This window comes from Zingiber officinale, chromosome 6A, assembly GCF_018446385.1.
Source record: "Zingiber officinale cultivar Zhangliang chromosome 6A, Zo_v1.1, whole genome shotgun sequence".
NCBI lineage: Eukaryota > Viridiplantae > Streptophyta > Magnoliopsida > Zingiberales > Zingiberaceae > Zingiber > Zingiber officinale.
This window is the reverse complement of record NC_055997.1, coordinates 6,290,798-6,362,886: the sequence shown is the minus strand read 5'-3', so window position 1 is coordinate 6,362,886 and position 72,089 is coordinate 6,290,798. Positions and strand designations below refer to the sequence as shown.

At 36.5% G+C, this 72,089-nt stretch overlaps 1 protein-coding gene, 4 long non-coding RNA genes and 1 pseudogene across 6 annotated transcripts; all 6 read left to right on the top strand.

Moving 5' to 3' along the window:
• Positions 1 to 4,750: 4,750 nt before the first annotated feature.
• On the top strand, positions 4,751 to 7,360 carry LOC121995666. Its single transcript, XR_006115889.1, has 2 exons — positions 4,751 to 5,010; positions 7,054 to 7,360. It is a non-coding gene; the product is annotated as an uncharacterized LOC121995666 (long non-coding RNA).
• Positions 7,361 to 9,343: 1,983 nt separating this feature from the next.
• Positions 9,344 to 10,191, top strand: LOC121995664. The gene is made up of 2 exons (XR_006115887.1): positions 9,344 to 9,423; positions 9,527 to 10,191. It is a non-coding gene; the product is annotated as an uncharacterized LOC121995664 (long non-coding RNA).
• A 28,073-nt stretch (positions 10,192 to 38,264) lies between these two features.
• On the top strand, positions 38,265 to 39,076 carry LOC121993678. The gene is made up of 2 exons (XR_006115363.1): positions 38,265 to 38,320; positions 38,424 to 39,076. It is a non-coding gene; the product is annotated as an uncharacterized LOC121993678 (long non-coding RNA).
• Positions 39,077 to 42,741: 3,665 nt separating this feature from the next.
• LOC121993676 (CDPK-related protein kinase-like) lies at positions 42,742 to 47,124 on the top strand. 2 transcript variants are annotated; one of them, XM_042548030.1, is made up of 5 exons: positions 42,744 to 42,997; positions 43,296 to 43,337; positions 43,438 to 43,546; positions 43,705 to 43,783; positions 47,073 to 47,124. In XM_042548030.1, exons 1-5 carry the CDS (start codon positions 42,867 to 42,869, stop codon positions 47,093 to 47,095), a joined length of 384 nt encoding a protein of 127 aa, XP_042403964.1. In that variant the 5' UTR covers positions 42,744 to 42,866; the 3' UTR covers positions 47,096 to 47,124. The 2 variants fall into 2 exon arrangements, with proteins under 2 accessions (XP_042403963.1, XP_042403964.1); XM_042548029.1 differs by lacking the exon at positions 47,073 to 47,124 and having other exon boundaries at positions 42,742 to 42,997; positions 43,705 to 43,860.
• Positions 47,125 to 52,801: 5,677 nt separating this feature from the next.
• Positions 52,802 to 54,618, top strand: LOC121993677. The gene is made up of 3 exons (XR_006115362.1): positions 52,802 to 52,826; positions 54,352 to 54,459; positions 54,556 to 54,618. It is a non-coding gene; the product is annotated as an uncharacterized LOC121993677 (long non-coding RNA).
• Positions 54,619 to 54,918: 300 nt separating this feature from the next.
• LOC121993983 lies at positions 54,919 to 64,781 on the top strand (annotated as a pseudogene).
• The last annotated feature ends 7,308 nt before the right edge of the window (positions 64,782 to 72,089 follow it).

Sequence of the window (72,089 nt, the reverse complement as noted above, 5' to 3'; positions counted from 1 at the left end):
GCTCAAAAAATCAAGAAGACTTGTTTCTCAAGTCGTTGATTAAGACTTGTTGCTCAAGAAATTACGAAAAATTGTTGCTTAAGAAATCGCTAAAACTTGTTACTCAAATCTTGACTAGTTGCTCAAGAAGGTTTCCTTCTTCCTTGTTTGTTGTTCAAGCCACATGTGTTTTTTGTTGTTAAAAAAAGCTTGCATCAAGCCACATGTGTTTCTTGTTATTCAAGAAAGTTTACTTGTTACTCGAGAAAAAGCTCCCCATATAAGAAAGGTTGAGCTTGAGCAAGAGTGTATTCTCAAGCAAGTGGTTGAGATATTGAGCATTCTTGAGAAAAAGATTTCAAGAAGAGTTGTTCTTATGTAAGGAGAGATTTCAAAGAGAAGAGATTCTTCTACCTTGATTCCTTCAATTTGTCTTCTTTCTCTCTACCATATAATTCTTTGTTCGTTAGATATCCGTGATAGTGTTGCCATAATATGCATGAATCACAAGATTAAAACATGTAATAACTCACAGTGATCTCCCGATACGAACTTGGTCACTACTCTACGTTGGAAGAGCGATCACGAATGAAACTGGAAAGCCTTTCGAGTTTCATGAGCCAAATCCCTTTCGTCCGGATGTTCTCCTTTGCCGCCGTCACCTCCACTGTGCACACACTGATCACCCTCTTCCCCTTTCGATTGTTCGTGGACGCATCATTATATAAGCTAAGTGAGGAAAACAAAGGGGAAGAGATGCCCCTTCATCTCTTTGACGTTTGCAGCAATGAGGGAGACGAAAGGGAAGTGACACCCCTTCATCTCCTCAACGTCCAATATCTTCCACTCGTCCAAGTCAATCCATAAAGGTTATATGGTCACAAAGACCATGTAAGCCACTTAGACTATAAGATGATCATGTCACAAGGCAAAAGCAAAATATTAATTGGTCACAAAGACCAAATAAGTCATATAGACTTTATGATGATCAGGTCACAAAGACCAGAGCATCAATTAATTAGTCACAAAGACCAAATAAGAACATCTATTCCATATATTAGGAAAAATGGTTCGTGCGATAGCAAGCACACTAAGCATTCGTTTGCTCTATAGAACTAATCAGAGACATCAAAACTTGTCTTTACCCCAGATTAAATTATTTACATCAATATGAACATCTCTAATTCTTCATAATGACTATTATGTCAAGAGTATGTTCAACATCTCTAATCAATACAATTATTCACAATCACATTTTATGTACTGAACTAAAAATGTAACTGATACTAGTGAATAAATGCCACATATGTAAATTAATCTTAATCTTCCTTTTTAGCTAGAATCTATTCAGTCTAATCAGTCACTTTCATAGTTATGCTCCATATACCGAATCACCCATAGCCAATAGGAAACATACTAAAGTAGCAGAAGAACAGAACTTCAAGTAGACAGCTAAATAGTCACTTAGGATAAGATTAAGATTAACTTAATCTCAAGGGTCTCACATAGTAGAGAAGCAGAGATCCATTCTCTTACTACCCTTCTTGTCGCTATAGCATATGTGGTATGAATCACATGTTACAATATTATTCTCTTTACTAAAAAGAGCGCATGTTTTTTTTTAAAATTTAACATCGTACAGATTTCGATCTAGACATACCTAATGTCTAATCCTGAATTCAACATATAAATTCCGTTCTAGCCTTAAGCAAATGGTGAGTTCATTTACTTTGATCATTACATAAATGATCTCATCTTGACAAAATTATGAAGTCGACCTTAGCAATCTTTCACTCTGGCTTCTCACCCCATGGAAACACTACACGCTTCCTTCTCGTCTGCCGGTGTACTTTTCTGCAGCACCTCGTCGCTCAAACGCACCTAGCCCGTCGGCTCTCTCCCATGTCGTCCTTCTCGCTAGCTGGGTCTTTTGATCGATTTCCTGTACTTATAAGTTCCTACACACTTAGATATATGGTTAAACACAACAGGACCTAACCTAACTTATTTAATCACATCAAAATTACCTCGGGGTACTAACATATATTATTTCTTACAACACTACTCAATACATCCCCAACTTCTTTATTAAGACGTCCAAAAGCATCCAACATTTCAAGAAAATTCCCTCGATTCAATTACTTAGATGATTCGTTATGCCCCCGGAAAGAACAACCTTTAAGTGCAACCAACCGAACACTTGTAATTATGGTTTTAAGACACAGATGATTTTTTTGAACTTCCTCACTTGATACAACAAGCATTACTTTGTCAATATGCTGCAATGGTTTCATTAAACCTTTGGCCTTTATCTAAGATGTATTATGATGTGACGAAGATGAGGTACCAATATGAGTAAGAAATGCACATTTATCTTCATTACATACCCTCTTCCAACTGTTAAATCCATCGATGGCCAATGATGAAAGATTTGGTTGAGTAGGATCGGTAAGAAAAAGAAAGCAATAAAAACATTATGCCTTATCAGTTGAAGAAGAGCATTCCAATCATCAAAACTTATTATACCAATGTTCTTGGAATATACGTGTCAAAAGTTTCAGTTGATAAGGTCCAACATTTAGGTAAGCACGTCGAACTTGATCTCGTTCATTTATTGGATATTCACATATTTGTTTCCTCTTTCCCATATCACGTTCAATAGAAATAGATAGTTCTGTGACAGAATTAGAAGGTGAAGACTCTATGAATTCAGAAGATGTGCTACCGAAGGGGGGACATCATTAGGAATTGAGGGACTTTCAGATTGGTCTTTTTTTTTTTTTGAAAAAAAAAGATATAAAGTTTTCCCCTTTTTCATAACAGGTTATGATTTTCCATTTTCAATCTGCAAAAATAACCCCTATTAAGAAAACCAATTATATTGTTAATAATTACATAATCTCAAACAAAACTAGAAATAACTAATACAATTTTAAGAAGATGGAAACTTCAACCAAACATTTTAATAATTTTGTAAATAGTAAATAGTCATACATCATTAATTCTAAATTCTAGAAATATTCATCTAATTAGGAATAAACAATTAAATATAATCTATAGATTTATATTACCCACATACAGAATCAATCTCTAACCATGCTTATTAATTTAGAAGTGATGTCCTAATTCCTAAATCAGATGAGAATAATGAAAAAATTTCGAAACTCACAGTGTCAATTTGATAATTTCATTTGAATTTCTGAGTGAAACAAGCTTAGTTTTAGAGTATCCAGTACCTGCATTAGATATAACAACTATAAGGAATTATCCTTGATCATTATTCATTATATAATATGGATAATTTGATATTTATAGGACTGGGTAGAATTCCTGAAAGTTCGCCTAATAGCCCTCTAATGTTTACATAATTTTTCTATATAATACTACTAAAATACTAAAATACATACCATATTACCATTCTTAATACTAGACAAAAAAAAAACAAAATAGAAATAAGATATGGAAAACCTACAATTCTATCATATAACTCTTATCATAATTGTTGGACAAAGAGGGAGAAACGTTAGAGGATTAGGTCATACACAAACCCAAAAGATGAATGGTGGCTTCGTCTCGTTGCTAGAAAACACAGCAGATCTTGTGCGAGCGGCGGCTTGCGACGTGAGAAAGAAATGTGCCGTCTTGCGAAGAACAGAGGAGCTGTCGCATATGGGAAAAGAGAAGATCGAAGGGGGAAAAGAGGATGATTGAAGGGGGAAAAGAGAAGATCTTGTGTATAGCCGGTGTACCTCGTCGCGCCAACATAGGCAGATCACGGATGTAAAGGGTAGCAGGTAGGTTAACGAATTAGGCCTGCATAATAATTTTTTTTTACTATACTACTTAGTAGAGAATGGGCCAAATCAGGCCTGGGCTACAACCTAAGCTTGCCACCCGTTGCATTCGCCCCTGGCGGCATTGAATAGATCGGAGAGGAAGATAGAGCAGGCTTTGACAGCACACTTAGAGTACACAGAGATGAGTCAATGCTGAAGCAGGGAAATGCATGCATGAACAAGAAAAAAAATCAAATGTATTATGAATTTGATGTTAAATTATATTTTACGTTTTATTATACTTTACAATAAGTGGAATCATTTTACAACTTAATATTAAAAAATATATAAAAATTCATTAAACTCAAATTTTTTGATAAAAATAATATAAATTTATATATTTTTAATTCATATATAATTTTCCCTCTATATATTTTACAATAGTGCTTTTTAAAAATTTATATATTCTATTAATATTAAAATAAAATAATAAATTTGTATCAATTAGGTCTCTAATTTTATTAATTTATTGACCGATTTTTTGTCTAAAAAATTTTATTATATTTTAAATGATATTTTTAACAAGGAAAATGGTACAATTTTATTATATTTCATAGTAATTTTATCTCTAATTTATATAAATTTGAAATATTTTTTTACCTTAAAATTTCATTATATTTTAAACAGATTTTTTCAAGGAAAGTCATACTATTTCAAATTATAACCTTGGTTATCTATCCAAGTTTATCAATAAAACCTTTGTTTGGTTTAGATAATCAACGATTCCCAAGTCATGATGCATGTCTGACACGTCAGCAATTTGGGCATCCAAACCGGAATCGAAAAATCTCAGAAAAACAAGATTTTTCTTGATTTTGGAATTAATGATTTTTTTTTAGACCAAATTAGCCTCTAATTTTTATCCATTGTGACAAAAATAACCCTACAAGTTTACCAAATATCAATCTGCCACCGACGCTAGAAAACTCAAGCGAAAATCTCCCACCTCGTGTTCACGTGTTCCCGACTCACAGAAACCCTAGCGAGGAGATCCTCCTTGTAGCGATCCTCCGTGCGGCGAACCTCCTTGCGGCGATCCTCCCTTCGGCGATCTTGCGGTGATCTAGCAGCGTTCTTCCTTGTCGCGAAGGCTACCCCACTCGCGAACTCTTTCCCCCCTTCGCGAAGAGCTAGCGGCTTCCCCCTCGGAAGGCATCCCAGTCGCGAACATTCCCCACTCCTCTTCTTGAAAAAGGTATGATCTTCAACCTGCGTTTGCATGGAGAGACATCTTAAAGTAGGTTTGCTAGCTTCATGTTACTTCATCCAAGGAAAAATGGAAAACTCAGATCATTGTGCTTCCTTAGTTGATCAACAATAGGTGAACAAAGATCATTCACAATTAAAATATAATTGTAAAATTAGCTACATGAAATTAACATGATTTCACTAAACCAATTTTTCTAGATTGACATATGAAGCATATTTTAATTTGACATATTGTCTTCGTTAATGCAAGTTTTCTTTTGTACATATTTGATGGGTTGGGTAACGTATAATGTTAAATGATAAATTGTTATGAGTTGTCAAAAGTTGTCATTATTATTGAGATTAAATGGTCAAAACATTTGTATTTGTCGTAGTAGGATTGTTCGATCAACAAAGTCAAAATGGTATGAAAATAAATAAAAAGAGAAAATATTGATGATTTTAGATTAAGTTTCAAATGACGCTCATTCATGATATGTTTGCATTATGTTTTATTATATTTAAAACTATTATTCATCATCTTATCTGTCCGTTTCAACAATTTTGTATGATATTAGTTTTGAAAGCCAAAAACTATAATAGAGGTTTATGTTTTGTATTATTAATTTTGTTGGAACTTTAACTCTTTTGTTCTACCTCATATTTTTGATTTTTCTATCGTGCTAGTTTAATGTTTGATTTAACTTGCAAAAATGATTAATGTCCTATTGTAAGTCCAACTTGCAAATAGAATTCTTGTTCGAAACAAAATTTTTAGGTTTCCATTCAGTATTATTAGTTTTCCAGTTTTATTAGAAGTTGGGATTTTCCACCTTGCTAATTTACTATTTGGTACATTGTCCTATTTACATGATAGGCTGATATGGCTTGATTAGAAAAAATTATGTGATAAAGCAGCTTAATGAGATTCATCCAAAATAAATTAAATATTTGAATTAGGTTCTTGATACTTATATTTTGATATACTTAGGATTGAACTTGGATATATCTTTTTGTTTGGATTCAACTTGGATGAATCTTTTTTTTTTTTTATTGAGCTTGGATGTTATTGGATTGAACTTGGATGTTATTAGATTGAACTTTAATAGTGCTTAACAATTCTTCAGTTTTGGCAGCCATTCTGGTCCCTTGCCATTCTTATTGGAGCTTGGATGAATTTCCAAGCTAGATCTTTAATATCTTTAAGAAATTGATAGTGCTTGAGAGATACTTCTACTATGATTTTGTTTGGGATGAATATTTATAGGGTACAGTTTTAATATTTGATCTTTAATATCTTGGTGTTGAGAAATAATTAGGATTATTTTTTCTTTTTGAAGTTATTCATAAGCAAACATTGAAGGAATTAAATTTCTAATCTCTTTTCAACTATATTTGTCCAATTCATATTGTTTTGTTATTATAAGCTAATTGATACTTTAATGATTCATGATTATTATATTAATATTTTGGTAAAACTTTCTGGTGGTTGAATCATGAAATTGGATGAGTTAAATGATTTGTCAAATTAGTGGCATACTTGAAACCAATGTAAGACGTGTTACTGATTATTGTTTATGTTTTTACTCACCACCATGCCTAACCATACTGCCCCATTTTGTCATTTTTTTTTCCTATCTGTCATTCCATCTGTTTTCTTCCGTAATGTGGAAGCACTTAGTTCTGAAAAAGTTAAGAATTGAACATGCGCTTCAATCTTATGATTAAGTATCTTACTGTTAGTCTATGATTTCCTAATTTTTGTGTTATCATTGTCCACTAATTCGAACATTTAGATTCTATAGTGGTCTGTGGTGCTTTCTCTAGAGTTGCTTCTGGTGCTCACTTGCAGTCACTGTATACCACTTTGAAGTTCTGGGTCCACTTTAGTTTTTATGATGATTGTCTTTGCTATCATGTGCCTGAATTCATCTGTTGGTCGTCATCATAACTAATATTTTTTCATTGTTTTTGGTTCCATTTACAGCTTGTGTTATTGGTATCAATTTACATAAGTTGACCTAAGGTTTGCCTGACATTTTTGGAACAGGTGTGTTCTTCTTGGTGTGAGTTTTGGTGCAAACATTGTTGATTTTGTTGCTCGAAAAGCAGTCGAGGCAGGAAAGCTGATTGAATCGGTTAAGGTTGTCGTTCAGGTGTTGATGTATCCCTTCTTCGCAGGAACTATTCCCATCCATTATGAACTAAAGCTAGCTGGTTAAATTCTTTCTTGCTCTTTCCTTTTGTTTACCTGTGAATTAAAATTCAGAAACCATGGAATTACCAAAATAGAGCTCGCTTTGTCATAAAATTGCGTTTGTTTACATTGTCTATTTTTCATAAGGTTTTATTTGTTACTTATTAGCTTTTATTCCTGATCTAATCGATCAGATCAAATGCACATAACCTTGGTGCCCAATCCAACACCTTAGCATTCACTGATAAATAAACATGATTTTAGTGAAACGTGTGTTAAAATTGTTGAATTTTTTTCTTTTCCACTCATTTCTTTAATTTTATTTTTATGTCTTTCTCGTGCGACTTTTTTTTCTCCTCCTAATTTATCATCCCTTTACGGTCAACAAATTATTTTTAATCGATATTTTTTTTTATGTTTCTCATTCTTTTAATCTCTACCTCTTTTTTTATCACTATCTAATATTATTAAATAACTGAAAAAATAAAATAAAATAACTGAATCCAATGCTATTCAATATCATGAATTATCCGAGCATTAATACCTTTTACATAAAAACTTATATATTTAATTAAAACTATCTAAAAATAAAAACACATAAAATAAAAAAAAATAGTTATATATATATATATATATATATATATATATATATATATATATATATATAACTTTTAATAATATAATATTATCATTATTAAATCAAGGGTAATATGGTAAAATATCACATTAGGTTATGTACTAAAACCTACAAACAAACAAGATTTTACTGGATTACCTAAATTGAACAAAACAACCAATGATTATGTTTCATTCCCTATAACTTTAGTTTTGATTAATTGGTAATCACATATCTAAGATTATATGTTATAACTTGAACTAAATAATGCACCTTAAATAGATGAGTCAATGCTGAAGCAAGGGAATGCATATATGAAAAAGAAAAAAAAAAAAATCAAATGTAGGGTGAATTTGATGTTAAATTATATTTTACGTTTTATTATACTTTACAATAAGTGGAATCATTTTACATCTTAATATTAAAAAATATATAAAAATTCATTAAACTCAATTTTTTTTTTGATAAAAATAATATAAATTTATATATTTTTAATTCATATATAATTTTCCCTCTATATATTTTACAATAGTACTTTTTTAAAAATTTATATATTTTATTAATATTAAAATAAAATTATAAATTTGTATCAATTAGGTCTCTAATTTTCTTAATTTATTGACCATTTTTTTCGTCTAAAATTTTTTATTAAATTTTAAATGATATTTTTTTAAAAAAAATAGTACAATTTTATTATATTTCATAGTAATTTTATCTCTAATTTATATAAATATAAAATAATTTTTTTACCTTAAAATTTCATTATATTTTAAACTGATTTTTTCAAAGAAAGTCATACTAATTCAAATTATATTTCAAATTCTGTCTTAAGTTTTTTAAAATATTATATTTTATTAAAATAATATAAATATAAAATCAATTTTATTTCGGTCTTAGAAATTAATTTTGAAATTATGTTTTCTTTATGAGTGTAAAAATGAATTTGATCCGACGATCCAATTCGAATCGATTCGAAAAAAATCAGATTCGGATTAGACATTTTTGGATTTGGTCGGATTTGGGTTAGAAGATTTTTGGGTTGAAAATTTTTGAGTTGGGTCAAATCGGGTTCGGGTTTACCCAGATTGATTCAAATATAGGGTTTATTCGATTTTTACAGTTAAATCGAATTTTATTTTAAAAATTAAGATGTTTTAATGTATATTAATATCGATGTTAGTATGGTAACGATGGAGTATTGAGATAAAAATGAAAAATTATAAGAAAAATAGTAAAAAAAAATAAAGTCATTTTGAATTGAATTTTCGGATTATCCGGGTCAGGTTTAGATTGGTCGGATTCGGATTTGAATTTAAAAGTTTCGGTTTAAATTTAAGTTCCGATCCGATTCGGATTTGGTTAAAAAAATTCTATCCAATCCGATCTGATCCGATACATACGAATTGACATCCTCAATTTTCTTTTTGACGTCAGCCAACGAATTGGTGATGACTTCATTCATGAAGAGAACAAAACGTAAGCACTTACGTAAGACTCCAATAATTGAGTCTCGGCCTCTGGGCTATAAAAGAAGGCAAATATCCAGAGAAAGGAGTAGCCCCAACAATCCCAAAAGGATCCACAGATCATCAAATCTCATCCTACAAGTAAGTCAGCTTTTAAGTATGTATTCAGAGAACAGTTAAGTACTTCTCTACTAGCTTGTTTTTCTTTAACTACTACTATATTATGTTGAAATATAATGAACAGAGCTTCGGGATAGATCACCGTGATATCAGAACAAGATCGTCGTGGACCAAATTAAATGCCATCAGAGCCGCTGATAAAGTGAATTCATTGGTTGCGAATTCAACACCTAAATCAAAGTATCTAACATGAGTAATACATTTGATTTAGAAGCTGAATATCAGGAAATTTTCAAAGACTATGCAGTTGATATTAGTCAAGATCGAGTCATTAAAGTCAATAAACTCTTTCATATCAAAACCATATGTGGCAATTTTAGAGAATGGAGACTCTTAACATATAATCAGTTAAGAATCTATAATCAAACCCCCTCCCCCTCGCCTCCCCCCCTCCCCACCCCTCCCCACCGCTCCCGCTCCTGCTCCTGCTCCTGCTCCTGCTCCCGCTCACATAACTACAGGAAATATAAAGGGAATGCAAGTAATAAATTAAAGGAGGACATTGAAGAAGTTGCATGGGATTTGAGAGACAGTAGAAAGAGTAGTTTCAGTACGTAGAAGTTGCATGCAATTTGGATTTGTAAAAGTAAACATATATTATATATGTTGTTTGTTGGTAGGGTTTGTAATTAATTAGTTTATTATTTGTGTTTCAATCTTAAAGTCGTTGTAATTTCCTTGACTATTGGTTAATGTAATATTTGTACGTGGACTATTTTATTTTGCAAATGGGTCGAGTCAACTCTGTGAAAGAGATCATAAACAATCAACATCATAATTTCATCCCAGGTTTTTGATTAATTAAATGTCAGATCATTCTAAATTCAACAACCTTACATCAATTTATAATATTTTAGATTTTTGTTGGGGTGAAATTAGGATTCTGCAAATGACAGAAATAGACCCATATACAAATTTGTATCAACAAGATTTCTGGAAACAAATGGTCCAAGAGACAAATGACAGGAAGAAATTAAAGGTAGTTGTATTCTTCTTGTTATTACATAATTTACTGAGGTTTTTTTTAAGCATAAAATATTAATGGAGGAATGTTCGAAGACTTATAAATTAACTACTTTCACTTTTATATTATAGATGATTATATTCATCTCAAATATTACTCATAGTTTAATCCCAGATTACATAACGGGAGAAAAATTATAGAATCAATTTATAATTGACCATCTAAGTGGATAGGGGATGGGAGGAGTTTTTTTCTCGATGATATGCGTCCGTCAGAAATTGATCCCTAATCTCATTATAGTAAGTCTGTCACCCTCTAGCCAATTAGATATTCCTGTGGGGACACAAGGTTTCGTGCTATAATAGTTTTCGTGCTATAATAGTTAAGCATATTGTTGAAAAAAAAATGCTAAAGGAATAAAGTATTGGGAATACAATCAAATCAAAATTTTATATTAGAAATATATAAAAAAGATGATAAGTTTATAACATGAAAGATATTTTTATTGATATGATGTTTTTTGAGATAGAGTCCAAAAATAAATCCATAAAGACTTAGGCTTAAAGTAGATAATATTATACTATTGAGATATGTAAATTCTTTGTTTTAACAAGTGGTATTAGAGTCATATTCCAAATCAAGCCATATGGGTGGACTAGTGGCCTTGAACGAAGGAGGTGGGGCTCCAAGAGAAGTGAACTCTAAGAGAAATGTCCAAACAAGTCAATGGTGATCAGATGCTTGACGAAAATCCCGGAGGAATGAATCCGAAATGATGAAAAGTCCAATTAAGTCAAAAGGTAGTAAGATGCTTGATGAAAATCCTAGGTAATTAACCCTATGTGGTGAAAAAGTCGAGGCAGGATCTCCTGGATAACTTTTTGGGGTCCAGGGGATGGACCACTCATATTTGCGGTCGGATCGTGGCCGCGATTCGGCCGCAATTGGTTGCGATCCATTCCTGGGTTCACTGTCCCCACCAGATTATAGTTCGGTTCGGAGCGAGCGGCTGGAGGCCGCTCGGAGGCCACTGGTGGTGGACAAGTGGTCAGATTGCTGGGCACCGTGCAAGGGTGACCACCGGGCGTCCTCCGGCCACCAGCTCCGAACCATACTATAACCTGGTGGGGACGGTGAACCTAGGAAGGGATCACAACTAATTACGGCCGGATCGCGGCCGCGAATATGAGTGGTCCATCCCTTGGACCACAAAAAAGTAGTCCAGGAGATCTTCTCTCGAAAAAGTCTTAGAGAAGAGGAGTGACCTCGATTGACCAAATACTTGTGTTGCTACAACGATGCCGGCAAGAGGGGAGGGGTGAATTGCCTGAAAAATAAAAAATACACTCCTCAAGATTTCAACTCTAAAATAGCAAAAATAATAAAATTAAACAGAAATACAAAGTAAGAGAAAAGACTCATCAATTTGACTTGGTTCAACCTAGATGGTTGTTAATCCAAGGCGGTTGAACAGCAAGTACACTAAGAATCTCCTTCTCTGAAGGCGGAGAAGCCTTTTACACACTTAAAGAGCTCAAGAGTTGTTAGGAAATTAGTACAAGAGTTGATTGAGTAATTCCTAGCTCCATGGGTCTTTATATAGCTCTTGGAAATCCTATCTCGAGGCTTGAGGGCGCCTACAAAGGGGTTAAGGGCGCCTCCAAGGGGATAAGCGGATAAAACTTCATCCGCTTGCCAACGACCAAATTGACCCAGTTGAGGGCGTCCTCAAGCGCATTGAGGGCACCGTCAATGCTATTGAGGGCGCCCTCAATGCTGTTGAGGGTAGAGGCGCCTCTAAAGACTGTTGAGGATGCCTCCAGCTGCTTTTCCAGCATTTCTTCATCTTCTCTTTAGCTTTCGAAGTTCCAATTGCTTGGGAGATTGCGGCTAACCGAAATAGGGCACACCCGAACCCAATTTTCGACCTTCTCCTCAAGCAAGCTTCCATCCCGGGTTCTCATCCCTCGAACGTCGTGCACATTCTTCTCTTCCAACTGTGTACTCTTTCGTAGCTCTTTCGTCCTTCGAACGCACCGAGCCCGTCGGCTCCCTTCCCGTGTCGTCCTTCTCGCTAGCTGCGTCTTCCACTTGACTTCCTGTGCTCCTAAGCTCCTGCACACTTAGACACAGGGACCAATAACAAATAGGACCTAACCTAACTTGGTTGATGACATTAAAACTGTTGGTGCGGTTATCATTAACGATTTAACCTAGGTTTTGATGAATGACAAATCAGGTTAAGTTAGTTTGTTGTTGTCTGACACTTTGATCAAGTGTGTAGGAGAAGTCCAGACAGGTCGACGGGCTGACCAGATGTCTGGCACGAAGCCCAGCTAGGTCGACGGGCTGACCGGATAGCTGGCGAGAAGACCAAGCGGGTCGACGGGCTAACCGGACGCTTGGCGAGAAGTCCAGCTAGGTCGACGGGCTGACCAGATAGCTGGCACGAAGTCCAGACAGGTCGACGGGCTGACCGGACGTCTGGCAGGTAAGTGAGGTAAGTCACTGGAGGGGAGTGACTGCAAGGACGCGTTCTCGGGAAGGGAACATTAGGCGTCGATCCGGCTTAGATCCATTTTGGATATCTAAGTCGAGATCGTGACTAGATTCCGGTCTCGGAAAGACGAAATCTAAGTCATACTCTATGCTATTACTTTGTTGAACTTTAATTGTGCTAACAATATGTTTTACAGGATATATATTTGCCTCGGACTAACTCTATTTTGCAGGAGAAGGAGTTCCTGGAAATAGGAGGTCCGGGTGCTTGGAAGGGATCCGGGCGCCCGGAGGTAAGTTTTATCCAAACTCGCGCGTCACCACGTGGAGCTTACTGGTTGGACCTGCCACGTCCCACCAGGGCGCCCGGAAGGGATCCAGGGCGCCCCGAGCATCATATAAAAGGAGGGTCAGAGGGGAGCTTCAGAACAACAACGAAAAGAAAGTCTTCTACTGCTTGCTCTACTACTCTGCGCTCCAACGACGCTAACAAAGATCCGACAATACGCTCCTTTCCTTTTCTTTAATTCTTGTCGGTATTTTCTTTATTTTGCTAGCATTCCTGTACTTTAAATTGTAATCATTTTCGAACTGCTAGTGATTGCCCAACGAAAGTACTCATGGAGTATAGACCTTTGAGTAGGAGTCGTCACAGGCTCCGAACGAAGTAAAAAACACCGTGTTCAGTTTGTCTAAGTTTTTTATTATTCCACTGCGCTTAACTCTTATTAACGCTGTTTTTCGAATCGGTATTCACCCCCCCTCTATCGACGTTTCACAATCCAACAAGTGGTATCAGAGCAGGTACCGCTCTGATTTGGTGCAACCACCAATCAAACAGGGGGTGAAAATATTTTTTTCTTTTTTTCTTTACGCTAAATTCTAAGTTGATATTATTATTAATTTGGGAATTTTTTCTTCTCATTGCAATTAAATCTAAATCGGTGCAACACCAATTTAGATACAGCTATTATTTTTTTCCGCACTACTAATCCAAGACCAAGTCTTGGGATATATTTTTTTTTGTTGTTTACTTGTGTGCAAAATGTCTCAACTAGAAGGTTTCAGCACAGTACGTCCTCCCCTATTCAACGGGGATGACTTCTCCTACTGGAAGAAAAGAATGGAGGTGTACCTAAAGACGGATTACGATCAGTGGTTCAGCGTTATAAAGGCCTACCGAGCTCCAATCGACAACTCCGGAAATCCACTAGACACGGAACAGTGGACTCCGGACATGAGGAAAAAGGCGTCGACAGAAAACAAAGCAATCAATACGTTACACTGCTGCCTAACACGAGAAGAGCTGAACCGGGTCGGACCGCATCAGAATGCTAAAGAATTGTGGGACAAATTGATAGAGCTGCACGAAGGAACGAGCGACGCAAAGGTAACAAAAAGAGATTTATTTTTAAATAAAATATTTAATATAAAAATGCAGGAAGGGGAAACAGCAAGTCAACTGCACGCGAGAATCAAGGACATCCTCAACGGACTCCACGCGATAGGCCATCAAATGGAAAACAGAGATTTAATAAGGTACGTACGCACTAAATGCCTTTCCTCGTAATAGCTTGTGGGCATCAATCGTAGATGCCTACAAAATTTCGAAAAATCTATCTAAGTTAAAATTAGACGAGCTTTTCTGTGAGTTAGAATTACATGAACAAACTAATGCTGGAGCCGAGAAAGGTATTGCTTTATTTGCAGGCTCATCCAAAGAAAAGAAGAGCAAATCTGAATCTGAAGAGGATTCCGGTCAAGATTCCGAAGATGAAGAATACCTGGTGAACTTGGTAAGAAAAATGTTCACCAGGAGAAAAAGGAGCTTCAGCAAAAAGGACCTTCAAAAGATCAGTTCTCCCTTGGAACAAAAGAATGTGACTTGCTTCGGATGCAACAAAAAGGGGCACTACAAGAGCGAATGTCCAATACTGAAGTTCGACAAACCGAAGCCAACCTAAAAGAAGGCCCTCAAAGCAACGTGGGATGACTCCTCGGACGAATCGGAGGTAGAAGAGCAGAAACACCAGAGCCACCTCGCGCTGATGGCCCGCGAAGCTAAAACGGAAGACGAGTCAGGAGATGAATCGGAAGACGGGTTCGAACCCGAATCAAGCCACGAGTCCGTACTCGTTTCCGAAGGCCCGGATGAGGTATATTTTAATTTAAACAAAAAATTCTTTAAAATTATTTCTTGCTTAAATAGTAAGTTAATTAAAATAGAAAATGAAAACAAATCACTCCTTGAGGAAAATCAAGACCTCAAGGAACAAATAAAAAATTCAAATCCAACTTAAGATCTAATACTTAAAGAGAATTTATCATTAAAATCAGAAATTAATAACTTAAAAGAAATACTAGAAAAATTAACTACAAGATCAAAAAATCTAGACTTAATCCTGAACAATCAAAAAGCATGTTATAATAAAACCGGACTTGGATACAAGTCAAACTCAAATAAAACCTCTAAGTCATTAATAACCCAATACAAATCAACTAATCAAGGTTGGGTTCCGAAAGCGTGTTTGACCACGCAAGTAGGAATTAATCAATATTACATACCTAAAGATAAAATATATTATATAAACTCGAATAAACTAAATCAAAAACCAAAACACAAATCAAAGAAATCAAAATTTAAACATATTAAAACTCAACAAAATATAAATTATCACCAAGTTAATTATAACTATAAAAGAAATCGACACAAACCTAAAACGAAAATTTAAATTAAAAGCCAATAATTTAGGGGGAGGCTTCAGAATAGCTGGCACCTCCAAAACTAACTTACCCGACAGGGTAACCTAAACAAACTAACCCGACAGGGTAATAAGGATCAGTTAAAAAGAGACCAAGTTTAACTTGAATCATGGTACTGGTGAAGTTTTTGGATGATAGTACGTTAGGGAAGCTTGGGCATCGCATATCTAGAAAGATATGGTTTCGATCTGGTGCATTTGGCCAAGTGGAACTGACCGAAGCTACCCTTAAATGGATCCTCACTAGTTAGACCAAGGTTTAGTACTAAGCTCCATGGATAGGACTATTCGGAAAACCTCGAAAGGTTGGTTACTTCTAATGACGTCCATGTGACTCACCAAGCTTAGAAGTTTATCCGAAGAATGCCTATTTGTAGAGACCAAAGCTAAATCTGAATCTAACACAAGTTAAACCAAACTCCACAATTAAAATCCAACCCATCTCACAAAATTATAGGATTCCCTGATTGAAAACTTAAATCGGGTGAGATGACTAAGGATAAAAATCAAGTTTCAAATAAATTAAAATTAAATTTTGAATTTCAAATTAAATTAAATTAAAATTAAATTTCGAATTTCAAATTTAAATTAAATTTCGAATTAAAACTAAATTTCTGTTAAATTTATTTTAAACTTTAAAAATTATTTCAATAATTAAATTAACTTTAAAAATTATTTTAAAAATTAACTTTAAAAAATTAAATTAACTCTGAAAACTATTTTAAAAATAAAAGACTAACCTTAAGTCCTACTCATTGTAGGAAACCAAGTGGATTTTGGACAGTGGTTGCTCCAAACACATGACTGGAGATCACACCAAGTTCACTCAACTCACCTACAAAAGCTTAGGAACAGTTGCCTTTGGAAACAATAGCAAACTCAAGGTAATCGGAATAGGTAATATTGAATTAAAAATAGATTTCATAATTACAAATGTTCTACTTGTCGAGAATTTTAAATACAATCTCCTGAGTATAAGTCAATTGTATGATACTAGGTATAAGGTTAAATTTCTATCCACAGAGTGTTTATCAAACATTTAGATAATCCTACTATAAGCCTAAAAGGTTTTAGAAAAGACAACATCTATGCTATCAACTTAACCACCTCTTCAATTAAGTGTTATTTAACACAAAAAGAAGAGACTTGGTTATGGCATAGGAGAATGTCTCACACCAACTTAAGAAATATAAGCAAATTAAATGGACTAGTGAGAGGCTTATCGAAATTACCTAACCTAGATTCAACCATACGTAATGCTTGTCAACAAGGTAAACAAACAAAATCCACTCACAAACCAACTAATCAGCCACAAACCAACTCGATATTAGAACTTCTACATTTAGACCTTTTTGACTCCCATGGGGTCAAATCCATAAATGGAAACTTATACTGCTTAGTAATAATAGATGACTATTCTAGGTTTACTTGGGTTAAATTCTTAAAACATAAAGACGAAACTTTTGAAATCTTTGCAAACTTTTGCAAACAAATTGAAAACGAAAAAGATATTAAAATTAAAAGAATTAGGAGTGACAATGGGGGAGAATTTAAAAATCATAATTTCAACAAGTTCTGTATTGAGAATGGCTACCCTCACGAATTTTCGTGTCCTAAAACCCCCCAACAAAATGGAATTGTAGAAAGAAAAAATAGAACTTTACTAGAAGCCTCTAGAACTATGTTAAATGAATATAACTTACCTAAATATTTTTGGGCAGAAGCTGTTAGTCAAGCCTGCTATGTGCAAAATAGAACAACATTAAATAAAAGACATAATAAAACTTTCTTTAAAATATTTTATAACAAACAACCCAACATAAAATATTTTAAAGTATTTGGGTGTCCAGCCTACATCTTAAATACTAGAGAACACTTAGGAAAATTTACCTCTAAAGTAGAAAATAGAATTTTTGTAGGATATTCTCTAAACAGTAGGGGTTACAGAATATATAATAAAATTACGTTAAAAATTGAGGAAACCACAAATGTAAAATTTGAAGAAACCCAAGGACAAACTCAACTTCAACCTGTTGAAAATAATAATTCTGAAGAAACCAATCAATCCCTAGATCATGAAGAAGATGAACACACTCAAGCAAATTAACCCCCTAGAACTATAAGAATCAACCCTAACTATCCAACTGATCAAATAATTGGTGACCCAGACCTAAGGGTTCAGACCAGATCATCCTTTAGGAACCTAAGTCAAATTTTCCTGATTTCAAAAATCGAACCTAAAACTGTAGCTGAATCCCTACTTGATCCAGATTGGATCATCGCTATGCAAGAGGAACTAGCTCAATTTGAGTGTAATGAAGTTTGGGATCTAGTACCACAACCTAAAGATAAGAAAATAATAGAAACAAAATGGGTATTTAGAAACAAATTAAGTGAAACTGGGGAAATTACTAGGAATAAGGCTAGACTAGTTGCCAAAGGGCTCAGTCAAGTTGAAGGACTTGACTACGATGAAACCTATGCCCCAGTAGCCACATTAGAATCCATTAGAATGTTACTAAGTTATGCAGCCCATAAGGGATTCAAACTATATCAAATGGATGTTAAGTCAGCTTTTCTTAATGGACTGATAAAAGAAGAAGTTTATGTAGGTCAGCCTCCTGGATTTGAAAATCTAGAACATCCTGATTATGTCTTTAAGTTAAAGAAAGCATTATATGGACTTAAACAAGCACCCAGGACATGGTATGAAAGGCTAACATCTTACTTAACATCCAAAGGATTCAACCAAGGTCAAATTGACCCAACCTTGTTTGTTAAATTATTAAATAATAACATATTTATAGCACAAATATATGTAGATGATATAATATTTAGTTCAACTAACTGAGACTTTTTAGAAGAATTTATCAACCTAATGGAACAAGAATTTGAAATGAGTTTAGTAGGAAAATTGACATATTTTCTAGGATTACAAATTAAACAAACAAATGAAGGAAATTACATTTATCAACATAAATACACTAAAGAATTACTTAAACAATTCGGAATGGAAAATACAAAAGAAATAAAAACACCCATGACAGTAAACACAATCTTAGACAATGACCCAAATGGAAAACCAGTGGATCTAAAGTATTATAGAAGTGCAATAGGTAGTCTACTTTACTTAACTGCAAGCTGACCTGATATCTTATTTGCAGTTAGTATGTGTGCTAGATACCAAACATGTGCTAAAGAATCCCATTTGACTCAAGTCAAAAGGATTTTTAGATATCTTAAGGGAACAACAAACATAGGAATTTGGTATCCTAGGACCAGCGGCTTTGAATTAATAGGATATTCTGATTCAGATTATGCTGGATGCAAATTAGACCGCAAAAGCACAAGTGGTGGATGCCAACTACTAGGCCCATCACTTGTTAGCTGGTTTAGTAGAAAGTAACATTGTGTTGCACTATCTACAACTAAGTCAGAATACATAGCCATAGGAGAATGTGTAGCCCAATTATTATGGATGATGCACACCTTAAAAGATTTCAACTTAAAAATCACAAATGTAAAAGTTTTAATTGACAATATTAGCTCAATAAATTTAACAAAAAAATCCAGTGCATCATTCAAGAACCAAACACATTGAAATCAGGCACCACTTCATCAGGGATCATGTCACTAAGGGTGACATTGAGCTCAAATACGTTGAGTCCAAGTCAAACTTAGCTGACATATTCACTAAACCACTCCCTGAAAGTGAATTTAGCAATTTACGTAGAAAACTAGGAATGTGCCTAATAGACTAGGAGTTTCGAATTTCAAAAATATTTTAAAAAATGATTATTCTCAAATTATAGGTTAAAATATATTTCGTTTTCAAAACTTCCCTATTTTTAGATTTTTAAATATATTTTTAGCCTTAGACTAGTTCAAAATCCTTAGAAAGCATGTACCTATAGGACTAGTTTTGAGCATCTCACCAAAATCCTAGGCTTACCTTGCTTGTGATTGACGAACATAGAAAGGGGTGAGATGTATAGGCCACTTGCCTAAGACTTAAGATGCTTATTTCAGTGCATCGACATAAGTCTGGGTGTTAAATACAAAATATACATTAATCAAGTTAAGGTTGAACTTAACTTGACTAACCAAGTGAAAGCTGCTATCTTCTGATAAGTCAGTCAGTAACAAACTGGTTAGACATTTGATTTAATGTCAGGTTCAGGGGGAGAAATAAAACTACTTCAGTTTTTCAAATTAAATTTTTAAACTTATTTTTGAAAATCAAAGTCTAAACTCAACATGGTTAAAAATGTACAATATTTTTTGAAAATTTGATTATGAAAAAAGAATTTTACAAAATTATTTTGAAAACTCCTTTGTTTTAAAAAAAATATTCTGCTTTGAATATTTTTAGCAAATATTTTCAACATTTTATGTTAGTGATTGAAAAATGTTTTCTTAAATATTTCTTAAACTTATTTTTGAAAACTAACTCTTATACAACTAAGTTGTTTGGGGTTTTACTCTTTGATTTTGAAAATTATATCTAACTTAGTTTTGAAAATTGAATGTTTTCACTTAATTTTGACAATTTGTGAAAGTTAAATTTTACAAAAATTTGTGTTAAAAATTATTTTGTTACTGAAAATTATGGAAATTAGAGTTTTTTTTACTAAGTTTCTAAAAATCAGTTTCCTTAATTTTAAAACTATATTTGAAAAATTAGCTATTTTTCAAAGTTACTAAGTTATAAATCAGCTATTTTTCAAGACCTAGTTTTTTTTAAGAAGTAAAAGTAAAACTACCTTTTAAACTCCCCCAGATTATCTTGACATTATTTCTTACTGAAGTCTATGTTTATGCTTACTTAATCCATGCTTATTTTTGATGAATGCCAAAGGGGGAGGGTTAGGTGGTTAAGTTAGCTAAACCAATTTGAAAATACAAACTAACTTTAAAACCACATAAATGCATGTTGTTTCTTGCATATGTTTTCACTAACCTAACCAGGTTGTCATTCCATCAAAAAGGGGGAGATTGTTGGTGCGGTTAACATTAACGATTTAACCTAGGTTTTGATGAATGAAAAATCAGGTTAAGTTAGTTTGTTGTTGTCTGACACTTTGATCAAGTGTGTAGGAGAAGTCCAGACAAGTCGACGGGCTGACAAGATGTCTGGCACGAAGCCCAGCTAGGTCGACGGGCTGACCGGATAGCTGGCGAGAAGACCAAGCGGGTCGACGGGCTGACCGGACGCTTGGCGAGAAGTCTAGCTAGGTCGACGGGCTGACCGGATAGCTGGTACGAAGTCCAAACGGGTCGACGGGCTGACCGGACGTCTGGCAGGTAAGTGAGGTAAGTCACTGGAGGGGAGTGACTGCGAGAACGCATTCTCGGGAAGGGAACATTAGGCGTCGATCCGGCTTAGATCCATTTCGGATATCTAAGTCGAGATCGTGACTAGATTCCGGTCTCGGAAAGACGGAATCTAAGTCATACTCTTTGCTATTACTTTGTTGAACTTTAATTGTGCTAACAATATGTTTTACAGGATATATATTTGCCTTGGACTAACTCTATTTTGCATGAGAAGGAGTTCCTGGAAATAGGAGGTCCGGGCGCCCGGAGATAAGTTTTATCCAAACTCGCGCGTCGCCACGTGGAGCTTACTGGTTGGACCTGCCACGTCCCACCAGGGCGCCCGGAAGGGATCCAGGGTGCCCCGAGCATCATATAAAAGGAGGGTCAGAGGGGAGCTTCAGAACAATAACGAAAAGAAAGTCTTCTACTGCTTGCTCTACTACTCTGCGCTCCAGCGACGCTAACAAAGATCCGACAATACGCTCCTTTCCTTTTCTTTAATTCTTGTCGGTATTTTCTTTATTTTGCTAGCATTCTTGTACTTTAAATTGTAATCTTTTTCGAACTGCTAGTGATTGCCCAACGAAAGTACTCACGGAGTACGGGCCTTCGAGTAGGAGTCGTCACAAGCTCTGAACGAAGTAAAAAACACCGTGTTCAGTTTGTCTAAGTTTTTTATTATTCTGCTGCGCTTAACTCTTATTAACGCTGTTTTTCGAATCGACATTCACCCCCCCCTCCTCTATCGACGTTTCACGATCCAACAAAAACAACCACGAGGAACAACAATCTCCCCCTTTTTAATGTGCATCAACCCAAGTTCAAGTTAGGGAAAAAACAGACAAGTAGTAATTTAAATAAATTACTAATCTAACACTTTAAGCATAAAGATTGCAATAAAGAATTTGCAACACTAAGTAATTTTTTTAAAAAATATTAACTATTTTAAAACTCCCCCTAAACTTGTTCCCTATCTCTCCCCCTTTGATCACAACAAAAAATGGGGTAGAAATTTTTCAAAATAAATTCTAAGTTAAGAACAACTCTAACCTTTAGGCAATTTAAACAAAATATTTTTGAGAAATTTCCAAAAATATTTTAAAAAACTTGTTAAAGCATTATCTAATTTTTATTTTCATGCTTTATCAGTAAGTTAAATAAATATTTTATTTCAATATTTTTACTTCCAGACAGTGGTAAGGCACTAGGTCTTCTTGGTTATTGGAGCAACAACCACTTTCTTAGACAATGTCTTATAAAGAAATTAGCTATTTAATTTTTCTTGTTAAAAGCGTTAACCTTTAAAAATTTAATCTAGAAAAGATTTTGGAACCCAGTATAAGTTCATTCCTATAGGATTAATCTAAAACTTAGGGAGAACATAATTTCTGGGAATTTTTCTAAGTTATCCATGATGCTTTCTAATGTACCAATTCAACTTTCCATAAATTCTAAGTTTTGATTTTTGAAATTTGTTTGGTTTAAAGCATGCATCAGTTTTCAAATTTTCAATTTCAATTTTCAATTTTTCATTCTCTAATTTTAGATTATCGTACATTTCTAGAGGACATGTCTTTGCTAAGTTTAATTTTAACTTGTCATTTTCCTTTTCTAATTTAACTAAATCTTTAGTAAGCACTTTAATGAACTAAAAGGACTGCTTGGGAGTTAGAGCATATACCTTACTTTCCTCAATTTCTGATGCTTCCCCTTCACCGCAGCTTTCTTCTTCTGATGATCCTCCCCCTTCATCTATGCTCATTTCTGAGCTGGTCTCATCTTCTTCTTGATGAATTGCTATTAGAGCAAGTCCAGCATAGGCTTCGACTTCAGATTCGGAGGATGATGATTCATCCTATGTAGCCTTCAAACTCTTGTGTTTAGAGGACGTCGATCTTTGAGACTTTTCCTTATCCCTTTTCTTTATTTTTAGGCAGTCATCCTTGATGTGCCCTTCGTCATTGCAATTGTAGCAACAGATGGTCCTTTTGTTGCGTTGGTGTTTTCTCGACTGCGATCTAAATTTATTAGTCTTAAAATACTTATTTAACTTTCTTACCAATAACACCGCTTTAGTTCCGTCGATTGACGGTTCAGAGTCGGGATCGTCCATCTCGGCTTGTAGGGCAACATTGAGATTTGACTTCTCTATTTGTTTAGGTTATGTAATTCGAGATTCGTGAATTTTGAAGGTAGAAAATAAATTTTCTAGCGTATTTACCTCAAAGTCCTTAAAGATGTAGTATACATCTACTAAGGACGCTCATTCTGGAGTTCTTGGAAAGGTGTTGAGCTCATACCGGATCGAGTCTCGGTTTGTTACCGATTCTCCGAGGTTGTTCAGTTGAGTTATCAGCTCCTTTATTCTTGCTTGGAGTTGTGATACCTTTTCACCGTTGTTCATCTGGAGATTTGTTAGCTGAGTTCAGAGGATGTCCCACCTTGCTAACTTCACTTCTAAAGTGTCTTCCTGGAGCTCCAGGAATTTTCCCCAAAGGTCTTTAGCGGAGTTATAGCTTCCGATCCAACTTACCTACTGGGGCGGCAAAACGCTGAGCAGATGGAACTTGACCTTTCCGTTGGCCGCGAAATCGACTGCTCCTTCTTTGTCCACTGATATTCTTGTTTGTCTTTTGGAACTGTAAAACCATATTTCATTGTTAAAAGAATATCAAAATATGTTTTAAAAAATACCTCTATTCGGCGTTTCCATGTAGCGAAGTCTCCGTCGAATTTCAGGGGATGAATATTTGCACCGACAATCGTCTTGATCTTTATGCTTTAGTCGGTGGTCAGTCCTTCTGAGGCAGTTTGGCTCTTATACCACTTGTTGGTGTAGCGGGGCCGGCAAGAAGGGAGGGGCGAATTGCTTGAAAAACAAAAAATACCCTCCTCAAGCTTTCAACTCTAAAATAACAACAATAATAAAATAAAACAGAAATACAAAGTAAGAGAAAAGACTCAACAATTTGAATTGGTTACAACCTAAATGGTTGTTAATTCAAGGCGGTTGAACAGCACACTAAGAATCTCCTTCTCTGAAGGTGGAGAAACCTTTTACACACTTAAATAGCTCAAGAGTTGCTAGGAAATTAGTGCAAGAGTTGATTGATTAATTCCTAGCTCCAGGGGCCTTTATATAACTCCTGGAAATCTTATTTCGAGTGTTGAGGGTGCCTCCAAAGGGGTTGAAGGCGCCTCCAAGGTGATAATCGGATAAAACTTTATCCGCTTGCCAACGGCCAAATTGACCCAGTTGAGGGTGCCCTCAACAACATTGAGGGTACCCTCAAGCTGATGAGGGCAGAGGCGCCTCCAACGACTGTTGAGGGTGCCTCCAGCTACTTTTCCAACATTTCTTCATCTTCTCTTTAGCTTCCAAAGTTCCGATTGCTTGGGTGATTGCGGCCAATCGAAATAGGGCTCATCCGAACCCAATTTCTGGCCTTATCTTCGAGCAGGCTTCCGTTCTGGCTTCTTGTCCCTCGAATGTCGCACATGTTCTTTTAGTCCACCGATGTACTCTTCCGTAGCTCTTTCGTCCTTTGGATGCACGAGCTTGTCGGCTCCCTTCCCATGTCGTCCTTCTCGCTAACTGCATCTTCCGCTCGACTTCCTGCGCTCCTAAGCTCTTGCACACTTAGACACAGGGATTGATAACAAACAGAACCTAACATAACTTGGTTGATCACATCAAAACAATCACGGGGAACAACAACTTGAGGGGAGGCTAAGAGTAGGACAATAGTGAATGGATTCTTGAGGGAAGACCCATGACCATGATAATAATGATGATATTTTGTTTGAGGGGAGGATTATTGGAAATATAATCAAAGTACCATGTTGAAATATATGGAAAAGATCATGAGTTTATAAGATGAAAGATATCTCCATTAGTATGAGATATTTTGGGTAGAACCTAAAAATAAATCCATGAGGGTTTATGCCCAAAGTGGACCATATCATACTATTATGAAAATATGTGAATTCTTTTTATTTTAACATAAAGTAGTGGATGGAAATGATAGAGTCTGATGTGAATGAGACATTAGTCTTAGTTGAGTGACATTTAAACTAGGACATAGTTGTTGATGTGTAAATCCAAGGTCTGGACACTAACTCATTGATGTGTGAATACTACTGATCGTAGTGGACTGATTAGTTGCACGAGGACTAGCTAGTATTTTTTTACACATCTCTTTATTGCTCAAGTCTTTGATGAAGATTTGGTGCTCAAGAAATCAAGAAGACTTGTTTCTCAAGTCATTGATTAAGACTTGTTGCTCAAGAAATTACGAAGAATTGTTGCTTAAGAAATCGCTAAAACTTGTTACTCAAATCTTGACTAGTTGCTCAAGAAGGTTTCCTTCTTCTTTGTTTGTTGTTCAAGCCACATGTGTTTTTTGTTGTTAAAAAAAGCTTGCATCAAGCCACATGTGTTTCTTGTTATTCAAGAAAGTTTACTTGTTACTTGAGAAAAATCTCCCCATATAAGAAAGGTTGAGCTTGAGCAAGAGTGTATTCTCAAGCAAGTGGTTGAGATATTGAGCATTCTTGAGAAAAAGATTTCAAGAAGAGTTGTTCTTATGTAAGGAGAGATTTCAAAGAGGAGATTCTTCTACCTTGATTCCTTCAATTTGTCTTCTTCTCTGTGCCATATAATTCTTCGTTCGTTAGATATCCATGATAATGTTTCCATAATATGCATGAATCACAAGATTAAAACATGTAATAACCCACAGTGATCTCCCGATATGAACTTGGTCACTACTTTACGTTGGAAGAGCGATCACGAATGAAACTGGAAGGCCTTTCGAGTTTCATGAGCCAAATCCCTTTCGTCTGGATGTTCTCCTTTGCTGCCGTCACCTCCACTGTGCACACACTGATCACCCTCTTCCCCTTTCGATTGTTCTTGGATGCATCATTATATAAGCTGAGTGATGAAAACAAAGGGGAAGGGGTGCCCCTTCATCTCCTTGACGTTTGTAGCAATGAGGGAGACGAAAGGGAAGTGACACCCCTTCATCTCCTCAACGTCCAATATCTTCCACTCGTCCAAGTCAATCCATAACGGTTATATGGTCACAAAGACCATGTAAGTCACATAGACTATAAGATGATCATGTCACAAGGCTAAAGCAAAACATTAATTGGTCACAAAGACCAAATAAGTCATATAGACTTTATGATGGTCAGGTCACAAAGACTAGAGTATCAATTAATTAGTCATAAAGACCAAATAAGAACATCTATTCCATACATTAGGAAAAATGGTTCGTGCGATAGCAAGCACACTGTGCATTCATTTGCTCTATAGAACCAATCAGAGACATCAAAACTTGCCTTTACCCCAGATTAAATTATTTATATCAATATGAACATCTCTAATCCTTCATAATGACTATTATGTCAAGAGCATGTTCAACATATCCAATCAATACAATTATTCACAATTATATTTTATGTACTGAACTAAAAATGTAACTGGTACCAATGAATAAATGTCATATATGTAAATTAATCTTAATCTTCCTTTTTAGCTAGAATCTATTCATTCTAATCAGTCACTTTCCTACTTATGTTCAATAGACGGAATCACCCATAGCCAATAGGAAACATACTAAAGTAGCAGAAGAACAAAACTTCAAGTAGACAGCTAAATAGTCACTTATGATAAGATTAAGATTAACTTATAATCTCAAGGGTCTCACTTAGCAGAGAAGCAGGGATCCATTCTCTTACTACCCTTCTTGTCGCTATAGCATATGTGGTATGAATCACATGCTATGATGTTATTCTCTTTGCTAAAAAGAGCGCATGTTTTTTTTTTAAATTTAATATCGTATAGATTTCGATCTAGACATACCTAATGTCTAATCCTGAATTCAACATATAAATTCTGTTCTAGCCTTAAGCAAATGGTGAGTTCATTTACTTTGATCATTACATAAATGATCTCATCTTGACACAATTATCAAGGTGACCTTAGCAATCTTTCACTCTGGCTTCTCGCCCCATGGAAACACTGCACGCTTCCTTCTCGTCTGCCGGTGTACTCTTCCGCAGCACCTTGTCGCACAAACGCACCGAGCCCGTCAGCTCTCTCCCATGTCGTCCTTCTCGCTAGTTAGGTCTTTTGATCGATTTCCTGTACTATAAGTTCCTGCACACTTAGACATATGGTTAAACACAACAGGGCCTAACCTAACTTATTTAATCATATCAAAATTACCTTGAGGTACCAACATATATTATTTCTTACAACACTACTCAATACATCCCCAACTTCTTTATTAAGACGCCCAAAAGCATCCAACATTTCAAGAAAATTCCCTCGATTCAATTACTTAGATGATTCGTTGTGCCCCCTGAAAGAACAACCTTTAAGTGCAAGCCACCGAACACTTGTAATTGTGGTTTTAAGATGCAGATGATTTTTTTGAACTTCCTCACTTGATACAGCAAGCATTACTTTGTCAAAATGTTGAGATGGTTTTATTAAACCTTTGGCCTTTTTCTAAGATGTATTATGTGTTAGGACCGAAAAGTAGCTAGAGGAGGGGGTGAATAGCTCGTCGCGTGCTCGTGTGCTTCGTTGCTTGTTTCTTCAAGGATGTGCAGCGGAAATACAAAGAAACAAATGCATACAACGCTAACAAATGGATTTTACTTGGTATCCACCTTACAAGAGGTGACTAGTTTAAGGATTCACGCACCCACACACCCTCCACTATGAATAACACTCCTTTATGGTAACTACCAAAGGCGGAGAAGCCCTACAACACTCTCAATACAAGAAGAAGGAAAGGGAAACAAAATACAAGCAAAAGCTTACAAGTTATGCAGTAAAAACCCTAACCCTAACTTCTTGTTGTTGCCCGCCTCTTGATCTTGGATCACTAGCAACCTTACTCCAAGAACCCTTCAAGAACTGGCGGTGGAGTGGAGAAGAAGTGTGGAGAGCTGCTGGAGAGGATCGGAGATGAATCGTAAAGTCTCTGCTGAAGGAAACGCTCGCCTGCAGCTAAATATGACGCCAACGGTCGGATCTCGATCGATTGGATTGCTCCCAATCTATCGGGGAGGCTTTGGATCGATCAACGGATCGATCCAGAGCACCTCTGTGCTCTAGGAAGTTGCCTGGATCGATCGGCTGATCGATCCAGGACTTATCGCGACAAAACGCACCTTCCCAATCGATCCACTGATCGATTGGGACCTCTGGATCGATCAGCTGATCGATCCAGAGGCATTCTGTGCGCTCGCGACTTCCTCCCAATCGATCCACTGATAGATTGGGATGAAGGCTTCTCGCAGGGACACCCCAATAGATCGGCCGATCGATTGGGCTCCATCCAATCGATCGGATGATCGATTCAGCTGCTGATTTTTGCCCAAAACCAAGTCCCAAAGCCCCCAAACCAACATCCGGTCAATCCATGACCTGTAGGTTCATCATGCCTAGCATCCGGTCACCTTTGACCTACTAGGACTCCTTCACCAAGTGTCCGGTCAATCCCTTTGACCCACTTGGACTTTTCTTCATCATGCCAAGTATCCGGTCAATCCTTTGACCTACTTGGACTTTCACCAAATGTCTGGTCAACCTTGACCCATCTGGATTTCCCCCGTGCCTGGCTTCACTCACCAGGACTTCCATTCTGCCTAGTTTCACTCACTAGGACTTCTCTTCTGCCTGGCTTCACTCACCAGGTCTTTCACCTGGCTTCACTCACCAGAACTTTCACCTAGCTTCACTCACTAGGATTTTCTCACTGCCTAGCTTCACTCACCAGGTCTTTCACCTGGCTTCACTCACTAGGATTTTCTTCTGTCTGGCTTCACTCACCAAGACTTTCAAATTGCCTAGCTTCGCTCACTAGGTCTTTCACCTGGCTTCACTCACCAGGACTTCCCAGTCAAGTATCTGGTCAACCTTGACCTACTTGACTCTTCTTCATCAACCTGATCAGACCCTGATCAGAGGGGAATTGCACCAACAATCTCTCCAATTGAACAACTACCTTGTCAAACATCGAAACCCAAACCAAGACTCAAGCTTGGTCAACCAGGTCAGCCTTGACCTGAGGGATATTGCACCAACATTATGATGTGATGAAGATTAGGTACCAATATGAGTAAGAAATGCACATTTTTCTTCATTACATACCCTCTTCCAACTGTTAAATCCATTGATGGCCAATGATGAAAGATTTGGTTGAGTAGGATCGGTAAGAAAAAGAAAGCAATAAAAGCAATATGCCTTATCTGTTGAAGAAGAGCATTCCAACCATCAAAACTTATTATACCAATGTTCTTGGAATATACATGCCTGCTTACCAAATTGTGTTCGTTGATATGTTAAAAGTTTCGGTTGATATGCTCCAACATTTAGGTAAGCTCGTCGAACTTGGTCTCATTCATTTATTGGATATTCACAGATTTGTTTCCTCTTTCCCAGATCGCGTTCAATAGAAATAGATTGTTCTGTGACAGGATTAGAAGGTGAAGACTCTATGAATTCAGAAGATGTGCTACCGAAGGGGGGGCATCATTAGGAATTGAGGGACCTTCAGATTGGTCTTTTTTTTTTTAAAAAAAAAGGATATAAAGTTTTCCCTTTTTATTTAACAGGTTATGATTTTCCATTTTCAATATGCAAAAATAACCCCTATTAAGCAAACCAATTATATTGTTAATAATTACATAATCTCAAACAAAAATAGAAATAACTAATACAATTTTAAGAAGATGGAAACTTCAACCAAACATTTTAATAATTCTGTAAATACTAAATAGTCATACATCATTAATTCTAAATTCTACAAATATTCATCTAATTAGGAATAAACAATTAAATATAATCTATAGATTTATATTACCCACATACAGAAATAATCTCTAACCATGCTTATTAATTTAGAAGTGATGTTCTAATTCCTAAATCAGATGAGAATAATGAAAAAACTTCGAAACTCACAGTGTCAATTTGACAATTTCATTTGAATTTCTGAGTGAAACAAGCTTAGTTTTAGAGTATCTAGTACCTGCATGAGATATAACAGCTATAAGGAATTATCCTTGATCATTATTCATTATATAATATCGGTAATTTGATATTTATAGGAGTGGGTAGAATTCCTGAAGGTTCGCCTAATAGCTCTCTAATGTTTACATAATTTTTTTGTATAATACTACTCAAATACTGAAATACATACCATATTACCATTCTTAATACTAGACAAAAAAATATAGAAATAAGATATGAAAAACCTAGAATTTTATCATAGAACTCTTATCCTACTTATTAGACAAAGAGGGAGAAACATTAGAGGATTAGGGCATACACAAACCCAAAAGATGAATGGTGGCTTCGTCTCGTTGCTGGAAAACATAGCAGATCTTGAGCGAGCGACGGCTTGCGACGTGAGAAAGAAATGTGCCATCATGCGAAGAACAGAGGAGTTGTCGCATATTGGAAGAGAGGAGATCGAAGGGGGAAAAGAGGATGATTGACGGGGGAAAAGAGGAGATCTTGTGTATAGCCGGTGTACCTCGTCGCGCCAACATAGGCAGATCACGGATGTAAGGGGTGGCAGGTAGGTTAACGAATCAGGCCTGGACATAATAATTTTTTTTACTATACTACTTAGTAGAGAATGGGTCAAATCAGACCTGGGCTATAGCCCAAGCCTGCCACCCGTTGCATTCGCCCCTGGCAGCATTGAATAGATCGGAGAGGAAGACAGAGCAGGCTTTGACAGCACACTTAGAGTAGAAAGAGATTAGTCAATGCTGAAACAGGGAAATGCATGCATGAAAAAGAAAAAAAAAATCAAATGTATTATGAATTTGTTGTTAAATTATATTTTACGTTTTATTATACTTTACAATAAGTGGAGTCATTTTACAACTTAATATTAAAAATATATATAAACATTCATTAAACTCAAATTTTTTGATAAAAATAATATAAATTTATATATTTTTAACTCATATATAATTTTCCCTCTATATATTTTACAATAGTGCTTTTTAAAAATTTATATATTTTATTAATATTAAAATAAAATTATAAATTTGTATCATTTAGGTCTCTAATTTTATTAATTTATTGACCGATTTTTAGTCTAAAAAATTTTATTATATTTTAAATGATATTTTTAACAAGAAAAATAGTACAATTTTATTATATTTCATAGTAATTTTATCTCTAATTTACATAAATTTGAAATATATTTTTTACCTTAAAATTTCATTATATTTTAAATAGATTTTTTCAAGGAAAATCATACTATTTCAAATTATAGCCTTAGTTATCTATCCAAGGTTATCAACAAAATCTTTGTTTGGTTTAAGTAATCAACGATTCCCAAGTTATAATGCATGTCTGACATGTCAGCAATTTGGGCATCCAACCCGGAATCGGAAAACCTCATAAAAGCGAGATTTTTCTTGATTCTGGGGTTAACGATTTTTTTTAGACAAAATTAGCCTCTAATTTTTACCCATTGTGACAAAAATAACCCTACAAATTTACCAAATATCAATTTGCCACCGACGCTAGAAAACCCAAGCGAAAACCTCCCACCCCGTGTTCGTGTGTTCTCGACTCACAAAAACCCTAGCGCGGCGATCCTCCTTGCGGCGATCTTGCGGTGATCTAGCAGCGTTCTTCGCTGTCGCGAAGGCTACCCCACTCGCGAACTCTTTCCCCCTTCGCGAAGAGCTAACGGCTTCCCCCTCGGAAGGTGTCCCAGTCGCGAACATTTCCCACTCCTCTTCTTGAAAAAGGTATGATCTTCAACCTGCGTTTGCATGGAGTGACATCTTAAAGTAGGTTTGCTAGCTTCATGGTACTTCATCCAAGGAAAAATGGAAAACTCAGATCATTGTGCTTCCTTAGTTGATCAACAATAGGTGAACAAAGATCATTCACAATTAAAATATAATTGTAAAATTAGCTGCATGAAATTAACATGATTTCACTAAACCAATTTTTCTAGATTGACATATGAAGCATATTTTAATTTGACATATTGTCTTCGTTAATGCAAGTTTTCTTTTGTACAGATTTGATGGGTTGGGTAACGTATAATGTTAAATGATAAATTGTTATGAGTTGTCAAAAGTTGCCATTATTATTGAGATTAAATGGTCAAAACATTTATATTTGTCGTAGTAGTAGGATTGTTCTATCAACAAAGTCAAAATGGTATGAAAATAAATAAAAAGAGCAAATATTGATCATTTTACATTAAATTTCAAATGGCGCTCATTTATGATAAGTTTGCATTATGTTTTGTTATATTTAAAACTATTATTCATCATCTTATCTGTCCGTTTCAACAATTTTGTATGATATTAGTTTTGAAAGCCAAAAACTAATAGAGAGGTTTATGTTTTGTATTATTAGTTTTGTTGGAACTTTAACTCTTTTGTTCTACCTCATATTTTTGATTTTTCTATCGTGCTAGTTTAATGTTTGGTTTAACTTGCAAAAATGATTAATGTCCTATTGTAGGTCCAACTTGCAAATAGAATTCTTGTTCGAAACAAAATTTATAGGTTTCTATTCTGTATTATTAATTTTCCAATTTTATTAGAAGTTGGGATTTTCCACCTTGCTAATTTACTGTTTGGTTCATTGTCCTATTTACATGATAGGCTGATATGGCACGATTAGAAGAAATTATGTGATAAAGCAGCTTAATGAGATCCATCCAAAATAAATTAAATATTTGAATTAGGTTCTTGGTACTTATATTTTGATATACTTAGGATTGAACTTGGATGTATCTTTTTGTTTGGATTCAACTTGGATGAATCTTTTTTTTTGGATTGAACTTGGATGTTATTGGATTGAACTTTAATAGTGCTTAACATTTCTTCAGTTTGGGCAGCCATTCTGGTCCTTTGCCATTCTTATTGGAGCTTGGATGAATTTCCAAGCTAGATCTTTAATATCTTTAAGAAATTGATAGTGCTTGAGAGATACTTCTACTATGATTTTGTTTGGGATGAATATTTATAGTGTTGGTTAATCCTAGGAATACGTACCGGTTCCACTGTATAAAAATTTTTGTACAAGTGTCGAACCTTTCCTTAAATAACCTATTGTGTTCTTTAGAAGTTAAATTAGGAATCGCAGACGGAACTTAACATCATTGATTCCAAATTTAACTTATCTGTTCTTAATGATTTAGATTTGAATCGCAACCGAAACTTAACACTATTGATTCAAATCTACCTAAGTTATTAATTTCATTAAATATTAATTTCTAAAATTGGCTTCCAGGACTGCATGGCGAGGCACATGGCCTTCTTGGATATGGGAGCAACCACCACCGCCTAGGCAAAGCCTTTTAGGGAAAGCTAATATTTAATTTCCTTAAATAACTCTAGGTTAACCAAAAAGAATAATCGAATCACAAATTCAAAAAAAAACACAAACTTGAAAAATAAATTCGAAAAACTAGATCTAATTGCCTCTTGTATTTAGAATTCTTACAAAGAAAATAACTAGTATGATGCGGAAGAAAACTACTAGTTATACCTTCTCTTTGTAAGCTAATAATCTCGAGATCTTCTGTCGTATTTCTCGCTCGCCTTGGACGTCGTGTGAGCGACGATCCTCCAAGATGAACACCACCCAAAAGCTTCCTCCTCTTCTTCTAAAATCAGGCCACCAACACCACCAAGGAGAAGAGAGCAAAAGGGAAAAGAGAGAAGAGAGGGAGGGTCGGCCACTTGATGATCTCCAAGCAAGAGAATAAGAATTGTGTCTCATGAAGCCCCCTCACTCCTTCTTTTATATTACTTGCCCAAGGCAAATAAGGAAATTTTTTTTACAAAAAATAAAATCATCCAAGAGTTTTTCCTTTTTCCTTTTCTTTCCTCTTGATTAAATCAATCACCAAAATTAATTTTTGTGATGATTTTATATTTTTAATTATGGCCGGCCACTTGCTTGGGCACCAAGCAAGGTGGCCGGCCACCTCATCAAGAGGAATAAGGAAATATATTTTTTTAAAAAAAATTACAAGAAGAAATCTTCTTATAAAATTTACAAGCTCTCTTTCCCAAAGTAGGAGTTAAAAAAAGGAAAGTTCTAAAAATTAAAACCATGTTTTAAAATTTAAAACTTCTCTTATAAAATTTCCTTTTTTAACATGATGATAGAAAATTTTAATTTTAAAACTTATCTTCCTTTTTTTCTTAAACCATGAGGATGGTTAAAAAAGGAAAGTTTTAAAACTTTTAAAACTCTCTATTAAAACATGTGGTCAAATTCAAATAAGGAAAGTTTTTTTAAAATTAAAAATTCTCTTTTAAAACTTATAGTTTTCTACAAAGAGAAAATTTTAAAAATTCAAAAACAACCCTCCTTGTTTGAATATTGTGGTCGGCCCTTTCATGCTTGGTCACCAAGCAAAGGGCCGGCCCCTATAAAGAGGATGTAGCCGGCCCCTTGCTTGGTCACCAAGCATTGGACCGACCCACTTCTTGAACACCAAGAAGAGCCTTACATTTGGATGGACTTGAGGCTATAATGAGGCTACGACAGGGACCTAGAAAAGAAATTGGTTTTGGCCTTTCGATGAGCTTGAGTATCCCGTGCTCGCACCGAACACACAACTCAAGTTCATCGATAACAACTCATTCTACTAGAGAGTTATTACCGCACTACCGCACCAATCCCCAAATTACATTATGGGCTCCTTCTTATTATGAGTGTGTTAGTCTCCCTGTGGTTAAGATAACAAATGTCCACTAATTAAGTTACTGACAACTCACTTAATTAATATCTAGCTCCAAGAGTAGTACCACTCAACTTCATTGTCATGTTGGACTAAGCCCACCTGCAGAGTTTAACATGACAATCCTTCTGAGCTCCTCTTGGGGACATTCTCAACCTAGATAACTATGACACAGATTCTTTCTATAATCAACAATACACACTATAAGTAATATCATTTCCCAACTTATCGGACATATTGATTTATCGAGCTAAACCTCACCCTTTGATAAGTTAAAGAAATAAACATTAAATATATGTGTTTGTTATTATATTAGGATTAAGAGCACACACTTCCATAATAACTAAGGTCTAGTTCTTTTACTAAGTCAGTACAAAAAGAACTTCCCTAAATGGTCCTACTCAATACACTTAAAATGTATCAGTGTAATTTATTAGTCAAGATAAACTAATACTTAATTATACTACGACTATTCTGATGGTTTGTTCCTTTCCATCTTAGTCGTGAGCAACTGTTTATAATTTATAAAGAACTGACAACATGATCTTCTGAGTGTGACACCACACTCCATGTTATCTACTATATAAATTAATTGAACAATTATATTTAACAAATAAATGCTCATATTGACCAATGTGATTATTTTATTTCAAAAATAAATATTTACAAAAGCTAGGCTTTTAGTATACACTCTAACATATAGAATACAATTTAATATTTGATCTTTAATATCTTGGTGTTGAGAAATAATTAGGATTATTTTTTCTTTTTGAAGTTGTTCATAAGCAAACATTGAGGGAATTAAATTTCTAATCTCTTTTCAACTATATTTGTCCAATTCATATTGTTTTGTTATTATAAGCTAATTGATACTTTAATGATTCATGATTATTGGATTAATATTTTGGTAAAACTTTCTGGTGGTAGAATCATGAAATTGGGTGAGTTAAATGATTTGTCAAATTAGTGGCATACCTGAAACCAATTTAAGACGTGTTACTAATTATTGTTTATGTTTTTACTCACCACCATGCCTAACCATTCTGCCTCATTTTCGTTATTTTTTTCCTATCTGTCATTCCATCTGTTTTCTTCCGTAATGTGGAACCACTGAGTTCTGAAAAAGTTAAGAATTGAACATGCGCTTCAATCTTATGATTAAGTATCTTACTGTTAGTCTATGATTTCCTGATTTTTGTATTATCATTGTCAATCTTATGATTAAGTATCTTACTGTTCTTCCTGGTGAGAGCTGTGGTGCGAACATTGCTGATTTTGTTGCTCGAAAAGTAGTTGAGGCAGGAAAGCTGATTGAACCGGTTAAGGTTGTCGCCCAGGTGTCGATGTATCACTTCTTCACAGGAACTGTTCCCATCCATTTTGAACTAAAGCTAGTTGGTTGAATTCTTTCTTGCTCTTTCCTTTTGTTTACCTGTGAATTAAAATTCAGAAATCATGGAATTACCAAAAAAGAGCTCGCTTTGTCACAAAATTGCGTTTGTTAACATTGTCTATTTTTCATAAGGTTTTATTTGTTACTTATTAGCTTTTATTCCTGATCTAATCGACCAGATCAAATGCACATAACCTTGGTGCCCAATCCAACACCTTAGCATTCACTGATAAATAAACATGATTTTAGTGAAACGTGTGTTAAAATTTGTTGATTTTTTTTTTCTTTTCCACTCATTTCTTTAATTTTATTTTTATGTCTTTCTCGTGCGACTTTTTTTTCTCCTGCTAATTTACCATCCCTTTACGTTCAACAAATTATTTTTAATCAATATTTTTTTTTTATGTTTCTCATTCTTTTAATCTCTACCTCTTTTTTTATCACTATCTAATATTATTAAATAACTGAAAAAATAAAATAAAATAACTGAATCCAATTCTATTCAATATCATGTATTATCCGAGCATTAATACCTTTTACATAAAAACTTATTTATTTAATTAAAACTATCTAAAAATAAAAACACATAAAATAATAAAAATTTTTAATTATATATATATATAACTTTAAATAATATAATATTATCATTATTAAATCATGGATAATTTGATAAAATATCACATTAGGTTATGTACTAAAACCTATAAACAAACTAGATTTTACTAGATTATCTAAATTGAACTAAACAACCAATGATTAAGTTTCATTCCCTATAAACTTGGTTATGTGATTATTTGGTAATCATATATCTAAGGTTATATGTTATAACTTGAATCAAACGCACCTTAAATAGATGAAACAATGCTAAAGCAGTGAAATGCATATATGAAAAAGAAAAAAAAAATCAAATGTACGATGAATTTGATGTTAAATTATATTTTACGTTTTATTATACTTTACAATAAGTGGAATCATTTCACAACTTAATATTAAAAATATATATAAAAATTCATTAAACACAAATTTTTTTTGATAAAAATAATATAAATTTATATATTTTTAATTCATATATAATTTTCCCTCTATATATTTTCCAATAGTACTTTTTTTAAAAATTTATATATTTTATTAATATTAAAATAAAATTATAAATTTGTATCAATTAGGTCTCTATATTGACCATTTTTTTTGTCTAAAATTTTTTTTTATATTTTAAATGATATTTTTTTAAAAAAAAATATTACAATTTTATTATGTTTCATAGTAATTTTATCTCTAATTTATATAAATTTAAAATAATTTTTTTACCTTAAAATTTCGTTATATTTTAAACTGATTTTTTCAAAGAAAGTCATACTAAATTATATTTCAAATTCTGTCTTAAGTTTTTTAAAATATTATATTTTATTAAAATAATATAAATACAAAATCAATTTTATTTCGGTCTTAGAAATCAATTTTGAAATTATGTTTTCTTTAGGAGTGTAAAAATGAATTTGGTCCGACGATCCAAGTCGAATCGATTCGAAAAAAATCAGATTCAGAATAGATATTTTTGGAATTGGTCGGATTTGGGTTAGAAGATTTTCGGGATGAAAATTTTCGAGTTGGGTTAAATCGGGTTCAGGTTTATCCAGATTGATCCAAATATAGGGTTTATTTGATTTTTATGGTTAAATCGAATTTTATTTTAAAAATTAAAATATTTTAATGTATATTAATATTAATGTTAGTATGGTAATGATGAAATATTGGGATAAAAGTGAAGAATTATAGGAAAAATAGTAAAAAAAATAAAGTCATTTTGAATTGAATTTTCGGATTATCCAGGTCGGGTTTAGGTTGGTCGGATTCGAATTTGAATTTAAAAGTTTCGGGTTAAATTTAAGTTCAGATCCGATTCGGATTTGGTTAAAAAAATTCTACCCGATCCATTCTGATCCGATACATACGAATTGACATCCTCAATTTTCTTTTTGACGTCAGCCAACGAATTGGTGATGACTTCGTTAATGAAGAGAACAAAACGTAAGCACTTACGTAAGACTCCAATAATTGAGTCTCGGCCTCTCAGCTATAAAAGAAGGCAAATATCCAGAGAAAGGAGTAGCCCAACAATCCCAAAAGGATCCACAGATCATCAAATCTCATCCTACAAGTAAGTCAGCTTTTAAGTATGTATTCAGAGAACAGTTAAGTACTTCTCTACTAGCTTGTTTTTCTTTAACTACTACTATATTATGTTGAAATATAATGAACAGAGCTTCGGGATAGATCAACGTGATATCAGAACAAGATCGTCGTGGACCAAATTAAATGCCATCAGAGCCGCTGATAAAGTGAATTCATTGGTTGCGAATTCAACACCTAAATCAAAGTATCTAACATGAGTAATACATTTGATTTAGAAGCTGAATATCAGGAAATTTTCAAAGACTATGCAGTTGATATTAGTCAAGATCGAGTCATTGTATTCAATAAACTCTTTCATATCAAAACCATATGTGGCAATTTTAGAGAATGGAGACTCTTAACATATAATCAGTTAAGAATCTATAATCAAACCCCCTCCCACTGCCACCCCCTCCCCTCCCCCTCCCCCTCCCCCTCCCCCTCCCAACCCCTCCCCTCCGCTCCTGCTCCCGCTCACATAACTACAGGAGATATAAAGGGAATGCAAGTAATAAATTAAAGGAGGACATTGAAGAAGTTGCATGGGATTTGAGAGACAGTAGAAAGAGTAGTTTCAGTACGTAGAAGTTGCATGCAATTTGGATTTGTAAAAGTAAACATATATTATATATGTTTTTTGTTGGTAGGGTTTGTAATTAATTAGTTTATTATTTGTGTTTCTATCTTAAAGTCGTTGTAATTTCCTTGACTATTAGTTAATGTAATATTTGTACGTGGACTATTTTATTTTGCAAATGGGTCGAGTCAACTCTGTGAAAGAGATCATAAACAATCAACATCATAATTTCATCCCAGGTTTTTGATTAATTAAATGTCAGATCATTCTAATTTCAACAACCTTACATCAATTTATAATATTTTAGATTTTTTCTTAGGGTGAAATAAGGATTCTACAAATGACAGAAATAGACCCATATACAAATTTGTATCAACAAGATTTATGGAAAGAATTGGTCCAAGAGACAAATGACAGGAAGAAAGGTAGTTATATTCTTCTTGTTATTACATAATTTACTGAGGTTTTTTTTAAGCATAAAACATTAATGGAGGAATGTTCGAAGACTTGTAAATTAACTACTTTCACTTTTATAGTATAGATGATTATATTCATCTCAAATATTACTTATAGTTTAATCCCAGATTACGTAACGGGAGATAAATTATATGGTCAATTTATAACCAACCATCTAAGTGGATAGGGGATGGGAGGAGTTTTTTTCTCTAGTAGTATGCGCCCGTCAGAAATTGATCTATAATCTCATTATAGTAAGTCTGCCACCCTCTGGCCAATTAGATATTCCCGTGGGGACACAAGGTTTCGTGCTATAATAGTTGAACATATTGTTGAAAAAATTTGCTAAAGGAATAAAGTATTGGAAATACAATCAAATCAAAGTTTAATATTAGAAATATATAAAAAAGATGACAAGTTTATAACATGAAAGATATTTTTATTCATACGATGTTTTTTGAGATAGAGTCCAAAAATAAATCTATAAAGACTTAGATTTAAAGCGGATAATAGTATACTACTGAGATATGTAAATTCTTTGTTTTAACAAGTGGTATTAGAGTCATAGTCCAAATCAAGCCATATGGGTGGACTAGTGCTTTTGAACGAAGGAGGTGGGGCTCCAAGAGAAGTGAACTCTAAGGGTGCGTTTGGTTCAAATTATCATGTATAACCTTAGTTATGTGATTACCAAGTAATCACATAACCAAGATTATGGGGAATAAAACATAACCAAATATTGTTTGGTTCAACCTAGGTAATGCAACGATAACTTATTTGTCTGAAGGTTTTAATGAAAAACCTAGTTTAATATTTTACTATATTACCCACAATTACAAAACCAACTATATATAATAATAATAATATTATTATTATTATTATTATTTAAACTCTAATTTTTTTTCCTTTTTTTCATGTTTTTCTTTATTTTTTTTATTTTTTTGATGTTTTTTATTTTTTGATTTTTTTGATTTTGTTGTTTTTTAACCTTTTTATGTTTTTTTACATTGTTCTATTTCTATTATTTTTTATGTTTTTTTTTTAAAATTTTTTTATTATTTTTTACTTTTTAAATTTTTTTATGTTTTTAACTTTTTTTAATTTTTTTAATTTTTTTAAATTTTTACGTTTTTTCTATTTTTTATTTTTTTTCTCCTTTTTTTATTATTTAAAAAAAATAAATGTTTTTTCTATTTTTTAATGTTTTTTACATTTTTTATGTTTTCCCATTTTTTATTATTTTTATGTTTTTTCTATTTTTAAATGTTTTTTACAATTTTTTATTATTTTTTACGATTTTTTATTTTTTAAATATTTTTTTATGTTTTTTATATTTTATATTTTATTTTTAATATTTTTTTTCCTTTTGTTTTTCTTTTTATCACGTTTTTCTCTTATCCAAGGGTATTTTGGGTAAAAAAAATTCATTAACCCCGGAATCAAGAAAAACCTTTTGTTTCCCAAGGTTTTCCGATTCTTGGTTACATGCCCCTTTTGTTGACGTGTCGGACATGGAACATTACTCGGGAATCGTCACTACAAGAAAAACCCTCATAGATATCGGTAGAACAACATCGGTTTTAAGCAAAAACCGATGTCTTTGAGTATTTTACATCGGTTTTTTCAAAAACCAATGTCTATAAGTGCAGATTTTCGCTCATAGACATCGGTTTTTTAAGCTGATGTATATGAGCACTTTTTTTTTTGTTAATAGACACCGATTTTAACAGCGATTTTTAAAACTCGGTGTCTATGATAAAATAAAATAATTTAATTTTTCCACCAATACTTAGCCGAAATTTGCAACACTTCAATCTTTCCTCCAAACCTAAACCTATATCGCGCCGTCCACCATCTCTCTCAACCTCATCTCCCTCTTCCCATTCCTAGATCGACGCTCCTTCCTCTCCCGATTAGGATCAACACACCACGACGCCTTTGCTTCTCCGTCCAACCACACCGTATCTTCTCCAACTCTTCCCTTTGGGTGATAAGAGGAGCCCTTCATTTTATAGAAATGCTCACTGTTAAAAGGGCAAGTTGGCGACAGCAGCGGAGCGTCGACGAAGGGTTCATTTTCTCGCTCTTCAGGACACTTGTTGCTTTTGTTGCGGTGCTCTCTAACACATATTTCTCGTTTCCTGAGGAGGAACAATGGCTAGCAAAGGGCTTGATCGTCTCGGATTTGTTCTTCGTCGGCGATCGCCCTCAAATTGAAGAGGAGAGAGCCACCACTTCGCAACAGCTGCTCACTTCTCCTTTCTTCCTCCTCCTCCGCTCTTGGTTACGATCTACTTTCCCTTATATTCTTGTACAAATGTTGCTCTCCGTAAGGGAAAAAAATAAGGGTTTTGTGGAAGCGATTTATGATTTCTGCACAGTGTTTCTTATAGGCAGGAAAAAAAGAGGGGATTTCTCCCCCTCAAAACGAGTTGCTTTTGCTTTGATTTTTTGTTTTTCTATCGATGTTTTGTTTTAAGAGAAAAGGGATTACTTCCCTAAAATCTACCCTTTGATTGTGTTGATGGTTAGAAATCTCTTTTCTTCCCTAAAATCTGCCATTTCCGTTTGCATTTTCGTTCCTTTAATTTACAAGTCAGCAAACAATTGGTTGTTTGGGTACAAAGAAGCTCTTGATTATTAGCTTCGTTTTCATAAATTATAGTTAATTTCAAACTGGTTCCTTACACTAGTACGAATAAATGTCTAGCGGGTAACTTCTCTCCAACATATAAATAAACTATGTCTCAATTATTAGCTCACACAGAAATATATAACATTTTTTGTCTTGTGTTCTTCAAAGTTGCAGTTTTAGACTCTAATTTAAGCATACGATGGTTGAAGTTGGGTGCAATTTTTCACTTCTTTGTAAATTACTTCATTGAAGAGTCCTATATTGTATAAGGCTAACAAACTAGTAGCTGGAGAAACTGCAGAGAACATAATGTATTATGAATGATAGACATTATATTCCATTCACTACATCTAATACGAGTTTTTCCCACTGATATGAATGCTAAGATGAGATAGCATTTATATTTGCATGGAACAAGCACCCTGGTTTCTCAGAATGAATTTCATGAGAGGCACTTTCCAAATCTTTATCATAGTTTGCATGTGTTTCTCAGAAACAAACTAAGAAAAGACTAAACATTCAATTTATATTTGTTGAATTGAGCACATTTGGTTGTTATTCTTATCATGTTGGCTGGTATATACTTTGATGGACTTTTTATATAGCTTTTTTACTTCATTCAGTGAACCTTCAATTCTGGAACATGATTCCTTATTCACTAATTGACAACTTAGCCATTCATACCTTGTAATGACTTCCGGTAGTTTGATGGGTTGTCTATGAACTAAGGTTTAGGTGCATTTGATCTTGATGTTAGGGTGACTGCAAATTTGACTTTTTATGTAAACATGATTTCATGGGCACTGCATTTTAACATTGTAATGGGTGTTTTGAAACTTCACAGGTTCTTTCTTGTTTTTACAGATGACACCACCAATATCAATTGAAGACGTTCGTAGAGAGGTCAAAATCCTCAAAGCTTTGTCCAACCATAATAATCTTGTCAAATTTTATGATGCATGTGAGGATGCACTTAACGTCTACGTAGTCATGGAGTATGTCTTAATTAACTCTAGTTAGCTTAACAATGAGTAACAGTATTTCTACATCTGATATTTGTTCCATGTCACAAGATAGAGTTGATATATCCAAAACTTTTTGCATGTAGTATCCTACTAATATGCCTCTTTGCTTTCCACTTTGTATCCTGCACTAAGGAAATATGATAATATTTTTCCATACAAATTTTATAATGAACACTTCTAAGATGATGGACAGTAATTTTTTTTTAAAAAAAATTATGTAGTACTTCTGTTAATTTGGAACTCAACAATATGTTTTTCTCTTTCCCAGATTATGTGAAGGTGGAGAATTATTAGAAAGAATTTTATCCAGGTAAAAAAATGATTTTATTGGCCATAATTTATATCTATTTGATTATTTGAATTTGAAAATTAATAACTTTTGATTGCTTTTTTTCCCTTGTGTTCTCAAGAGGTGGAAGGTACTCAGAGGAGGATGCAAAAGCTATAGTTATTCAAATACTGAGTGTAATCGCCTTTTGTCATCTTCAAGGTGTTGTGCATCGTGATTTAAAGCCAAAGGTTTGTATCATAGAGAACTTTGATTCAATTTATGCAGACATGATATTACTTTAGATCTCTTATTTTACAGGAGCAACTTAGGGTATTCTGCTGTTCATTTCTTTTTCAACATATATTTTTCAGCGCTGTTAATATTTCTTCCTTGTATTTAACAACAGAATTTTCTTTTCACAACCAGAGATGAAAATGCTCAGATGAAGTTGATTGATTTTGTCCTTTCCGATTTTGTTAAACCAGGTGAGCATTGTTTAGTGGCATGGTCTAGTTGATTGCTTTTTTGGTGATGTTAAACATGAAAATGTTATCCTATTTTGTTATGGGTTCCTTTTGTTGTTTTCTCTGGTACCATTTGTTGTGAGTTTCCTTTGCCACTGAAGTTTTTGAATGTGTCATTCAACTTATCATTTTCTGCATTATATTTTAGGTATTTTACATATTTTTACTGTAATGGAATTGTAACGACCCAATTTTCCCTATTTCGAGTTCTAAAGGTCCTTATAAAAATCTAGAAATGTTATAGAAATATTCTAGAGATTTTTAGGAATTTATAGAGTATTTTTATGCAATTTTTGGAGCTCGTTTGGTATTTTTACCAAGAGAAAGAAGTTAAAAAAAAAAAAAAAACCGAATGTGTTTGAAGCTAGGTCTCAAACCCGTGGTCTCGGGTCAGACACGACCCAACCGGACGCGGCTAAACCATCTGGGCTATGACTGTTTTGTTAATAATATATGAGATAAGATGTATATGATGTAGAAAATGGTAATGGGGAATAATAGCAAGGAAAATAAGTTGAAGAAGCTGGGTTTCGAATCGAGCTCCTCGGCCCAAGCAGAACTTGGCCCGACCAACCGAGCTATGCTCGATTTGTTAACTAGATGTGAGAACAAATTTATATAAGGTATAGTTAGGAACATTGAAAATAAATCGAAACGAAAAGTGCGCGTCTGAGGAATCGAAGCTGCGACCTGGGACTTGGTCAAAACCGCAGCCAACCAACTCTTCCGCGAGTATTTCGCAAAAGGTAGGGTGCGAGATATATATATATTTTAAAATTGAAACCCTAGTGATAAGAAAAGAGAACTTAAGTTTTCTTTTTCCCCGAACCTTTCTCTCCTTTTCTCCTCTTCCCTTCTGCGACGGCGCAGCGGCGATTCCTTCTCGGGCGGAAACGAAGCCGAGCTTAGGGCTCAACTCCGGCGGTCGGCGAGCACTCCTCTCCGTCGGTTCTTCACAGATTCGAGGTCTCCTCGTTGAAGGGAGCTCGTGGGCACGAGGAAGGGTTGGAATTTGAAGTTTCTCCGCGAACCCTAGAGGTTTTCTCCTTCGGTTTGAATTCAAGAATCAGGTGAGTTGCTTCTCACCTGCAGTAGGAGTAGTTCCGAGCTTCGATTTGTTTTCTTTGCTTTCGGATTTGTTTGAAGTTTCCTTGTGTTTGCTGCCATGACCATTAAATTCCGAATTTGTTAGGTTGATTATGGTCTCATCTTATTGTTGAGTAATTTGGATTTGGGTTTGTGCCGAATCTAAGCTTGCAGGAGATCAAGTTTTTGTTTCTCTTTGTTCTTGTTGAACCTGCCGTGGCCTTTAGGAAGGAAAAAGGGTGTAGTGGATTTAACCTTGATTAATGATGCCTTTGTTTCCTACCATTGGGATTGCAACTGGATCGTGTAGCTTGACAGTATGTCGAATTTGCATCAGATGGATTTTCATTGGGTTTCATTTTAGTTTCCAACCATCTATGCTAGTTCCTAGATTAGTTCTTGCAAGCATTAGTATACAGTCTGAGCTCTATATTCTGTTATAGTTTCCTTCCTTGCTTTCAGGTCATGTTGTACAGAATCGTTGTACAGAATCAAAGTTGATTAGAGATTTAGTTTTTGGACAGCATGTTTAAGAAGCTTAAAGTTGTATTCTTTTGCTTTATTTATAACATGTTAGAAAGTTTGAAGTAGCATTCTGTTGCCTATTTTATAGCACGTTAAAGAAGCTTGAAGTTGTATTCTTTTGCTGGAAACAATTCGTAACGTTAGGTTCCATTAAGTGAAGATTTTATTTGCTGCAGAATTTATTTTTCTTCCATACTAACCAATGAGTATGAGCAGTTTTATTTATGAGCATGCACAATTTGGAATGCTAGTATGTTTGGATAGATCTTTTGTGCATATTCATGGGCAAGAACAGCCACCAATTCATAGTGGTTTAGATCCTTTTGTGTTGATTTAGTAAGCATGATATTCTATTAATTCCATGCAGCAATGATTCCTTTATTTTCTAAGATTCCTTTGTTGTTAGAATAACATGAGCAGATTTTCTAGATTCTATTGCATGCCTAGTAGTTGAATTGGTTTTACTTTCATAGCATGCTTAAGTTGTTCTAGTTTCCTATTTGCTATTGGAATAACATGAGCAGTTCTATTTTTATAGCATGTAGATTTTTATAAGTAAAGTATGCAGATTTTTAATAAGCAGATTTTCATAAGTATTGCATGCAGATTTTAGATAAGCTTAGTATGCAGATTTTGATAAACTTAATATGCAGATTTTTGTTAAGCTTTACATGCAGATTTATGTTAAGCTTTGTATACAGATTTTCAGTACGTAGAGTGTGTTCTAGTGCACCCCAAGTGCTTGATAAAATGCTTAGCTCAATATAATGCTACAGTAGGCATTTTAATAGCTCAGTAAATGCAGTAGAAGCATTTAAAATAACTTATTTAGTCTTGCTTCAGCTTATATGGGACTACGGTCCAATGGGTGGGCTCCCACAGTCGCCTCTAGGTTCAGATAACCTAGTTCTAGGTGCAGATAACCTAGTTAAAACAAGGTAAGAAAATTAGCTATGAAATCAGTATTTTATTTTCAGTAGTGGCACTGTACTGGATTAGATATCCATTGGGTTGAGCTCCCACAGTCGTCCCTAGGTTTAGACAACCTAGTAAACCCTACTAGACTCGGAACTTGCAATCCCGGGTTTAGTTAGGGATGCGCGCACAGCAAGTACAGTTGCCGGGCCCATCAACAGCATGATTATTATTTTAATCTATTATGTAAATAGTTTTCAAAACTTCACAAATTAGTTATGTGAATACAAGCTAGACTCAGTTTAGCATTAATTAGTTTAGCTTAGGTATCAATTCAGTTTCTTATTGATACACATGATAGTTCTATGATTAACTTTATATGTTAGCTTTTCAGTGAGTTTCTTCGCTATTTATGAGCATGATTAGTTGTACATGTTTAGTATTTCAGTTAGTTTGATTCCTTTATTGGTTTATGAGCATGATTAGCTATACATGTTTAGTTTTTCAGTTAGTTGATTTCTTTGCTATTTATGAGCATGAGTAGCTATACATGTTGGTTTTCCAGTTAGTTGATTTCTTTGCTATTTATGAGCATGAGTAGCTTTACATGTTAGCATTCAGTTTTAGCATGTTTTTATTTATATACATGCATATCGAGTTTTTGTGAGTAGGATAGCGCTCACTAAGGTTTTAGCTTATAGATACTATTTTCCTCCTACTGCAGATAAAGGAAAAGCTAAAGTATAAGGAAGAAGGCGACAAGGAGATGCTGTGACGGTGTGTGATGTGTGGGCTATGGAGATCCTTGAGACTTAGCTAAAGAACTCACTTAGTTTAAGAATCTGTTTAGTTTAATTTCTTATTAAGTTGATAAGAAAATTTTGTAGTAAGAAGTTATGTTTCCGCTTTTCATTACTTACATGATTTGATTTATTAAACTGCGTGGTTGTGAAAATATATGTTCCAGCCGCCTGTGGCTGAGTATACTCTGTATGTATTTACGGATATGGTCACCGGTACAGGGGAGACTCTGTCGAAATTTTTCGGTAGGGTTTCCATGTGATTTTTTTATCATACCGGTTAAGTAGAGTTAGTAGTCAAGTAACGGTCATCCTTAGAGTGTAGTAGTAGTAAGAAGGGTGGTCGTTACAGTTGGTATCTGAGCAGTTCCCATTCTCCAGCATCACACACATTAGCATCAGCCTTGCCGTCTTCTAAGTAAGAATACCTCTACTTAATTTATGCTCCTTGTTTTGTTATTACAGTTCATGTTTATATGCCTACTGCTTGTTAGTATGTGATAGTTTTTAAACATGATATCAGTAGTTATATAACTGTGATTACATTAGTTATGTTATGTTCTCTATGTCTTTAGAAATGGCACGAGGACGCCCAGCTAGAAGGGCACTAGCTACTGAGCCCCAGCAAGAGGCAGGCAGTTCAGTGCCTCCTCCAGACCTTAGTGGCTCAGTTACAACAGCAGTTAGCTGAACAGCAACAAGAAATAGCCACCTTAAAGGCTAACCAGCAGAATACCCCCACAGTCACCCCGAAACCGAATTTGACGACTCCGGTAGTCTTAGAGGTTCCACCAGCTCAGCCTACAGCACCAGCAGCCCCAGCAGCTGAGCCAAGAAAGGAAGCCTATCTGATCCAGTGGCAGCGAGTCAAGCCAGAGAACTTCTCAGGCACTAGTGAACCATGGGATGCACAAGCCTGGTTCAAAACACTGGAGAGCACGATGGAGCTTCTGGACTGGCCAGAACACGAGAAGGTGAAGTGTGCCTCCTTCTGCCTGACAGGAGACGCACGCATGTGGTGGGAGAGAGTCAGAGCGAAGCGCCCAGTGAACCAGATGACATGGGCTGACTTCGAGAAAGAATTCTTCGAGGAGTTCTTTCACATGCGGGTCACAAATCGCCACTACGACGAGTTCACGGAGTTTCGTCAGGGCAACCTATCAGTTGAGGAAGCCGTGAAAAATTCAACAGACTGGCTCGTCTATGTCCTGAATTAGTCAGCACAGAAAAGGAACGAGTTCGGCTAATGCTCAAAATGTTGAGGCCAGAAATAGCAGTGAACGTGGCTGGTGGCATACATAGGCCACAAACCACAGAGGAGCTAGTGAGCAGTGCCTTGACTACCGAGCACTACCAGGACAGTATCAAGCAGCAGAAGCAAGTCTCCTCAGAGTCCAAAGGCCAAGGAAACTCTTACACTCAAAAACAGCAAGGCCACAGCTCTAACTGGAAAGAGAACTCCAACAGCAAGCGCAAATCAGGGAGTGATCCAAAAGGAGGACCATCTAGCAAGCGACCCAGTTATCCAAAGTGTGCTACTTGTGGGAAATTCCACCCAGGGGTTTGTCGCAAGGGCACACGAGGATGCTTTGAATGTGGACAAGAAGGGCACATGGCCAAGCAGTGCCCGAACAAGACCGGTCTCCCTCAGCCACAGCAGATTCAGTATGCAGGCCAGCCAGCTCAGTTATATCAGATGCAGGCCACTCTAGAAAGTCCACTTATCAGCCAGGGCAGATTAGAAGCCCCTCCAGCTACGGCGAATGCGAGGATCTACTCACTCACCAGAGAGGACGTAGCTAATGCCTCGACAGCTGTCACAGGTCAGATTAACATTTTACAGTATAGTGCTACTGTTCTATTTGATACTGGGGCAACCCATTCATATATAGCCAGGATGTTCTCCGAAAAATTAGACATACCCTCAGAGGTACTCAGTGGTCAATTTTTGACGGCATTACCTTCGGGAGAAGTTATGGCATTCACGCACTGGTTCAGAACAGTGCCAGTCATGATAGCAGACAGAGAACTCTTTTGTGATCTGATAGTGCTAGACATGGCTGACTACGATGTCATATTTGGAATGAACTTCCTGATCAGATACGGTGCCTCCATAGAGTGCCGTAAACAGAAAGTCGTATTCCAACCTGAAGCAGAAGCACAGTTTGAGTACATCGGAGAACCCAAGAGAAAAAGAGCAAGTTAAGTCCTCGATACGTAGGACCCTACCCCGATCACAGAGAGAATTGGGAAGGTAGCTTACAAGCTAGACTTACCTCAAGATATGTCAGCAATACACAATGTATTTCATGTCTCCATGCTAAAGAAGTGTATTCATGACCTTAGCCAAGTGATTTAGCCTCAGACAATGTAGATCCAAGAGGATCTTAGCTATGAGAGCAGACACAGATAGTGGACAGAGCAGACAAGAGACTAGGAAACAGAGAAGTGTCATTAGTAAAAGTCATCTGGTAGAACCAGAAGCACGAGAAAGTTACTAGGGGAGCGTGGAGACAACATGAGACAGAAATATATCCAGAATTATTCTAAGTTCGAGGACGAACTTTTTATAAGGGAGGGAGAATTGTAACGACCCAATTTTCCCTATTTCGAGTTCTAAAGGTCCTTATAAAAATCTAGAAATGTTATAGAAATATTCTAGAGATTTTTAGGAATTTATAGAGTATTTTTATACAATTTTTGGAGCTTGTTTGGTATTTTTACCAAGAGGAAGAAGTTTAAAAAAAAAAAAAAAACCGAATGTGTTTGAAGCTAGGTCTCGAACCCGTGGTCTCGGGTCAGACACGACCCAACCGGACGTGGCTAAACCATCTGGGCTATGGCTGTTTTGTTAATAATATATGAGATAAGATGTATATGATGTAGAAAATGGTAATGGGGAATAATAGCAAGGAAAATAAGTTGAAGAAGCTGGGTTTCGAACCGAGCTCCTCGGCCCAAGCAGAACTTGGCCCGACCAACCGAGCTATGCTCGATTTGTTAACTAGATGTGAGAACAAATTTATATAAGGTATAGTTAGGAACATTGAAAATAAATTGAAATGAAAAGTGCGCGTCTGAGGAATCGAAGCTGCGACCTGGGACTTGGTCAAAACCGCAGCCAACCAACTCTTCCGCGAGTATTTCGCAAAAGGTAGGGTGCGAGATATATATATATGTTAAAATTGAAACCCTAGTGATAAGAAAAGAGAACTTAAGTTTTCTTTTTCCCCGAACCTTTCTCTCCTTTTCTCCTCTTCCCTTCTGCGACGGCGATTCCTTCTCGGGCGGAAACGAAGCCGAGCTTAGGGCTCAACTCCGGCGGTCGGCGAGCACTCCTCTCCGTTGGTTCTTCACAGATTCGAGGTCTCCTCGTTGAAGGGAGCTCGTGGGCACGAGGAAGGGTTGGAATTTGAAGTTTCTCCACGAACCCTAGAGGTTTTCTCCTTCGGTTTGAATTCAAGAATCAGGTGAGTTGCTTCTCACCTGCAGTAGGAGTAGTTCCGAGCTTCGATTTGTTTTCTTTGCTTTCGGATTTGTTTGAAGTTTCCTTGTGTTTGCTGCCATGACCATTAAATTCCGAATTTGTTAGGTTGATTATGGTCTCATCTTATTGTTGAGTAATTTGGATTTGGGTTTGTGCCGAATCTAAGCTTGCAGGAGATCAAGTTTTTGTTTCTCTTTGTTCTTGTTGAACCTGCCGTGGCCTTTAGGAAGGAAAAAGGGTGTAGTGGATTTAACCTTGATTAATGATGCCTTTGTTTCCTACCATTGGGATTGCAACTGGATCGTGTAGCTTGACAGTATGTCGAATTTGCATCAGATGGATTTTCATTGGGTTTCATTTTAGTTTCCAACCATCTATGCTAGTTCCTAGATTAGTTCTTGCAAGCATTAGTATACAGTCTGAGCTCTATATTCTGTTATAGTTTCCTTCCTTGCTTTCAGGTCATGTTGTACAGAATCGTTGTACAGAATCAAAGTTGATTAGAGATTTAGTTTTTGGACAGCATGTTTAGGAAGCTTAAAGTTGTATTCTTTTGCTTTATTTATAACATGTTAGAAAGTTTGAAGTAGCATTCTGTTGCCTATTTTATAGCACGTTAAAGAAGCTTGAAGTTGTATTCTTTTGCTGGAAACAATTCGTAATGTTAGGTTCCATTAAGTGTAGATTTTATTTGCTGCAGAATTTATTTTTCTTCCATACTAACCAATGAGTATGAGCAGTTTTATTTATGAGCATGCACAATTTGGAACGCTAGTATGTTTGGATAGATCTTTTGTGCATATTCATGGGCAAGAACAGCCACCAATTCATAGTGGTTTAGATCCTTTTGTGTTGATTTAGTAAGCATGATATTCTATTAATTCCATGCAGCAATGATTCCTTTATTTTCTAAGATTCCTTTGTTATTAGAATAACATGAGCAGATTTTCTAGATTCTATTGCATGCCTATTAGTTGAATTGGTTTTACTTTCACAGCATGCTTAAGTTGTTCTAGTTTCCTATTTGCTATTGGAATAACATGAGCAGTTCTATTTTTATAGCATGTAGATTTTTATAAGTAAAGTATGCAGATTTTTAATAAGCAGATTTTCATAAGTATTGCATGCAGATTTTAGATAAGCTTAGTATGCAGATTTTGATAAACTTAATATGCAGATTTTTGTTAAGCTTTACATGCAGATTTATGTTAAGCTTTGTATACAGATTTTCAGTACGTAGAGTGTGTTCTAGTGCACCCCAAGTGCTTGATAAAATGCTTAGCTCAATATAATGCTACAGTAGGCATTTTAATAGCTCAATGCAGTAGAAGCATTTAAAATAACTTATTTAGTCTTGCTTCAGCTTATATGGGACTACGGTCCAATGGGTGGGCTCCCACACGCCTCTAGGTTCAGATAACCTAGTTCTAGGTGCGATAACCTAGTTAAAGCAAGGTAAGAAAATTAGCTATGAAATCAGTATTTTATTTTCAGCAGTGTATATTGGATTAGATATCCATTGGGTTGGGCTCCTCGTCCCTAGGTTTAGACAACCTAGTAAACCCTACTAGACTCGGAACTTGCAATCCGGGTTTAGTTAGGGATGCACGCATAGCAAGTATGATTCATCAGACAAGATGATTATTATTTTAATCTATTATGTAAATAGTTTTCAAAACTTCACAAATTAGTTATGTGAATACAAGCTAGACTCAGTTTAGCATTAATTAGTTTAGCTTAGGTATCAATTCAGTTTCTTATTGATACACATGATAGTTCTATGATTAGCTTTACATGTTAGCTTTTCAGTTAGTTTCTTCGCTATTTATGAGCATGATTAGTTGTACATGTTTAGTATTTCAGTTAGTATGATTCCTTTATTGGTTTATGAGCATGATTAGCTATACATGTTTAGTTTTTCAGTTAGTTGATTTCTTTGCTATTTATGAGCATGAGTAGCTATACATGTTGGTTTTCCAGTTAGTTGATTTCTTTGCTATTTATGAGCATGAGTAGCTTTACATGTTAGCATTCAGTTTTAGCATGTTTTTATTTATATACATGCATATCGAGTTTTTGTGAGTAGGTAGCGCTCACTAAGCTTTTAGCTTATAGATACTATTTTCCTCCTACTGCAGATAAAGGAAAAGCTAAAGTATAAGGAAGAAGGCGACAAGGAGATGCTGTGACGGTATGTGATGTGTGGGCTATGGAGATCCTTGAGACTTAGCTAAAGAACTCACTTAGTTTAAGAATCTGTTTAGTTTAATTTCTTATTAAGTTGATAAGAAAATTTTGTAGTAAGAAGTTATGTTTCCGCTTTTCATTACTTACATGATTTGATTTATTAAACTGCGTGGTTGTGAAAATATATGTTCCAGCCGCCTGTGGCTGAGTATACTCTGTATGTATTTACGGATATGGTCACCGGTACAGGGGAGACTCTGTCGAAATTTTTCGGTAGGGTTTCCATGTGATTTTTTTATCATACCGGTTAAGTAGAGTTAGTAGTCAAGTAACGATCATCCTTAGAGTGTAGTGGTAGTAAGAAGGGTGGTCGTTACAGGAATAGAGTCCTCTTTTTTCAGCTTTTATTTTTTATGAAAGCATCATGTAAGAATTGTTGCATTAACATAAATCTGTCAAAGTACAACGGCAAATGATGAGAAGTAATAATAATCTTGAGTACGATATAAGTAATATTAGATTGGAAAGAGAAAAGTGGGAAGGGTTACAAACTAATAATTGTCAACATCGCGTGGCACTCATATTTAACTTGGCTACTTGGAAGACATTTTTGAGTTTGATCACCTCAAGATGCCAATTGAAATTGTTTCAGATTTTTCTAGTAGGTCTTTTCAATTATTCTTTAGTTGGCTTTGGATTTGTAGAATTTTATACAGTAGTTACTTGTTTGTTCACATCATTCTTGAATCATATGTCAAATTGTTTTATGACAACTTATAGCATCCACTGTTACTAAGAAACTATTTCGACCTAATAATTACTCTCAATTATCCATACACTGATAACCCAAATATCCTCAGTTGATATGGGTTAGTGCATGAGATGGAATTTTCACAACAAACTTAAGCAATGCTAATGTAGATTGGGGGAGGATTAAATACCAGGTTTAACATGAAAACAAGATAGAAGTATTTAACAATATTAGAAGGCAAAATTTCAACTCAATGAATAATGCAGGCAAGTGTTAGATCTATGTCTCTTGAACGTTAAGAGATCTACAATGTATGGTGCCTTTAAACTAACAACTAAAGGTTCAAAAATTGATATAGCAATAGATGACTTAGAAGGCAAACCCAATATGGATATCTTAGATCTACTACTCTACAAACCCGATAAATGTGTGCTTAAATTTCAAATCTTGTAGACTTGGTATTCTTGATAAATCATTATCATGATTAAGCTGTGTTGGTCTTTACTACTTGAGGCTTTCTGCAACCTAATAATTTAAAAAAAAATAAAAATCATTTAAAATTTAATTGCTGATTTGCTGAACCTATTCTTATCATATCTTAAGGCAGTAGTACAACAAACATACAAACAGAGGTTCCCAGGCAAACAATTTTGCACCCATCATATTCAATTCATCAAAACCTTGAAGTCTGTCTTGCAGCAACATGCAGAACTTATACAATTGTTGTATACTCTATCTTACTTGTTTAATATTTTTTTTATTGCATCGCACTTTTCAGCCGCTATCCAAAGCCCTAACAGAGGATTAGCTGTTCTATCTAAGATCACAGTTTAAGCTGCTAGCACCAAACGGAGAAGGTCACATATCGTTCAACAACTTTTGAATGGTCAGTCTAGTCAAATTTGTTTGCCAATATCCAAAATGTGATTGTTCAGTTGCATACTTTACTCTGTCATTTACTTCTATGTTTATCCTTGTGCAGGCCCTATTGCAAAATGCAACCGAGGCAATGAAGGAGAGTAAGGTTATTGATATCTTAAATGTGGCGAGGCATCCATTCCTGCTGCCATTTTTTTTTGCAGTTGCTAAGTTTCTTTTGTATGCCTCCACCATTACCATTACTACAAAATTTATATGCTGCATTTTGACCTATTTGAGTACTCATATAAGCTTAAAGTAATTTTTTTATGACAAGAAAACACTTCTTCACCTTCTCATATCAAAAACATTTTTTTTTAACCTCCGAAGGACCTACAATATCTCTCATTTGCTAGTGTATACCTTTTCTAAAACTCATGCTTGTAAATAATATCATCTCCAGTTGGAGCCACTCTCGTACAGAAAGATGGACTTTGAAGAATTCTGTGCTGCTGCAATTAGTCCCCATCACCTCGAGGCCTTGGATGGGTGGGAACAAATGACAAGTACGGCTTTTGAGCACTTCGAGCGGGAGGGGAACCGAGCCATCACCGTTAAGGAGCTAGCTTAGGTACTAATGATCCTCTCCTAGTGATACTTTACATTCAAGTGATTGTATCTTCCTTTTGAATTGTAACTCAACAATTTAACATTCCAGTGAAATTCATGTTGACTAGTTAGCATTTTAGCTATTTTCTCCTTGAAATAAAAACTTATTTTGATGTTATTGTATCATTGGAAATCATATAAATGAATTGATGTTACTCATCTTTATTGCTGCTGAGGAATTTATTTACTTTCCATGTACTCTTAGTGATAAAAGTGAATTTATTATTTGCAAACTAAAAGTGAAATTATTTACTTTTCATATACTCTTAGTAATAAACAGTTATGTCATTTGGGTCAACTACTAATGAATTGAATTTGAAAGATTAAAATTGTTGTTTATGTAGTTAGATTAAAATTTTTGGTTTGGATTATATTAAGTCCCCAGGAATGATAGATCTATCACTATATGATGTGGTTGAGATAATTGATGAATGTTTCTCTTTTTAAGCATTCCAATTAGTCATCTTGTTACCTAGTGCTCTTACTGCTTTTTTTCAACTATGATTTTTTGTCTTGGTTTACTAATATATTATTTATGTATTTTTACAATTTACAAATCTCAAGTACTCCAGAGTTGAAATTGATGAAGTGCGGTTCAAGTGGGCTGAATGCATGCTAGATTACATTTGAGTAGAAAAGGTATTTGATTTTTGAAAACTTTGGATGATGCATGTATTTGCATGGAATGTAAATTGCGTATATTGTCCCATGTCAATTTTTTTTTTCTGATGGTAATATTCTAGGACTTCTGTAGCATGTATAATTCTTCTGTTTTTATTCTTTGATGTAGTTAAGTAGACCAAATGTTACTTTTGTTTGACAGATTAGAATAGTGGATGTTTTAACTCAGAAAACTAGGCATTTGAAGGTGAAAAGTGGTGAGATTAGGGAAATGAAAGGCTCAAAAAGAATGGAGAAGTATATCAACTTGAACAGATTCTGATTCTCATAATTTAATGTAGCCTCAGCTTGATTTTTGACTCACGATGTTCTACCTTGATGTGTACAATATCTATTAGCTTTTGATGTAAAAAGAATATTTGTGTATTTTATGGATACTGTTGTAAGAAGAATATTTATGTAATTTGTGAATATTTGTGTATTTTATGGATATTGTTGAATGAAGAATATTTGTGTAATTTTTGAATATTTGTGTATTTTCTTGATACTATCGATTTTTTACTATTTCGGAGATCGAATTTGTGTTGTTAAAAAATGCTGATATTACATTGGTTTTCCACCGCTGTAAAACCGGTGTCATTAACTAATATTACATCAGTCGTTTACCACAGCCAAAACTGGTGTTATTAACATATAATATTATATCGGTTTTACACCGTTGATGAAACGGTGTCATTAAGTGATACTACACCGATTAATAACTGATTCAAAAACCGATGTCGTTAAGTGATGTTAGGACCTTCGGATAGCGGCTAGAGAGGGGGGGGTGTGAATAACCGACCCCAAATTCGCGTTTCTTTCTACAAATCAAGTTAGCGCAGCGGAAAATAACAACAGAAACATAAATGGAGAAATCAAACCTCAAGCACAGCGATGTAACGAGGTTCGGAGATGAAACTCCTACTCCTCGGCGTGTCCGTAAGGTGGACGAATCCTCTCAATCCGTCGGTGGATGAGACCCCGGAAAACCGGCTAATAAACACTCCTTCTGGGTGGAGAAACCTCGCCACAATCTCTTGCAACAGCAAGATAGGACTACAAGAAAGAAAGCAAGAAACAAAAAGCAATACGAATGTAAAAACACTTTGCCTTCTCGTCGACGGGAGTCCGTTGATGAAGCAACAACTTCACGAATGCCTAACAGCAGCTGAACCAGCCGAAGGAAGCTCACTCGAAGCTTCAAGAAGTATGAGCTCAGCAAAGCTCAGTAAGACCAAAAGGAACCAGGAAGAAGATCAAGCACTGTAGAATCCCTCAACCTCTTTATAACCTGCACCTGCTCACCTGGCGACAGAGTTCTGCGAAGAAGACGGAGATAGCCGTTGTGACTCAACGGCTATGCCTGGACCGATCACCTGATCGGTCCAGGAGAGCCCTGATCGGTCCACAGACCGATCAGGCTAAGCCTGGACCGATCAGACCATATCCTGATCGGTCCAGGAGGGATCTGATCGGTCCCTGGACCGATCAGTCCTTTCTCTCCTTTTCCTCTGTGTTGCTTCCTGATCGGTCTCCAGACCGATCAGATAACTCACAGTACCACATTGATTGGTTACTGATCAGTCTGCAGACTGATCAGCCGTATCATTGGATCGGTCACCAGACCGATCTAGGTTTAGAGCTCCCAGCCCTAAACCCTACCTGGTCCTGAGAACGAGCTACCGGGCCCTCTCTGACCTAGTCCGGAGAACGAGCTACCGAGCCCTCTCCGACTTCGTCCGGTCCAGAGAACGAGCTACCGAGCCCTCTCTGACTTTGTCTGGTCCAGAGAACGAGCTCCCAAGCCCTCTCTGACCTAGTCCGGAGAACGAGCTGCCGAGCCCTCTCTGACTTCCCATGCCAAGCTTCCATACTTGGACTTCTCCCGTGCCAAGCTCCCTGCTTGGACTTTTCCATGCCAAGTCTCCATACTTGGACTTTTCCCGTGCCAAGTCTCCATACTTGGACTTTTCCGTGCCAAGTCTCCATACTTGGACTTTTCCCGTGCCAAGCTCCCTGCTTGGACTTTTCACCAGATGTCTGGTCAACCTTGACCTATCTGGATTTCCCTTGCTTGGCTTCACTCACTAGGACTTTCCAACTGCCTGGCTTCACTCACCAGGACTTTCACCTGGCTTCACTTACCAGGACTTTCCCTTGCCTGGCTTCACTCACCAGGACTTTCACCTGGCTTCACTCACCAGGATTTCCCGAATCAGGTCGACTCACCTCGGGTCAACCAGGTCAACCTTGACCAAAGATTACACCCACAATCTCCCAAGTTTGTATCAGAATACAACTTTTCTACTCTCGTCAAACATCAGAATAGAACTTTTCTATTCTCGTCAAACATTAAAATACAACTCGAGTCAGGTCAACCAGGTCAACCTTGACCTAAGGTTGCACCAACAATCTCCCCCTTTTTGATGTTTGACAAAACCATAAACAAGTTAGGTTAACCCGATAACCTAACTTAGGTTTCCCAATATTCTTCCTTGAACATTCTCCCCAAACTCTAATGTTCTTCCTTGAACATTCTTTGGACATTCTTCCATTCTCCCCCTTTTTGACACACATCAAAAAGAGTGAATCAAGGTCAAGAGTTTCTTCCTAATGAAAGTCCCATACCTTTCATTGAAACCCTTAATTTCCCCCTTGATACTAAAGTCAACAATCAACTTAGTGATAATCCCATATCACTCAAGTCTTTAGAGTAAAAACTCCCCCTAAATGTCAACTCCCCCTTGACTAATAGGTAAAACTCCCCCTAAAGGTCAACTCCCCCTTGACCATTGCACCAACAATGTCTTGGAGAGTTTCAAACCTTTAGAAATCCAAAAACACCACTTTCATAACTGAAATTTCAGACAACACTGAAAAATCAGCATTTTGGCACGCCCGATCGGTCACCAGACCGATCAGGAGCTCCCTGGATCGGTCCAGTGACCGATCCAGCATCCCCTGGACCGATCAGGCAACCTCCTGATCGGTCACCCATGCCGATTTCTGAATTTCTTCCTCCGGAAATTCAGAAACCCCTACAAAATTACAGAAAATTCCAAAAATTATAAAATTTTGAGGATACATTCCTCATAACATATACTATCATGGAAAAATAGTTTTCTATGAAAATAACTTCCATTTTCAAATCTTGATACAAAGTTTAAAAACTTTGAAATAGTTCAAGTTTACCTCAACTTTGTATCAACTTGCTCAATGATGAATGCTATCACTAGAAAAGCTTCATCAAGGTTTTTCAAATCACTTTTGAAATGATTTTAAACCATTCAATTTAGGATCACAATCTTAGGGCTGAATGTACATGACTTGTACACAAGCTTTCCCTATGATCCTCAATTTCGAATTAGGCTCATCTAGGTACAAGAACTATGCACCTTGATCCTAACTCATAATCCTAATATCTCACACACATCTAAGGTGTATCAAACACATCCAAGTCAATTTTGATGTGAGATATGGGTTTAGGTCATCTTAAGCTAAGTTCTCATGCATTTTCTAAACAACAATTTGATCTCCATATCAAATTATGTTTTTATCCTTAAATCAAATTAATTGATAAATGCAAGAGATGATGACATGGCATAAAATAATATCATAAGTAAAAACATGTGCCAATGTCATGATGTCATGTCATAAAGTATGAAGCTTAACTAAAGCATGACATATAACTAACCTAAGCATTATCATGACATTTCAAATGACAATAAACTAAATATGATGTCATGACATGACATATGGCAAACAATATATGGCAAATAACATATAAAGGTATAGAAAATACCTAATTCTAGCTTTAGTTGCCATTTTTGATAATTTTGATCATTTTGCCATAAATTCTATATTCCTAAGTGTAATAGACCTAAAATCATATACTAAATATTTTTAGATCACTATGTGCCAATTAGATTGACCCTAGAAAATTCCTCAAATGTGGTTGGCACATCCTAATCACCTTAGGAATAATTTTTAATTTCATTTTCAAGGCTTGGTTATACCTTGAAACTTCCTAAAATGCCACCTTTTGCCATGATTAGGTTAACTACCTATCCAAATAAGGTTGGCACACCCTAACCCATCTAGCGTGATGGAATCACACTCCTAGGAACCCAAAACCTATTTGAGCTCATTGGGTTCACTAAATATTCACTAGGGATGACTTCCCTAGCAACCCTCCTAATGACCCTCCTAGGCTTTAAAGCCTTGGTCATTTGGGACTCATCAAGATCAACTCTAGGGGTGACTCCCCTTGTGACCTTGGTGATGGTCTTCCTAGCCCTAGGTCTTGTTCCATAATCGAATGGAACATTATGATAAGTGGGCTTGACCATTTGAGACTTAGGTTTGTGACTCAAATCTCTCATGTCCTTGGGCTTTTGTTTTTGACCCTTAGACCCTAGAGTTGACTTCTCCAAATTCTTAAGGGCCTTTTCTAAAGTGTCAAGTCTTGACTTTAAGACTTGATTTTCCTTCTCTAATACCTCAAGTTTTAATTTGTCATTTTTCCTTGAGGTATACCTAGGCATATGTCTAGTTGTTTTGGATTCCTACCTAGGTTTTCCTTAACCTTAGATGAGTTAATTCTAGGGTTGGTTTTTCTAGTATTATCCTTATCTAGGCTAACATGTTTGGCACCTAAGCATTTGTATCGGTTACTATAGTTATCATGCTTATTATTATTGACAATAGCAATAAGGCTACTAGCATGCATCCTTCTAGAATTGCAAGAATGTGCCTTAGAGATTACCTTAGGGTTTGCCTTAGCTCCCCCTATAGACGTACTCGGTCTCTTGTCCTTGTGAGATTGCCTCCCCCTCGGACATTGGCTCCTATAATGTCCCCTTCGCTTGCATTGGAAGCACACCACGTGCTCCTTGCTCTTGCGTTTCGGGACTCCGGCTTCCTTGACCTTTGGTGCCGGTGGAGTCTTCCTAATCCTCTTTGGACATTTACTCTTATAATGCCCATATTCCCTATACTCAAAGCACATTATATGTAATTTACTTGAATTAAATCGCTTGAGTTACCTAGGGTTGAGGATGGATGTAAGCTCTCTTCTTCATCCCTTCCGGAGGTAGAAGCTTCTTCTTGCACCAATCTTAAAGAAGAACTCTCCTCCTCTTCTTCCATAGATGTTGAGTAGCCCTCAACTTCTAATTCCTTACCTCCATGATGTGAGCTACGTGGCTCACTTGACTCCTCTTCATGACTTGAATTGGAGCTCTCCTCATGGAACTTAGCCAAGTTGTTCCACAACTCCTTGGCATTGTTGTATCCACCTATCTTACACAAGATATCACTAGGTAATGAAAATTCAAGGATTTTCGTTACCTCGTCGTTGATTGTGGATTGGTGGATTTGTTCTTTCGTCCACTTCTTTTTCTTGAGAAGTTCTCCCTTTCTATCCACCGGAGGAATAAAACCTACTTGTACACAATTCCAATTTGCTAGGTTAGTCATAAGAAAATACTTCATTCTTACCTTCCAATACGCGAAGTCGTAGCACTCGTAGAAGGGTGGAATCGTGATGTCTTCTCCGAGTTGATCCATTCTCTAGCTTGTGCTCCCCCGGGTGTTAATCCGACGAAGAGCAACCTTACTCTGATACCACTTGTTAGGACCTTCGGATAGCGGCTAGAGAGGGGGGGTGTGAATAGCCGACCCCAAATTCGCGTTTCTTTCTACAAATCAAGTTAGCGCAGCGGAAAAATAACAACAGAAACGTAAATGGAGAAATCAAACCTCAAGCACAGCGATGTAACGAGGTTCAGAGATGAAACTCCTACTCCTCGGCGTGTCCGTAAGGTGGACGAATCCTCTCAATCCGTCGGTGGATGAGACCCCGGAAAACCGGCTAATAAACACTCCTTCTGGGTGGAGAAACCTCGCCACAATCTCTTGCAACAGCAAGATAGGACTACAAGAAAGAAAGCAAGAAACAAAAAGCAATACGAATGTAAAAACACTTTGCCTTCTCGTCGACGGGAGTCCGTTGATGAAGCAACAACTTCACGGATGCCCAACAGCAGCTGAACCAGCCGAAGGAAGCTCACTCGAAGCTTCAAGAAGTATGAGCTCAGCAAAGCTCAGAAAGACCAGAAGGAACCAGGAAGAAGATCAAGCACTGTAGAAGCCCTCGACCTCTTTATAACCTGCACCTGCTCACCTGGCGACAGAGTTCTGCGAAGAAGACGGAGATAGCCGTTGTGACTCAACGGCTATGCCTGGACCGATCACTTGATCGGTCCAGGAGAGCCCTGATCGGTCCACAGACCGATCAGGCAAAGCCTGGACCGATCAGACCATATCCTGATCGGTCCAGGAGGGATCTGATCGGTCCCTGGACCGATTAGTCCTTTCTCTCCTTTTCCTCTGTGTTGCTTCCTGACCGGTCTCCAGACCGATCAGATAACTCACAGCACCACACTGATTGGTTACTGATCGGTCTGCAGACCGATCAGCCGTATCATTGGATCGGTCACCAGACCGATCCAGGTTTAGAGCTCCCAGCCCTAAACCCTACCTGGTCCTGAGAACGAGCTACCGAGCCCTCTCTGACCTAGTCCGGAGAACGAGCTACCGAGCCCTCTCCGACTTCGTCCGGTCCAGAGAACGAGCTACCGAGCCCTCTCTGACTTCGTCTGGTCCAGAGAACGAGCTCCCAAGCCCTCTCTGACCTAGTCCGGAGAACGAGCTGCCGAGCCCTCTCCGACTTCCCATGCCAAGCTTCCATACTTGGACTTCTCCCGTGCCAAGCTCCCTGCTTGGACTTTTCCGTGCCAAGTCTCCATACTTGGACTTTTCCGTGCCAAGTCTCCATACTTGGACTTTTCCCGTGCCAAGCTCCTTGCTTGGACTTTTCACCAGATGTCTGGTCAACCTTGACCTATCTGGATTTCCCTTGCCTGGCTTCACTCACTAGGACTTTCCAACTGCCTGGCTTCACTCACCAGGACTTTCACCTGGCTTCACTTACCAGGACTTTCCCTTGCCAGGCTTCACTCACCAGGACTTTCACCTGGCTTCACTCACCAGGATTTCCCGAATCAGGTCGACTCACCTCGGGTCAACCAGGTCAACCTTGACCAAAGATTGCACACACAATCTCCCAAGTTTGTATCAGAATACAACTTTTCTACTCTCGTCAAACATAAGAATAGAACTTTTCTATTCTCGTCAAACATCAAAATACAACTTGAGTCAGGTCAACTCGAGTCAGGTCAACCTTGACCTAAGGTTGCACCAACAAGTGATACTACACCGGTTTTAACCCGATGTCTAAAATGGCAGACCTTTTACATCGCCTTCAAAGACATCAGTCGAAAATGTAATAGACAGCGGTGGAAAACCGATGTCTATGAGAGTTTTTGTTGTAGTGCATCGATTACCTAAACTAAACAAGATTTTTGTTGATAACCTTGAATGGATAACCAAGGTTATCAAGAATAATCCTCAACCAAACACACCCTAAGAGAAAAGTCCAACAAGTCAATGGTGATCAGATGCTTGACGAAAATCCCGGAGGAGTGAATCCTAAATGATGAAAAGTCCAAATAAGTCAAAGCTAGTCGGATGCTTGATGAAAATCCACTACAAGAAATTTTAGATTTAACCACACCTAATAGACAATAGTTTTTCGAGAAACTATTGTCTTTTTGCCATTTAACAACGGTTTTATTGAAAACCGTTGTTGTTCACCATAATTTTTTTTAAATGACAACGGTTTTTAAAAAACTGTTGTCTAATGTATGTCAAAGACAACGATTTTTAAAAACCTGTTGTCTAATGTATGTCAAAGACAACGGTTTTAAAAAACTGTTGTATTTTAGCGTTGCTTACATGATAATATACAATAGTTTTATTAAACTGTTGTCTATTGAATGTTGTTGAATCCCAAAAAAATAATAGTTTTTTTTAACTTCACGAAAAAAAACTCACGAACAAAGAGTTTTTTTGTTCGCGTGAGGCTAGGTCACCACTGCCGATTCCCCTTTCCCCTCCTTCCCAACCTGACGCTGATCCTCGACGCCTATCGACGCCGCGATACTTCTTCTCCTCGCATACATAACCACCAGCCAAGAGTTACTCGACGATGCCTATGATGGCAGCTTACGCTTCCCCGAATCAAGTCACCACTGATATCATCCAGCAGGTAATCCTTTTCCTCTTCCTCATAGTCGTTGAAGCGTTGGCTCTACTCCGCCCCTTCCACCACCTCCTCCTCGCCCGAATTCCCTTCCAAGGCCCTAAAGTTTGCTGCCCAGTTATTCCCCGTCGCGGCTGCCGCCGCGCCACCTTCGTCTGCCCGCCTGCTGCGGTCTCTCCTAAGATCGAAGAGATCGGCACCATCATCTCCAACCTCACACTGGAGGAAGCCCGCAGCCTCGTCGACCACCTCCAGGAAAGTCTCGGCGTCTCTGCCGCCGCCTTCGCGCCCGTCGCTGTCGCCGTTGCTCCCGGAGCCGCCACTGGCGCGGCCTCCGGAGGAGAGGCGGCGGTAGAGGAAAAGACCGAGTTCGACGTGGTCATCGAGGAGGTCCCAAGCAACGCCAGGATCACCACCATCAAGGTGGTCCGGGCGCTGACGAACCTTCCCCTCAAGGAGGCCAAGGACTTGATCGAGGGGCTTCCGAAGAAGTTCAAGGAGGGCACATCAAAGGAGGAGGCAGAAGAGGCCAAGAAGCAGCTCGAGGAGGTTGGGGCAAAGGTCTCGATCGTATGAGTTCGGAGGAATCAAAGCGAAAGAAGTTTCATGGTTAGATTTTCAAATTTACGCTTTTCCGATCCTCTTTTTTCCTTGTTCAAATTTTCATTTAAATTAGCTTCGGCTATCGATCCGTGAACTCTGTCTTGGTGAATTATTGGCCACAAATTCTTATGTTTATCCCTTCGAAATTCGTGTGTTAAAATGGATTCCTCGGGCTACAATTTTCAGAGCTAAAAAGATGGTCAAACCTGGTGTATCAACCTAATTGCTCGACTTTCCAATTACTTTAATGATCAGTCTCCATTTTCTGATTTATCTTGGGAGTTCTGCAAAATTATGATTTAAATTTCTCCAATATTCTTACTTTCTTTGTGATTCGCTTATTGTTTTACGTCCTCCTATTTATTGTTTATATTTGTGGGAAATATTGTTCTGTTGTACCATTTGTTATTGTTCTTCCAATGAATGTGCATAGATATATCGAAATGGAGTAAGCCCTGTGTTCTCCATTTTACTTTCCTCATTTACTGGGTTTGGTATTTCAATCAGTATGAACTTTTTGCTCATTGAGTATTTAAGATGGAGGGCTAGGAGAACTTTGCGCTCGGTCCAACTTAATTAGAGTCAGCAGCAGAATGAAGCCAGAAACCTTGCTGGAGTTGAAGATGGAGATGACACAAGACAGCAAGACTTGGAAAACCAAATTCAAGATCCTAATCCTTTGCAACATGGACAAAATCATTCATAAAGACTTTGAGGTATAATCTACCAACTTGATGCAAGAGATCAAATTTTGTGCGCCTTTTATTGATTGATGTTTTTATTGATGGTTGCGATAGATAGGCTTGAACACTGAGTAGCAATATGATTTCCTACTGCAGCAGTAATATAAATCTTAATGTTTTCTTCCTACTATACAATCAAATAAAAACATAGTTATGTTGTTTCAAGTAATTACTGCAGCCATTCCTACTATAGTTGGTGAAAACCTTAACGTGTTCATGACTTTAAGAGCCACCATATTGTTTCAAGAGGTTACCATTTATGTTACATAGATAACGCTTTTTGCACTTCTGTTAGATGACTAGGTCAAATGATTTTTATGGTTATGTAACATTTATGCAGTGCAATTAGATTCACCCGTACAATTTAGTTTCTAATTTGTAATATATATCTTTATTCGAATAGGTGTCCGCAAGAGTACTGGGAAGAATGCCGACAAGCCAAAAAAAATGGAGAGACTTTAACAAATTAAGGAGCACTAGGAGTTGCAGTCCCTCCTCTTCACCGACATCTAAGTAGAAAATCTCGTGTTATATTGTTCTACCTTTGTTTTAATAGTGTTATCATTTTGTTGGTTGCTTATGAAATTTCTTCAGAATGTTATAGATATTATTTTTGAATGTTAGAAAATTGTATATTAAATTTTATTTTGAAATTTAGTATTTTGAATGATTTATAATATTAGAAAATTGTGTATTGATTTTTTTTATTTTTTATCTAAAAAAGACAACGGTTTTTTACCGTTGTCATAGATAGTTTAAAATTGTTGTTGAAGACTCTTCTATTAAAGTTAGACGCTCAAAGACAACGGTGAACAACTGTTGTCATTGAATGAAAAGACAACGGTTTTTCACCGTTGTAAAACTCCAAAGACAACGGTTAAAAATTGTTGTCTTTGGGCACCCCTTTTAACAACATGGCATTTAACAACAGTCCAAAAGTGGCTACGACAACGGTGAAAAACCGTTGTTGTTAGGCTTTTTTTCTTGTAGTGATCCTAGGTAGTTAACCCTATATGGTGAAAATGTCTTAGAGGAGAGGAGTGACCTCACTTGACGAGATACTTGAGGGGAGACTAAGAGCAGGCCAATAGTGATTGGATGCTTGAGGGGAGACCCATATCATAATAATAATGATGGTCTTTCGTTTGAGGGGAGGATTGTTGGGAATATAATCAAAGTACCACGTTAAAAATATATAGAAAAGATCATGAATTTATAAGATGGAAGATATCTCCATTAGTATGAGGTCTTTATTTTTTGGGTAGAACCTAAAAATAAATTTATGAGGGTTTAGATCTAAAGTGGACCATATCATACTATTATAAAAATATGTGAATTCTTTTTATTTTAACATAAAGTAGTGGATGGAAATAATAAAGTCTGATGTGAATGAGATATTAGTCCGAGTTCAGTGACATTTAAACTACGACATAGTTGTTGATGTGCAAATCCAAGGTCTGGATTACACCAACACATTGACGTGTGAATACTACTAATCGTAGCAGACTGATCAGTTGCACATGGACTAGCTAGTATTTGTCACACATCTCTTTGTTGCTCAAGTCTTTGATGAAGATTTGGTGCTCAAGAAATCAAGAAGACTTGTTTCTCATGTCGTTGATTAAGACTTGTTGCTCAAGAAATTACGAAGAATTGTTCCTTAAGAAATCGCTAAAATTTGTTACTCAAATCTTGACTAGTTGCTCAAGAAGGTTTCCTTCTTCCTTGTTTGTTTTTCAAGCCACATGTGTTTTTTGTTGTTAAAAAAATCTTGCATCAAGCCACATGTGTTTCTTGTTATTCAAGAAAGTTTGACTGTTACTCGTGAAAAAGCTCCCTATATAAGAAAGGTTGAGCTTGAGCAAGAGTGTATTCTCAAGCAAGTGGTTGAGATATTGAGCATTCTTGAGAAAAAGATTTCAAGAAGAGTTGTTCTTATGTAAGGAGAGATTTCAAAGAGAAGAGATTCTTTTACCTTGATTCCTTCAATTTGTCTTCTTTCTCTCTGCCATATAATTCTTTGTTCGACAGATATCCGTGATAGTGTTGCCATAATATTCATGAATCATAAGATTAAAACATGTAACAACTCACAGTGATCTCCCGAGACGAACTTGGTCACTACTTTACGTCAAAAGAGCGATCAAGAATGAAACTGGAAAGCCTTTCAAGTTTCATGAGCCAAATCCCTTTCGTCCAGATGTTCTCCTTTGCCGCCGTCACCTCCACTATACACACACTGATCACCCTCTTCCCCTTTCGATTGTTCTTGGACGCATCATTATATAAGCTGAGTGAGGAAGACAAAGGGGAAGGGATGCCCCTGTTGGTGCGATTAGCACTAACAATCTAACTCAAGTTTTGATGAATGATAAATTAGGTTAAGTTAGATTCATTGTGATCTGATATTTGATCAAGTGTGCAGGAGACGCCTAGACAGGTCGACTAACAAGATTAAAACATGTAACGACTCACAGTGATCTCCTGAGACGAACTTGGTTACAACTTTACATCGGAAGAGCGATCACGAATGAAACTAGAAAGTCTTTCGAGTTTCATGAGCCAAATCCCTTTGGTCCGGATGTTCTCCTTTGTCGTCGTCACCTCCACTGTGCACACACTAATCACCCTCTTCCCCTTTCGATTGTGTTTGTGCAAGTTGCACCAGAATCAAACCTATGTTTTGATATTGTCAAAGGTTCAAGTTAAGTCTTGTTGTGATCTAACAAGTTGACTGAGTGTGCAGGATGTTTACTCAACTGGGAAAGACCTAGTTGGAGGCTAGGCAGGAGAAATCTTAGCAGATCGTGGAACCCAAGTGCAAGTCCAAGTAGGTCGAGGGGACCTGAAGCTTGGTAGTGTGATCGAGAGGTCTGGACGACCGAAGATCAAGAGAAAATTCCTGGGGAGCCGATCAAGGCTCAGTGAAAAGTCCAAACCTGATCTCGAGGATCAAAGTTTGGCAGGTAGGTTGAGGTAAACAAACTGGAAGAGCGACTGTGAGGGCGGGTTCCCGAAAGGAACAACTTTAGGTCGCTGATCCAACTGAAGAAACCGGAGAGATTTCCAAGTTGAGATCAAGATAGTTCTACTATCTTTCATGCATTTAATATTATTGTGCTAATCTTTATTTTACAGGATGTTTTGCTTAAAACTGTGTTACAGGCCTGACTGGATCAGTCGATCGAACCACTGGATCGATCGACCGAACAAAGCAAAATTAGCGCAGTAATCAAATCAGACCAGAACAGAGCACGAGTCCGATCAGACATTGATCGGTCGACCGAACAGTAAGATCGGTCGACTGAACCTTAATGACTCAGCACTGCCAACATCGATCAGCAGCAAAGGAAAAGAAGCAGATTGGTCGACCGAACACGGAGATCAGTCGACCGATCCAATCAACATTAAAGGTTCAATAAATGTTGATCTCAGCAAATCAAGACGAACAGGGAAGGAAGTTGATCGGTCGATCGAAAAGATGGATCGGTCGACCGAACCCTTAAAGGTCAATTAATGCCAGAGATCGAGCCAGCATCAGACTCTAGCCTGGGAAGAATGGGAGCTGGTTCGGTCGACCGAACAGTGGTATCGGTCGACCGAACAGTGGGATCGATTGACCGAACCACCAGTACACCTATATAATGAGGCTCGCAGACTGAGGCTATACAGAACTTCTGATCATCTCAAAATCTTCTCTCTGTGTACGAATTGTGCTACAAGTCATCAGCTCTGCAAAGATACTCCGTCCGGAAGTGTCGACCGAGCTTCAACCTATGCGTACAATTGTCGGTATATTTTGAATTGTTCTTAAATTCTTAAAAGATAGTAGGGTTGTTACTATCTTTTATCCTTGTACTTGTACGATCTGCTTCTTTCCGAAGGATTTCGGAAAGAAGAGTTTTAGTGATTGCCCATCGGTGCGGTCAAGGACCGCAGGCCTTCGAGTAGGAGTCGAGCTAGGCTCCGAATGAAGTAAAACGACTTTGTCCCTTTTCTTATTTCCGCTGTACGATTCTGATTTACAAAGTAAAAGAAAAGTTTTAAAAGAAGTGATATTCACCCCCCCCCTATCGCTCGCATTCAATCTATAAATTGGTATCAGAGGCTCGTTAGCTCTGAATTTCTTAATCGTTTTTCAAAGCATTTTAAAACTCTTTCTTTTTTCTTTTCTTTTAGAATATTTTTTATCTCTATTTTTCAAGCACTACTAATCCCAAGACAAAATTCTTGGAAACATTTCTCTTTTAATTTTTTTCTTGCAAAGATGTGGAACTCTTACCAAGAAGGATATAACACTGTTCGACCTCCACTATTCAAAGGAGAAAATTTCAGTTATTGGAAGAATAGAATGGAGTGTTATTTGAAGTCTGACATCGAGCTTTGGTTCACAATCCTGAAAGGCTACACTCCCCCGACGAAAGATGGAACGCCTCTTGAACCTGAAGATTGGACTCCCCCAATGATCAATAAGGTGCAACTGAACTACAAGGCGATCAGCACCATTCAGTGCGGGCTTACAATTGAGGAATTGAATCAAGTCGGCCCTTACGACAACGCCAAAGAATTATGGGATTCTCTAGTCAAACTACACAAAGAAACCGACGACTCGAAGGTAAATAAACGGGACCTACTTTTAAATAATTAATTTAATATAAAAATATTTTCCGAAGAGACGGCCTCACAACTACACGCTCAACTGAAGGACCTACTTAACGGTCTCCACTTGATCAGACACAACCTGGAAAACCGTGACACAATAAGGTACGCCCTGAACGCTTTTCCGAGGAATGCTTTGTGGGCATCAATGTAACGACCCGCCTTCTACTAACTAGACTATAAGGTCGATCGTCACATTATACTGTGCTAACTATTTCCTGACCATCACTAAGACTAGATGCGGAAGTTGTACTAATTAAAATTTTGCTAAGCTGTTAACATTTCTTGGTTCTACATGTACTAAGGAGTGTAATCTAAAGTATACCTAACATATACTACATCCCCTATGGTCAAGGAACTGAAATATATATTTTTCAGCTGTTATCAGACCTCCCAATCGATCCACAGATCGATTGGAATAGTCGGATCGATCCAGTGATCGACTCAGCCGGCTACTGTATACGGAACATAGGTTGGATCGATCCAGCATGCTACTGTGCCCGGAACGATAATTTGGATCGATCGGCTGATCGATCCAGGCTGGTCAATCGATCCATTGATCGATCCCAGAGCTCTCTGTTCGCGACGGAATTGGCTGGATCGATCGGCTGATCGATCCAGACACCTACTGTTCGCGAGCTGAATCACCCAGTCAATCAGTTGATCGATTGGAGACCCTCGAATCGATCAGCTGATCGATCCGAGTTTCTGATTTCGACCCAGAGGTCTGATTTCAGCACTGATGTGTGCCAAAGCCATTACACAACACTATAAAAGCAAAAGGAAACATTCTACGAGGTAATGGCTAACATACTAAACATGATTAAGGCATAGAATACTAATTCATGGCATGTAAACACATGGAAACCAAAACTAACAAGGTTTTAAACTGTTCTCTTGCTAACTAACAGAAACATAAGATAACGCTTGCTATAAGTACTAATGCATACTGAACATGTTCTAATGCATAATAAAATAAAACTAGATCCCTAGGATCTTTATTCCAGTTCCTTCCACACACATCTTGATTTGCATTGACCTCTAGCCTCCACAGCTAGTCCATTTTCCTTTTACCTGTATCTGCAGTATAAGGAAAATAGTATCTGTAAGCTAAAAAGCTTAGTAAGAAACCATCTACCTCACTAAAACATGCATACGATGCAAATATGATTTTAAATCATGCTGTTTGAAAGGATATGCTAAGTATACTGAATAAACTAAACATGGCATGGCATATAAGCATACAATCATGACATATCTAAAGCTGAACATGATATCAATCACATGGTATCAATGAAGAACTAAGCTGATACTAAAAACTAAGCTAAGCTAATACTGAGCTACTGCTAGGACTGTACTGAATTCACAAACTAATTTATGAGAGGTTGAAAACCATATACATATAGTAAGTAAAAATACTAAACATGCTGCTGATGGGCCCTGCCAACTGTACTTGCTGTGCGCGCATCCCTAACTAGACCCGGGATTGCAAGTTCCGAATCTAGTAGGGTTTACTAGGTTAGCTAAACCTAGGGACGACTATGGGAGCCCAACCCAATGGATATCTAATCCAGTACAGTGCCACTGAAAGTAAAATACTGTAATAGCTAATACTATTTTGCTGAATCTAGGTTATCTGAACCTAGAACTAGGTTGTCTGAACCTAAAGGCGACTGTGGGAGCCTACCCATTCGGACATCTAGTCTCATAAAAGATGAAATAAAACTGATCATGCTAATTAACATGTTCTATGGCATTCAACTAAATGCCCACTGTATCATAAGGCTGTGCTAGGCATTTTGTCGAGCATTTGGCGCTCTCTAACTCTCCTCTCGATCAGGGAGACCACCTCTAGGCACCCAGCAGCGTCTAAACCCCTATCTACAGAGGATACACATGCTCGGCCCATCTAGAGATGCTCACTAATCCCTAAATCTGTGAGAAGAGTTAAAATACACACTGTATGCTGACGAAATTCATTAAAACTAATCTAATGCATAAAAGAAAACACGCGAGAGCTACTTATACTGCAGGTGAGGGGTTTCTTACCTCGTACGCTAATTTTCTTACAACTCTATTCGCTAGAATTCCGGTGGAGACGATCCTTTTGATAATCTCCTCGCTCCAACGCGTTCTTCTCGCGGAGGGGAACGTTCTTGT

Coding starts and splice junctions, on each gene's coding strand:
- LOC121993676 (XM_042548029.1), top strand. CDS start 42,867: ATGACACCACCAATATCAATTGAAGACGTTCGTAGAGAGGTCAAAATC. Junction 43,338..43,437: donor TTAGAAAGAATTTTATCCAG/GTAAAAAAATGA, acceptor TGTGTTCTCAAG/AGGTGGAAGGTACTCAGAGG. Junction 43,547..43,704: donor ATCGTGATTTAAAGCCAAAG/GTTTGTATCATA, acceptor ATTTAACAACAG/AATTTTCTTTTCACAACCAG.